General features: G+C 40.1%; 1 pseudogene across 1 annotated transcript; it reads right to left on the bottom strand.

Annotated features, from left to right (window-relative positions):
- Window positions 1-46,280: 46,280 nt before the first annotated feature.
- Window positions 46,281-52,306, bottom strand: LOC147424431 (uncharacterized; annotated as a pseudogene). Its single transcript, XR_015186461.1, has 13 exons — window positions 51,704-52,306; window positions 50,597-50,734; window positions 49,212-49,711; window positions 48,856-49,123; window positions 48,575-48,780; window positions 48,365-48,496; window positions 48,052-48,275; window positions 47,693-47,953; window positions 47,348-47,619; window positions 47,192-47,263; window positions 46,699-47,112; window positions 46,497-46,617; window positions 46,281-46,417 (listed from the first exon to the last, which is right to left on the bottom strand). The product of XR_015186461.1 is annotated as an uncharacterized LOC147424431 (transcript).
- Between the last annotated feature and the right edge of the window lie 19,783 nt (window positions 52,307-72,089).

The following is a 72,089-nucleotide window of genomic DNA, read 5'->3' as shown; positions in this document are numbered from 1 at the left end:
TTTGTTGAGATGCCTCATTCAGAGGCCAGGGCAACATGTGACTCTTTGCGTGCTCAAGCAAGAAGACTTTGATACAAGGAGCACAGAGGTGTCCTGCAAGAGCTACAAAGGATTGAACGACACATGCAACCGGCCATTCGACATCTTCCTTTCCAGCAAGTAGTATGAGATATTTGCAAGCATTGGAGAGTGGGCATGTGATGGGCCATCACTGCACTTCTCTTCTTGCAAGAAATTGCAAAAAATGACCTCGTTGAATTCCTCAGCAATGGATATATCCTAGCTACCCATGCACACCGCATTACTATCATGCCATAGGATTTTGACACTCTTCGGCGGCAACGTTTCCGTTACGATGGGCTACTTCAACCAGTACCTATCTGAGATAGTAGAACCATGGATATTCTTAACACCCCCCCTCTCCATCCTCGTGCATGACAGACTGAACCCTCTAGGGCTCAAAATAGTAAAAGGACATGATCACGGGTCGAGAGAAGCAACACAGATGGGTAGGCTCAGCCACTTGTAGAGGGGCATGAGCAGGCCAGGGTGGACCCTGAGGCAATCATGGAAGAAAAAGAGACAGTTATGAAGGAGCGTGAACTTGTTAGGGAGGAACCAGCTGGAAAAAAAAATGAGCAAGGTATGGAGATCTAGAGCCAGTTATGGGTGAGAATGAGCCAGTTAGGGAGGAGCCTGTGCCAATAAGGGAGGAAAATGTGCCTTCCAGGAAGGAGAATGAGCCAGCCACGGAGAGAAATGAGCCCTCCAAGGAGGAGAATGATCCTGCTCAAGAAAGGAAAGGGGAAGCCTCTACTTCAGGAGGGCCATCCAACAAGGAGCATTTACGAGAGGACTAGAGTATTTTAGACAAAATCAACAAAGAGAAAAAAGAGGAATTGCAAGTTCTAATTAGCTCAGCACCTCTGCATGCACAGATACTGCTGCCTTGAAGGTCAGAGGAGTCCTGTATTTTCAACCTCGATCAACAATACTTCTTGTGCATGTGCGGTTTCTGCAACTCCAATGCAATGGATGTAGTCATCAACATTGCTATGTGGTACTTCTCAAGCTCTTTATAAGTCACGCTTGTTTCATTAAATGGCACACTTTTGTTAAGACATGGTTCAATACCAAGCGAGTCAGTGGCTTATGGAATTGGATAGGTACACCACTCACTCAGTATTGACCTGTGTCTTTGCGGCAGTCGTCAACATTGCTATGTGTTACATCTCAAGATTTTCTTTATAAGTCACGCTTGGTTCATTAGATGGCTCACTACCGCTAAGACATGGGTCAATACCAAGCGAGTCAGTGGGTTATGGAATTCGATAGGTACGCAACTCGCTCGGTATTGACCCATGTCTTTGACGCAGTCATCAACATTGCTATGTGGTACGTCTCTATCTCTTTATGAATCAAGATTGGTTCATTAGATGGCTCACTACCATTAAGACATGGGTCAATACCAAACAAGTCAGTGGCTTAAGGAAATTTGATAGGTGCCTCAATCACTCAGTATGGACCCATGTGTTTGTGGCAGTGATAGCCCGCTCAAAATTCTGATCTTTGCCATTGATTCATGTTAGGCACACTATCTCACTTCTACCCACTAATGTTCAGAACAAAATATACGTAATAGATCCATTGATCTCACCTGCTTCAGAACAACGAAGTTTCCTTTTTGGCTCTGTTCAGCTAGTTTAGCAGAGTCAATTTTGATCTAGCGTGATTTTGCTCACTGCATACAATCAATCATGAGTTTCTTCTTGCCTTGTAAAAACCATGTTGGATTTAGGATATTCTTTCTCCTCACCTTTGATGGTTTTGATGTAGTGATCATTGGAGTCTGTTGTTATTTGACCTTGAAGATAAGATTTTCTACTACGCAAACTCCGGGCAAGGCAGGTTGTTTTCATGGGTGTGTAAAAACGTAAGGCACATCTGGATACATTTGGAAGTAGTATCTCTATGTAATGTGTTACTGACTCAAGTTGTAACGTATGTAGTGCCACAAAAAATTTTGTATGCTGTGTAGAGCATCTTTTTCTAGAACATGATCTAGGGACTACCATCCGGCATAAACGGGTCACCGTGCCCATGCAGGTTGATGACTATAATTGTGGCTGGTAAACGTGTTTGAATGCCTTGTTTCTCCTCAGTCAAATTTTGGATGTACCAAACGTAAGTAATCGTGTTGTTTTATTGTTTGTTTGCTACAACGTTTGTATTAAAATAAGCAACATCTTTACTTACTTTCTTATTATCACGCTTCCACGGGAACTTCAATCACATAACTACACCCCCAACGATGTGCAAAATTTTTCTGTAATGTCCATCCAACATATTATAATCTCGGTAAATAGATGTTCAAGAGAGGAAAGCGCGAGAGTTGAGGAGTTCGAACAGGCTCACATTGACAAAATGGTGCAACGCTACCAGCAGACTCTAGACCAGGTTCAAAATATGCAAGAAACATTCAATCAATATTATGCGGATGCCACAAAATTAGAGGAATGGGCTACACGTCAGCAGCAAGAGCAAGAATAGAGGGAATCTTCACAGGTGCAAAATGCATGGGAAGCCATGGAAGAGGCCCATGATTTTGAACGACGCAAAAGGATGCCCGAGACCAACGTCCCCCGAGGGAGAAGAAGAAGCAATTGGGGAAGAGGGCAAGGGAGCAGTGGCAGCAACCGGGGGAGAGGGGAGGAGACTAGTGGCACCAACTGGGGGAGAGGACAGGGGAGCGGTAGTAGGGGAAGGGAGCAATAACTAACTCTCGTTTTACACATCTTGACAGAAACAACACAATTTGTAAAGTTTTGAGACAATGAGAAGTGTACAATTTTTAAACATTGTTTGAACGACACAAAATGTCTTTGTATTAGTCATTTTGAAGAGTACATCATGGTTTGCATGGAATCAAAGCTCATTGCATGCACAATGTATGTGACCTAGCTTCCGTGGAAGCAATTAAGTGAAGTGTATTTGAGAGGGACTCCTTGCACAATGTTCTTTTCTCCTTGAGTCTTGGAATTTGAGAAGAAGAAAGAGTTAGATTCTATGTCTCAATGTATTAAAGACAATCAAAATTCATCCATTTAGTAAGCACCTTTCTTTTGTTGAGAGTTGTGCAAGAGTTGTGCTTGACATTGTCTCCATCACCGTAAGTAGGCTGTTTTGAAAGTAGAGCTCCATTGATAAAGGTTTGTTCTCAGGATTAGACTCTGTATCTTGGTCGAGTGGAATAAGCTGCCCACTCAGAAGATGATATCTAAAATAGTAAAATGACACTATGAAATTTTTCGGAGATCTTATAATAAATTTGCAAATTATGGACTTCTTTTGCAAAATACAAATTTTGCTCTGTGACTGTTTCCTATCCCAAATATCATCTAAAAAGTCCAAATAGCTCTCAGACTTGCAAATAAACATTGTTGCGGTATTTCGTATTTGCTCATTGAAGAATAAATCTACAAAAACTTCAAGAGACATAAATAGTGCAAACCAAACTATTTTTGTGGCAATTGAATACTTGAGGGACTTTTTTATATCCTGAAACAACCTATTCCTAAAGCTTTCACTAGTTTGCGAACCTAGCAAAGTCCAATCCTTGGATGGAAGTGGCAAAGGAGTTACACGACCCCAACCAAAGGAAGTTCTCGGGTCCGAATATGACATATCATAAGAGAATATTCCATTATCCGCAAGTTCCTTGTGTTTTCTTCCTCTGTAATGTAATTGGCCTATTTAATTTGAGAGTAGCGGAAATTAATGAGAGTACTTTTGAGAAATGACTTTGTGAGCATAGCGGGTGAACATAATTGAAGATAGCAACATAATCATAGCAATTAGTTAACTTGGCATGAACAATACTTTTGCAAGAGAGAGAATTTAGAGAACATGACAACATTTGAGGACCGGATTTATGTCCTGAAACAACCTATTCCTAAAGCTTTCACTAGTTTGCGAACCTAGCAAAGACCAATCCTTGGATGGAAGTGGCAAAGGAGTTACACGACCCCAACCAAAGGAAGTTCTCGGGTCCAAATATGACATATCATAAGAGAATATTCCATTATCCGCAAGTTCCTTGTGTTGTCTTCCTCTGTAATGTAATGTCCTATTTAATTTGAGAGTAGCGGAAATTAATGAGAGTACTTTTGAGAAATGACTTTGTGAGCATAGCGGGTGAACATAATTGAAGATAGCAACATAATCATAGCAATTAGTTAACTTGGCATGAACAATACTTTTGCAAGAGAGACAATTTAGAGAACATGACAACATTTGAGGACCGGATTTATGTGGAGCCGGTCCCCTTCCAATAGGCATTTGTATTATGATTTCTCCCATTAAGAGAGACTTGTTACAATACAATCTTTGTGTTCCTTGTGACCTAGGTGATGCAATGAAGATGGAAAGCTTCATGCATCACAAACATAACATAAACTTGAAGAAATCTTTAACTATCCCAAGCCTCAGTCCCAAGACCTCAAACACCTTCGAAAGTGGAGAGAGCTAGCAGGGAATGAGGGTAGGGAAGAGGAAGAAGAAACATTTCGTAGGAGAAATAATTAGTTCCTCACTTATCATAACTCTTGTTGCTAGCATATATAATAGCATATTAATGAAGAAGAAGGAGTTGCCAAGCTTAAGCATTGAAGCATGGCTCTTGGTTGGATTTGCACTCCATATCCAAGAGTGTTGGTGTAGGCTCTCAACCTCTCCTTGCTTGGAGAAGGAGAGGGAGCTCTTGCACTTTGCATAGAACACAATGAGAGTGTTTGCGAGTGTGTGTGGGTGAGTATATCCCCTAAGAAACCCCCTAGATTGCTTGGGTTGACCCCCCCTTGTAGCTCATGCTTGAAGCTCATTGGACCCCTCCAGGCCTAGCCAATCACAAGCAGGAGGCATTACAAGCAGCAAGGGTAGCATTGAGACAAGTGTCCCCCTTTCCCCTTTGAGAGATAGGGCAAGATAAATGCTAAATCAATTAATTAAATCTCCTAAATTATTATTGGACCCCTTGGGTGGCCAACCAATAGGCTTCAGGCACACCATGAGGGCAACATGAGGAGGAACTTGACAAGTGTCCCTTTTGCTTTCTTTGTACCATTCATGCCTTGTGTGAGTGTGTGGGTGTTCTCTCTCATCCCCCCTCATGTAGGGCTCACCCCCTCCTTGTAGGGATTGAATCTTTGAATTTTTGACACCTCAACCCCTCATGCATAGGCCCAGTTCCCACCACAAGCTTGGCTCATAAGCACTTTAAGCTTGGGCTGGGGGTTCTCACCTCAAGTGCAACCCTAGCATCTCAAGCATGTCAAGCACCTCAAGCATCTCAATAATTAAGCACCTCAAGTATCTCAAGCACCTCAATCATCAATCACCTTAGTCATCAAGCATTCCAGCAGGACAAGCACCTTGAGCTGGGTCGGGTTCCCGCGCCTCAAGCTCAGCCCTAGCTTACCTAAGGTCCAAGGCCTTTTACACACATTATTGGAGGTCTTCAATGAAGCTAACCCTAAGGTCTTATGCTCCATTTGTTAGCCTTGCTCTTTGATAGACCATCTCTCATTTGGGCCCCTTTACCATTGGCCCCGTGTTGAGATAGATCTATAAGCACATGTCTATATCTTAACACTTGTTCCCGTTTATTCTCCCACGTTAAGTGATAAATTTAATATGAGAAAATCATTTGGGTTGGTTAGATATTAGATATTAGATTTTATGACATCCTCAGTACAACTGCTCACCAATAAATGCATGGAAAGCATCAAAGATCCTAACTATGCTCTCAACTGGTTACCAGTCCATTCTATTTGATGGATAAATATTTGAAACATACCAAAGATGATATCCACCACTTAACCGTTGAATATAATCATGCACTAAGAGAGATACTCAAAATAACTTACAAATGGGTCGATTTCGTGGAAAACTTGGACGAGATTTTTGCAACCTTAAGTCTGCATGCTGGAAAGCATGTTGTATGAGGATCTCTTTCACCCACTTGCTTTGTGCACACACTTTAAACTCTTTCACTTGTCCCTTGAAAGCCTCCACAAAATCATTGTGTTGCCTCCTCTTCCTCCTCCTAGTTTGCAGTAGTACCCAACTTTCGATAGTTATTCGAGATGGTATCCATGCTTGATCATCTGTAATACAACTATTAAAAATGCTAACAGAGTCAATGGTAGTACAGGCCTTTGAGAAGTAGTCATGATGTGCACTAGAATACACAGAAAAAATAGTGCAAATATGAAAAAGGAAAGAAAGTCTTGAGAGGAAAGTAGAGCTACTCAAAGTAATATTTGTGTGGGAACATAGATACTAGAGTCTTCAATGAAAGTTCTAAACTTTGTCGGTACAAAGTTAGTATGACTTATGGCATTTATGCTTTGAAAGCGTAAAATTGTGCAATTTGTTAAAAAAAATAATATTTTCTTCCTTTTTCTAAAAGATCTTGGCTTCAAAATGTCGATTGTCAACGTAACGTAAGCCTCTTCCTCATTGGTCAAGCGCCACTCTCTCTCTAGAACTGAAAGGCCCAAAAGTGATTCCAACTTTCTCCTAATGAGAAGCGGTTGAATCTGTGTGTGGGTTCTTTGTGATTAAGTTCCCACTAGCAATTTTGGAATCTACCTTGTCTTCGGTCCTTGTATGACCGTATTTAGCATTTGCTTTTCTGCTTGACTTGATGGAGACTAGGATTTGATATCCATATCTGATTGTTTCCGTTGTACAAGCCTTGATTTTGGAGTTGATGATGAGGTATCCATCTAGAGATTGCAGCAGCCTTGGTTGCAATTGACTTTTGTTGGATGTTGATTATCATTGCTTGCCTTTGGATAGAAGCTTTTGCTGCATGATTTCTCTTGGTTGTTACAAATTGAGCTACACTTTTTGGTAACCATATTTGAGTGTTACCTTCATAAGATTCTTGTGCTTTGAGTATCTTGACTGAAATTGTCCACTGCTTCACGTGTTTGTGCTGGGTATCTTTGTTGAAGTCTGGCTTTGGTACCCAAACTTTTCACATTGTTTGTTGCTTTGATGTTTGCTTTTGCCTTTTGTGGTAGTTGTTTCTCTTGATTGAGTTGTTTGTCTTGCGTTTATAGATTGTCTTATTCTTTGTAGAACTCTTTGGTTGAGGCGAGTAGATCCAGGCAGTTACTTTAGGCTTTTTGGCCCAAACAGTAGTGTTTCCTTGGAAATAGACTTGAGCAATGATTGACTCATTTGATGCTACCCACCCTGCCACCTTTTGTTATTGAGGTTCAACTTGCGTCTTATGTATCCAAACTAGGTCTTTAACTTGGATGTTCTCTTTGGATACTAACACTTGGTTGATTATCTTCAGCTTCTTCCTAATGCTTTGATGTGATGGAAACTTTGGTTGATAGACTTTTTGTCTCGGCTTCCATTGCATTGTCAATGGTTTGGCTTTTGATATAGAGGCTACACAGTAAGTTGATGGAATCTCGTTGAGGGTAAAGTCATCTTGCAAAGTTGATCTTCTTCAGTATTTACTTTAGCTTTACCCTTTTACCCTTTTTCGGGATGGTCAGGGATTCTTTCTCCGCATGGATTTGAGAAGCTTCATGGACTCTTGCAATTGTTGTTGTTGAAGCTTTTGATTGTTGTCAAAAGAAAATGTTCCTCCAGCTTTCTGTCAGGACCAGACTCTCTTTGATGTGATGGGAGTTGATTATGTGGAAAGTATCCTTATACTCCATGGTCCTCAACTTGAGTACAGCTTCTGCCACTCCAAAGCTAGGAATCGGCATTTTTGAACTGTGTACACAATTTCCTCTAGCTCTTTGTTGATTGGTGGCTTTTCCATCATGATCCATGTTCCATAAGTCATTAGATTCTTTGTCGCATCTACATCTATCACAGTTGAACATGTGATGTTGAGTCCTGTTTCTCCACATATGTTGAATTTGATCATCGTAGGAGACAGTTGATCTTCTTCCTTGTCCTTGTTCTTGTCTTGATCTTGCATTTGTTGAGTATTTGATGATTGCGCTCTTTCTGGAATCCGCTTCTTTGAAACAACTTTTGTCAATTTTTCAGGTATGTCAATGATGACATATTTGCATGGTTGATTTGCTTTCACTTTTGCCTCATGCTCCAAGTCGTAGCCATCTGTCTCACCGTTTCTGCTTTCACACTCACAAACCTCGCTAGCTTCCTTCAACACCTTTATCATAAATAAGGTAGTTATATCATAGTGTTGACGGCGGGTTAACAACACGACACGTAACTCAATAAAGCCTTATTTTTGGAGAGTCATGGAATGCTGAGGATTACGGTTAGAAACATCAATTGTAATAAGTAGGTAGTGTAGTTGCAAAAGCCGAGGTGCAATGGCACTTCTAGATTGTAAATACAAATCCATTTGACCCCTCAAACTCTATTTCAACCTAAGGTAACCTTACTATGTAAGGTACCCAGGTCATTTTTGTAAAGGAAGAACTTTTATCATAATCATAAGTTTTAAGTTGTCGTCGACTGTGTGTGAGAGAGGAAGAGAGAGAGTGTGAGCTTCATCCTGATGCTACTACCCACTCGCTCATCGCATTGTAGAGCCTCGGCAAGAGCTAGGCGACAATGCCAACCATTCCTTGCAGAGTGGAGCATATGCGCTCACGCATCTACGAGCTATTTGCGGTTGTAAGTATATCAAATGATGTCTGTTTTTTGCGTGTAAGTAGTCATTAGAATTGTGGCAACATAAGCTACACATAGATACACATAGATTTCAGTTTCGGACACTTTCAAAATCTAGCTCTTTCTTTATACGCGTTTTTTGTAGAGGGGTTTAGAGCTAGGGTTTTGAGTGTAGAGGCTTAGGGACAGGTGTATCCTAGTGACAGGATGGTGTTTCTTAATTTTCATACGATTGTGGTATGATTTATTGAGTTTCCTTTCGTTTGTGTGTATGTGGCTTAGGTGGTGTAGTTGAGAGTAGTGAGACTCTAGATTGTGGTTTAGTTGGCCTTCCAGAGTGTTGTATGTGTAGGATGGTCTCAGCCTGACAAGCTAACGAGATTTCCTCCGTGAGTCTATCGTGTCATCTGTGTCGTTGATTGACATTATGTTGATCTAAATTGTGATGCATGCACTTCATAGGTGGTGTGATTCACTCTCGCAACATTGGCACCGCTGTCGAGGATACAAGGACTTAGGTAGGTATTCTTACTAACACTCGTGTGATGGTTGCTTGCTTTAGTTTTGGCTAAAGAAAGCATTTTTATTAAGTGGATCTAGAAGAGGGTATTCTGCAATCAAGTGGATAGCCAGGAAGCGTGTGTCTTGACGAGGGTCTGCGACAAGGAAGATTTAGTTAGGATTTGTAGATTAGAGTAGTTGTTGGTGGTCGAGTGGTTTGTGAGGTGATAAAAGTGTTTGCTAGTCCGTTTGTGGCATTGAAGCATTTTTCTACTCATAGATGCAAAACCCCTTAAGTGCTCTGATTCTGATCTAGAGCTATTCATCATTGATCTATTTGCTAAAGTGCTCCTTTGCATTCATGATCTCTGAAAAATCTTCTTTTGAGAGTAAAACTACAATAAAAAGAGTTTTGTTGACAATTTTGCATGACTGATTGGTGTTGGGCATATAAGAGAGCATGTGCAAGGGTTTTGTGTACAAAAACTGAAATTCTGTAAACTTGGACTTGATATGCGTATAAAGTCTCAAGGGGCATCTGGAGACCAAATTTCAAAATTTTGGCTGCATTAGTGTGTTCAAAAGGGGGGTTTTACCTCAAGTACACATTGAAACTAGAGTTTTGACCAACTCTTGACACCCAAAAGACAAAAGACGGAGTTGTCGGAAACGGAAAAAAGAATTCTAAGCATATTTTTGCATGAAAATTGGTAAAAGTTCTTGAAAACCAGTGCTAGATACTTGGGGATTCTTGTGGGTGAATTTTGTCCAAAAAATCATCAGTAGACATCATACGCGTATGATGTCTCAAGGGTGATTCTGAAAATTATTTTGAACTTTTAACATTATACCTATCTTCTGCATGTTGTGTTGAGCACATACACCACATTTGATAGCATTTGGACATATAAATTGAGAGTTAAGGGGATTTTACTCTTTTAGGAGATTTCCTTGTAAAATTGATGATTTTTTGCAATTTTGACATCCAAAATTTGTTGTGAGCACATATTCTTGATCTACACACTAAGGGGCACCTCTGGTACAAACAGAACTAAAACTTGAGCAAAAGACATCATACGCGTATAAAGTCTTAGAGGCCAGATTTGGATTCAAAGTTATATCTAAGTGTACCTTTGTGATCTACAACATTTAGGAAGCATCTAGGCTAAATTTCATCAAATTTGGATCATTTTTTAGCTTGCGAAGACCATAAGATGAATCTAGGCAAGTGAATGCTTGTATTGACCATAACTTGCTCAAAAAGTGTCAAAATTCAAATTTGAAACTTGCTGCAAGTTTCCGTGTAGTGAGGAACCTCTAGAGTAACACTCACCTCATTCTGATGAGTTAGGTATCATACACGTATGATGTCTAAAGGGCATTTTTAGAGACCAAAAGTCAAATATGAGCTTACAGGGTGTTAAGCACAACAAGACAAGCTTACATACCAAATTTTATCAAAATCTGAGCACATAGACTTTAAACGCGTATGATGTCTAAAGGCCATATTTGAAAGTCAAATTTCACTTTTGACCACATAGGGGGTTGGGAAATGATGTGTTAAGATTGCTTGCAAAATCTCGACACATACTTTTGCATTCAAAGAGAATTTTACAAATATAAGACTGAAAAGGTGAAAAAGTGGTGATTTTGAGCAATTTTGACATCCAAAATTTGTTGTAAGCACATATTCTTGTTGTATGCATCAAGGAGTACCTTGGATAGAAATCTAAGTGAATTCTGAGCCATAAGACTTTAAATGTGTATAAAGTCTCATAGGCCACATCTCGGTCAAATCAGACATTTGAGTATACCTTAGTGTCCAGAGCATAAAAGAAGTCCCTAGCCAAAATTTCATAGAATTTGGAGCTCATTTGGGCTTGCAAAGAGCAAAAGATAGAAAACTACGAATTCAGGCTTGTATTGGTCTTAACTTGCTCAAAAAATGTCCAAATTGAGTTCTGAGACTTGTTGAGAGTTGAGTGATAAGGAATTAGTGGAACAAAAGTCACCTCATTCTGCCACAAAAGACCTTATACACATATAATGTCGCAAGTGTCAAAATAAAGGCCAAATTCACAAATTGAAACTTTCAGTGGGTAGAGGACATCAAGGAGAGCTCACATACCAGATTTTGTTAAAATCTGAGCACATAGACTTTATACACGTATGATGTCTCAAGTGCCAAAGTAGAGGTCAAAAGTTACATCTAAGCTCACAGAAGTGTTTGCCAGCATAAAAGAAGCCTAGTGACCAAGTTTAAACAAATGTGGGTCACATTTGGTCAAGATACAAGTAAAATTCTTGATCCTCAAACCATTTTGAGTGTCTTTTTAAGTGCAGTTCACCAAAAGTGCTCTAACTTTTAATAGACAACTCCAAATTGAGTCAGGCATAGCCAAGAGAAAAGCTTGGTTTTAGAGCTGAATTTCTCCAAGTTTTCTAAATCCAAACTTTTAGGGTACCTAGAACTAGTTTCCAGAGACCTAAAGAGTCACAAATTTTGACTTTTGAGAGACCTGACAAAGCGCCAAAGGTGCTTATCAAGGACTATCTTAAGAGTATTAAGTGGGCCTGATAATAAGAAAGATAAGATCGTCAAGATAGAAAGTCACTCTACCAATCCTTTTGTAGATATGACCAGAGGTATGACAAGCCAAGCTGGAAGTGCTGAAATGCCAATCTATCCACATTTTGACACAAACCCTGTCATAATCATCAATACCTAATTCTCCTAAATGATTTTCTCATGTTAAACTGATCATTTAATATGGGGAAGTGCCAGGGGAGAAAAAGCTAGAATATTTGTTAAGTTAGAAGACCGGCCACCATAGGGATCCAAAGGAGGGAAAATAGGGATCCAAAGGGGGCCACCTTCAAAAGAGCTATGTGCAACAATGGGCTTAAAAGACCTTCAGGTTCAGCCCATTAAGACTTCCAAAATGCTAAGGTTCCAAAATTCAAAGGTTGTGTCCAAAGGTCAACTTTAGGGAAAATTGGATGCTTTGTGTGTGTCCCAAAAGTCTTTGTCAAGCCCTACATAGGCGGGGGCGAGCCCAAGAAGTAGGGGATGAGAGAGAAACTCATACACACACACAAGCTCCCTTTGTACACAAGGGGAAAGAGGGACACATCTCAGCTCCCTAGCCCAGATGCCCAAAAGGTGTACTCAAATCCTATTGGATGGCCTTGGAGGTGGACCAATGAGAATTAGGGTAGAGCAAATCTAGTTTAATTAATTTAAAAACACTTAATAAAAGAAACAATAAGAATTAAGCTCTTTAGAAGACTATGGGACAGTCTCCCAAGGGGACCAATGAGCATTCAGCTGCCCAATGGCTTGTCTGATTCCTATTGGCCAAGAGGCAAAGGGGTCCAATGAGAGTTTAGTTGAATTATTAAATTACCTAAAGCTCTCACAAAAGGGGAAAGGGAGACACATGCCAGAAGGCTATCACTTATGCTGCTTAATTGTTATTGGCTAAGCCTAGGGTGGTCCAATAGGATGCTAGCATGAGTAATTAGCAAGGGGGGTCGACCAAGAGAGAGAGGGGGCTGATTTTTGCAAGGAATTATTGACACAAACACTCACACAATCAATGTGTGGAGCAATAAGACTCTCTCTCTCCTTCTCAAGCTTTAATGGAAAGCTTATCTCCTACTCCAAGCTTGTGAGAAGGGAGGCCTACACCAACAACTCTTGGCTTTGTGATGCAAATCCAACCAAGAGCCAAGCTTCAATGCATGCTCATATCCTCTACCATGCTAATTACTAAGCTAAGCTATGCCAATATGAGTGATTATGTGAGGAGATGTACATCTTTCTCGTAAGAATACTCCTTCTTCCTCTCAATCTACTCTCATACCCCGCTGGCTCTCACCATCGTCAAAGGTGTGTGAGGTCTTGGGTCTCAGACCATGAGGGAATTGATGTTGTGTTTGATAAGTTTTTTACGGAGTGCATGAAGCTTCCATCTTCATTGCACTAGCTATTATTGAAGGAACACAAGAAATTGTATTGTAAAATGTCTCTCTTGATGGGAGAAACCATAATACAAAGACTTTTGGAGGGGGGACTGGAGGGGGCTCCATGAAAATCCGGTCCTCAACTATTGTCAATTGCTTAATTTCTCTCTCTTTTGAAGTATTGTTCATGCTATCTAACTAGGTGTTATGCTTTTAGTTGCTTTCTCCACCCAAGCACTCTTGTTAATCTCATTAGAAATCTATTCTAATGAAATGATGACTATGTTCATGCTATTTTTCGCTACACACAAGCTACTAGGCCATTAAAAGTTACATTGGTATCAGAGCACAAGGTTTCTCTTTTCTTGCTCAAGAAGGGAGGTCCTCAAGCTAGCTATAAATGGTTGGTACCTTTAATTACATGCGAGTAAGTAGAATAGGGATTTTTCAGCCTTGCAGTGCGCCTAGCTACCTTTGTGCAGTTAACGGGGCATCACCGTCAAGAGCTATGGTCTTAATAGTGGATTCCTACGGGGCTGGCCTACGGCTTAACCACTATTGAGCTATTAGAAGCTTGACAGGAGCCGGTGTTGTTTTGGTGTTGAAAATGACCCTCTCTTCTATTCCTTGCAATTAATGGTATTTGAGCCACGCGTACAATAGCTTGAGTGCTTTTTCTAAAGGGGTAAAGAGGAGTAGCAACTAGGGCTTGAAGTGCCAAAGTAAACCTAAAAGTTGTTAGAATGGCAGACAATAGTAAAGAGAGTGAAATTAATGTTGATAACTTTGATTTTGCTAATGAGAAAGCTACTAATGATGCCCCGATGCTTGTTAACTATCTTGTTTCTAAGCTTCAACAATCCATGCGAAATCCATCCCTCCAAAGTGAAGTGCAACGGCAGCTTTGTGCTCATGGGATTCTCCAAGATCCCCACCATGACAAGAGAACACCTAGGAAGCCTCCTTGTGAGACTTCCAAAAGAGGTCTCTCTCCGATTTGGGAAGAAGAAGAGGATCCCTATGAAGGGCTCAAAAATTTTCTCCTTGATGACGCATCTTCCTCTCAAAGGAGAACTCAAGAGCCTCCACCGAAGGAACGAGAAAGAAGTGAGTCTCCCGCCACCTCGGCGGAGATGGCTCCACGAAGACGGCGGGCTAAACACTCTCCATCACCTCCAAAACGAAGAAGAGCATCGCATACTTCTCCACACCATACTTCAAAGAGGGATGAAAAAAAGCAAGAGAAGAAAAAGGCAAGAAAGAGGACACCCTCTTCTCCATCCTCTTCCTCTTATGAAAGTGATGGTCAAGACAACAAAGATCAAGGCAAGAAAAAGGCGAGAAAGAGGTCACCCTCTTCTCCATCTTCCTCAAATTCTTCATCTTCTGAAGAAAGTGATGGTGCAACCTTTGAAACATAAAAAAGAAGAGGCCTTAGGAAATCCTATGCCGCATGAAAGAGGTCATCCAAGCTCAAGAAGTTCAAAGAGGGAGGGAAGAGCATCTCTTTCCTTACCTAAGATGGCACTTTTGGTGCTACGGACAAAGTCTTGGCCTTTATCCAACAATTCGATGCGGCGTTTGGAGATGAGGGCTTCACGGAGTCCTCTAAGCTATGCCATGTAGCTATGCACTTTCAAAAGTCCAACAGACAATGGTGGTCTAGACTACGGGCCAATGGTGAAGCTCCACGAACATGGAAAGCTTTAAAAGCTTCCATTATGAAGTAGTTTTTGGCCACCGATGCCAAAGACAAAGTACTCACCGAATGAAAAATATTGAAGCTCTCTCCCTATGAATCCATCCACAAATACGTAGACAAGTTTTGGGACCTACAACTCAAAGACACTGTCTTCAAAAAGTTGGACTTTGGAGAGCAAAAGCAACAATTTTGTGCGGCCTTAATCGAAGAAAGGGTGGAGTATGTCAACTCCCAAAGGCCATGCACGATCAGCGGTAATACATTATACTATGGTGGCCTCTCAAATCAATTTCCAAACAAGGGCTAGGAGGAATTCTAAGCCCCCTAAAAACAAGGGTTCCAATGAGCTTAAGGGGAAGGACAATGTCCAAAAGTCTCCTAAGGGCAATTCCAACAAAGCTAAAGAGAAGGAAGTTTATAAAGGCAAAAATAAACTCTCTCCTGAAGAGCTTGAGAGTTATCGCAAGGATAACCGGTGTTTCAAGTGCGGCGAACAAGGGCATGCGTACCGCGCTTGTCCCCAAAAGAACAACCACTATGATCCTCCTAGCGCTACCTTGGTCGAAATCCAAGAGGAGGAAACTCACCACAAAGGATCTCCTCTATGCCATGCTTGGGGAAAGGTAAGAGAACATGATGCTTTTATTCTCTTTGACCCCGGTTCTACTCATAATTCTATATCTATAGGGTTGGACACCAAGCTTGTAAGGTCTCCGACCCTGATAAAAAAGAACACCATTGTACCTTGAAATGAAAATAATGGAATAAGTTACTATTTTTAGCAGTTTTTCAAATCCTCTCAGTGCCATGATGTTTAGAATGTTTTAAAGATTTGAAATGTGAATTAAAATAATTTTTGTTAAAAAAATCCAAAAATAGCAAGTTTTTGGTCACCCGACCCGTCCAGTTTTGATCGTCTCGAAAAACTGCACCTGTACCCCAAATTTGAAAAAAATGCATTTTCGGACCCCGGGGGCCGCTAAATATGGCAGGTACTCGGGCCAGTACGCCTTAGTTAGAGCTTGCTATAGCAATTTTTGGCATCAAAATCCGACTCGTATGACCCATTTTAGCCTAGAATCAAATTTTCTCAAAATTGCCCGGGGAGGTACCGGGGGCCCGAGACTGTGTGGGAATAGGTTCCAGCCCACTCCAGATCAGCTTTAGCAGCTAGGGGGCACCCTCTTGCTTTGTGGGAGTCCTGGGAGAGTTTCCAAGCCAGCAGCTCAGTTTCAGAACCAGTTAACCAAGCCAACCTGACACTTGGTGGGCAGGGAACTGGACTTGCCATGCTTAACTGGAGAAGCTCCCATATGCATTTAGCAACCCAGATCGATTTTCAGCTTGAGGAGGCCTATTTAAAGACCTTCACACACACACACACACACACACACACACACACATATATGCTCACACACACACAGTGCACACACTCACACACCTACACACACTCTGGGACGGTGCTGCCAGAACACACACCTTTTGAAGGGGAAGCAAGGAGGGAGGTGTTGTCGAATTCTCGCTTCAAAAAGCTCGATTAGATTAGAGAATCGAGAGGATTATCAGCCCTTAATCACGGTAACCACAGTTTAATTAATGCTTTCTGCAAATCCTTTTTCATTACCATCTAAATTTCTCGTCTATTATGCTTATTCCTAGTCTTAATTCTCTACGATTACTCTCTAAATTCTCCTTATCCATATTCTATTATGTAATCATCATTCCATAGCTGAATTATCAGCCATTCATCACTCTCGATTAATGATTAGAACATAATTATCAAAATTTTCTCTCTCTAGGTAGCATAGTAATTAATCGGTAAGCTAGTAATTGTGTAGATTGAAGAGAATCACTCTTTTAATCACTCATTAACAATGAAGCTTAATTAAATTCATTCTCTTATGCATTAAGATGTAATTAAGGAGGAATTAATCTGTCATTAAGACTCTAAGAATTGGCTTTCCTCACACATATGCCTAAGGTAAATCTGCATCGTCTATTTGCCAGGAAATAGTTTAATCATACTTAATTCAATTCTCTGGTAATTCCAATAGTGAAATCCTAATTATTCTTAATCATGTAAGCTGAATAATTATCTTAGAGCCGGTTCCCATAGGATTATGTGCCATCCTTAATGATTGCTTTATGAAAGAAATCTAGATCTCTCATAGAGGAGAAATTAATTGATGTCACTAATCTACCCATTGGACTGTTATGATGCTTGCGAACCTTAGCTCTTTCTCCAAGGTAATCATTTAAAGTAGTGAGAAATGGCCCCGGTTAAGAGGACGCGCTTCGGTGGTGCCCACGATCGCGAGGCAGGAACGAGTAATGTCAACGGAAAGGGGAAAGCTCCTATGGAGGAACAAATACCGGCCATCTCACGGGCCATCGATGAAGAAGTGGAAGAGGTAGATCATATTTTTATTCAAGTTGTTTAAATTAACATTTCATACGCTAGTTAGGAATGCTCATATCCCCAAACATGTTGGAGAAATCCGACGGAAACCTCGGCATTGAAATCATTGTACATTAAGTTCTAAAGTAGGAAGGTAATGTTTGATGGGTATGCTGTTTGCAATAGGAAAGAATGTCTGCTAGGGAAAATTTAGCTCGACATGTTCATTTTAATTCCAATGTTGAATCAGTCCTGACCCCCCTACTGATCACAGGGGGCAGAGTTCCTCGTTAAGGACTCTTGAATCCATGACTTGCTTTCTATGCGGTGGATACCCATGACTTGCTTTCTATGCGGTGGGAACCCACGTCTTGCTTTCTATGCGGTGGGAGTGTCCATGACGTGCTTTCTATGCAGTGGACATACCTAGTTGTATGGGCAGCTAGGCGACAACGGGAGGAGTGAACTCTCGCTGGAGGGGGGATGTTGTATCTCCAGAACATTGGAACTTTTATGAATAAGTTTGAGTAGAATTTTTACTAGAATTCTGTCTTGGTGTTGTTTGCAATACTGGTTGAAGGGCTATCTTAACGAACAATGTGATTCGGAATTAAACAAGGAATATCTTTGTTGAACAATTTTTGTGGTAGTAATTAGGTCACACAAGGAAGTGTGAGTGTGGGGGTGGAAAGTGGGGGCTTGGCTTGCCAATGCCTACGAGATGGGTGGTCCCGATTGGTCAGGAACTCTCTGTCCCCATTGTGCTTACTTCGATATTAGTAATACTCATTGCCCCTAGAGCGGTTAAATCTCGAGAGTACGTGCCTCTGAAACATGTGGAAAAAGGCACTCGAGGTTTCTCTCCTCTTGGAAGGTGGGTCTTAGGATCACTACATAGGTTAAATCACGCTTCCCCTGCGAGGTGGAGCTAGATCTCCTTGCTAGTAGGCTTTAACTCAATTCACTTTGTGATGAGAGATCGTCCGCTAGATGAACCCATACCACTTTGTTTACTTCCGCTATAGATCTAGTGGCCACCAGGTTTACCATCAGATCCGTTGTTGAGACGACGGGGTGGGGACCTCACAAAGCTAGGCATACAAACCTACGAGATGGGAGATGTCCTACCGGCAGATGGTGCTTTCAAGGGGCAAGAAGCTTTAGTCACTCCCTTAATCGAGAAATTGAGGCTCTATGAGCAAATCTATCTGGACAAAGAGGACTTCTTTATCTCTCCTCTCAAGCATGAGGATGTAATCCTAGGGGCACCATGGTTTGATCGCATGGCTACCAATGTTAAATTCCCTGAAAGGAGAATCTCCTTTAAGTTAAGGGAAAAAGATATGTATATAGATGCTAAGGAAATGGGTAACACTTTACCCATTGTACATACTCAAGCTTTCAACAAGTCAATAAAGAGCTCTATTTCCATGTACATAAAGAGCTCTAATGTTTTAGCAAAAGAAAATATACACAACCAAAAGGAATTAGAGTTATCCAATTTTCTCGAGGGGTTTCAAGATGTCTTTATTGACGACATCCCTTATGAGCTACCTGCTAAACGAGGTAATGATGACCATGCAATTGAACTTCTTCCAGGAAGTTCACCGCCTAAAAAACCTCTTTATAGAATTTCTCAAGCTCAACAAGAGGAGATTATGTGGCAAGTGCATGAGTTATTTGAGAAGGGCATGGTTAGGCCTATCTCATGTCCATTTTGTTCTCATGTGCTACTAGTGCAAAAGAAAGACAGCACATATCGTATGTGTGTCAAATATAGAGCACTAAATAGGATCACTATCAAGAATAGGTTTCCCTTTCCATGGGTAGAAGACCTATTCGATAAGCTACAAGGGTCCACCTACTTTAGTAGGATTTACCTAAAAAATGGCTATCATCAATTAAGGATAGTTGATCAAGACATTGTAAAGACCGCATTTCGCACTACGTTTGGTCTTTATGAATACATTTTCATGCCTTTTGGCTTGACCAATGCACCAGCCACATTCAACCGCTTGATGGAGAAGCTACTTATGCCTTACCGAACCTTTAATGGAGTGTTCTTTGATGATATCATCATCTACTCTAATTCATTAGACGAACACAAGAGACACCTCCAGGTAATATTTCAAGTTCTAATAGAGAATAAACTTGATGTTAATCGAAAGAAAAGTGAATTTTTCTTACAAGAGATTTAGTATTTAGGTCACATTATCTCTCAAGATGGCATAGAAATGGATCCATCACAGTTAGAGGTAATAAAAGGATGGCCTAAACCAAGGAATCTTCATGAGTTAAGAAGCTTTATAGGTATGTGCGCATACTATAGATGCTTCATAGAAAAGTTCTCACTAATAGCAGGACCATTTTTTGACCTAACAAACAAAAATGTTAGGTACATGGTCTGCCAAGGAGAACAATGCTTTCAAAAAGCTTAAAGAAAAGCTTATCTCTCAACATGTGCTTACACTACCGGATCTCTCAAAGCCATTTGAGGTCCAATGTGATGCTTGTGGTGATTGCCTTGGAGCTTTTTTGCTTCAAGAAGGGCATGCCATAGGCTATGAAAGTTGAAGGCTCAACCCTGTTGAGCAAGCTCTAGGCATATATGAAAAGGAAATCCTTGCAGTTCTACATGCCTTAGACTCATGGAAGCACTATTTATTGAGGACTCCTTTCATTCTGTGAACGGATCACCAAAGTCTTAAATACTTCATGATGCAGACCAAGCTCTCCGACAAACAAATGAGGTGGGAAAATTTCCTTTCGCAATATCATTTTCATATTGCTCACATTGCTGGCAAGCATAATCAAGTAGCTGATGCACTCTCAAGACAGCCGAGAGTAAATGCGGTTTCCATAGCAACTCACAATGATCTATCTTCTATGATACATGAGTATGCTATTGATCCCAATTTTAGAGATGTGAATTCAGCCCTTGTACTAGGGAAGAAAGAGGAACCATTTACTTTACAATATGGTTATCTTCTTTATGGCGATAGACTACGTGTTACTAGTTCACTACGTGAGAAAGTAATGTATGAATCTCATGCTCCTCCTTATGCAGGGCATAGAGGGATTCAGTCTACCCTTAAGGGTATTGAAACATATTTCTATTGGCCTACCATGAAAGCAAACATACAAGAGTATGTTTCCAAATGTGTGGTATGCCAAAAGACGAAGTTTGATAGAGGGAAGCAACTTGGATTGCTTCAACCTTTGCCAATCCCTAATTCACCATGGGAGAGAATATCCATGGATTTTATCTTTGGATTACCTAAGTCTATCCATGGGAATACGGGAATATGGACGATAGTAGACAGGTTCAGTAAACAAGCTCATTTTATACGTGTCAAAAAGACTATCAAAGCCCATCAAATGGCAACCCTCTTCGTTTCACAAATCTTCAAGTACCATGGCTTGCCAATGTCCATAGTGTCGGCGGATAGAGATCCTAGTTGGAAGGGTCTCTTTGAGAATTTAGGAACAACGCTAAACTTCACTTCGGTCTATCACCCGCAAACGGATGGCCAAAGTGAAATAGCTAACCTAACAATTCTCGATCTACTAAAAGACTATGTAACGAAAGTAGATCAAAGATCCCAATGGGAGAAGTACTTACCCTTAGTGGAGTATGCATACAATAACACTGTACATACTTCCACGGTAAAAGAACCTTTTGAGGTAATAGAGGGAAGATCAAAAAGTCCCTTGCTACTTAAGGTACACGAGAAGATCTTCGCTGCAGATGAGTATACCCGAAACCTACAAGAATCTTTCTAAAAGATTAAGGATGCTATCTCTATCTCACAGCAAAGGCAAAAGGCTGCTGCTGACAAGCACAGAAGAGCCCAAGCCTTTAAAGAAAATGATTGTTTCTTACTCAAATTTCCCAAGGCTCCATTAAGGCACACGGCAGGCAAGAATCCTACGGGACACCAAAAGTACTATGCTAAGTTAGCAAAAAGGTACTATGGTCCCTTCTAGATTCTTAGGCCAATCAATGAGATGGCCTATCAACTCAAGTTGCCCAACCATTGGCTCATACACAATGCTTTCCATGTGAGCCTACTAAAGCGTTACAAAGGAGAGCCACCTCAAGAACCAACTATTGAAGACCCACCGGAGATCGAGGACCAAGAAGAGGTGTTGCAGTCCAAGTCCATTCTCTGACATGAAGACAACGTACTAAGAGGCGGTAATACACAATGCTTTCCATGTGAGCCTACTAAAGCCTTACAAAGGAGAGCCACCTCAAGAACCAACTATTGAATACCCACCGAAGATCGAGGACCAAGAAGAGGTGCTGCAGTCCAAGTCATTCTCCGACATGAAGACAACGTACTAAGAGGCGGTAAGACTATCCAACGATATCTTATTAAGTTTAAGAATTATCCTTTTGAGGATTCTAGATGGATGCAAGGCATACAATTAAAGGATAACCTAAACCTTTTCAATGCTTACATTGCTTCCCTAGAGTAAGAAAATGTACAAATGTTAAAAATGAACAAAGTTTTTGTCTTATAAGAGACTCTTTTTCTTTATTGTTGCACAAAGTAGTATGCATGCTTAGATTAAGTTTGTGGAGACGACGTCTCCCAAACACCAAGTAGAGCTTGTCACTCTACTATGGAAGATTGATATGACTAATGTGCAGCCATGCTTGCGGCAACCTCAATCTCTCAAGCGCCAAATGGACTAGTCATCCATTGTGGAATGATGTCGTAGGGTAACATAGTGATTCTCTACCCGCTAAGAAAAGGACTAATCAATATGCTTTATCTTCTCAACCCCATAGTTGAGAACAACTATGATTTCAAGAGAGAGGTAATGTCATAATAATCAATATCTAATTCTTCTGAATGATTTTCTCATGTTAAACTGATCATTTAATATGGGAAGTGCCAGGGAAGAAAAAAGCTAGAATATTGGTTAAGTTAGCATACCGGCCACATTAGGGATCCAAAGAAGGAAAAATAGGGATCCAAAGTGGGTCAATCTGCAAAAGAGCTATGTGAAACAATGGGCTTAAAAGACCTTAAGGTTCAGTCCATTAAGACTTCCAAAATGCTAAGGTTCCAAAATTCAAAGGTTGTGTCCAAAGGTCAACTTTAGGGAAAATTGGATGCTTTGTCTGTGTCCCAAAAGTCTTTGTCAAGCCCTACATAGGAGGGGGCGATCCCAAGAAGTAGGGGATGAGAGAAAAACTCATACACACACACACACAAGCTCCCTTTGTACACAAGGGGAAAGAGGGACACATGTCAACTCCCTAGCCCAGATGCCCACAAGGTGTACTCAAATCCTATTGGATGTCCTTGGAGGTGGACCAATGAGAATTAGGGTAGAGTAAATCTAGTTTAATTAATTTAAAAACACTTAATAAAAGAACCAATAAGAATTAAGCTCTCTAGATGACTATTGGATAGTCTCCCAAAGGGACCAATGAGCATTCAACAGCCCAATGGCTTGCCTAATTCCTATTGGCCAGGAGGTAAAGGGGTCCAATGAGAGTTTAGTTGAATTACTAAATTACCTAAATCTCTCACAAAAGGGGAAAGGGGGACACATGTTAGAAGGCTATCACTTATGCTGCTTAATTGTCATTGGCTAAGCCTAGGGAGGTCCAATAGGATGCTAGCATGAGTAATTAGCAAGGGGGGTCGACCAAGAGAGAGAGGGGGCTGATTTTTGCAAGGCATTATTGACACACACACTCACACAATCAATGTGTGGATCAAGAAGACTCTCTCTCTCCTTCTCAAGCTTTAATGGAAAGCTTATCTCCTACTACAAGCTTGTGAGAAGAGAGGCCTACACCAACAACTCGTGGTTTTGTGATGCAAATCCAACCAAGAGCCAAGCTTCAATGCCTGCTCATCTCCTCTACCATGCTAATTACTAAGCTAAGCTATGCTAATATGAGTGATTATGTGAGGAGATGTACATCTTTCTCGTAAGAATACTCCTTCTTCCTCTCAATCTACTCTCATACCCCGCTAGCTCTCACCATCTTCAAAGGTGTGTGAGGTCTTGGGTCTGAGACCATGAGGGAATTGATGTTGTGTTTGATAAGTTTTTTACGGAGTGCATGAAGCTTCCATCTTCATTGCACTAGCTAGTATTGAAGGAACACAAGAAATTGTATTGTAAAATGTCTCTCTTGATGGGAGAAACCATAATACAAAGCCTTTTGGAGGGGGGACCCGGCTCCATGAAAATCGGGTCCTCAACTGATGTCAATTGCTTAATTTATCTCTCTTTTGAAGTATTGTTCATGCTATCTAACTAGGTGTTATGCTTTTAGTTGCTTTCTCCACCCAAGCACTCTTGTTTATCTCATTAGGAATCTATTCTAATTAAATGCTCACTATGTTCATGCTATTTTCCGCTACACACAAGTTTACTAGGCCATTAAATGTTACAAACCCACACAATGAACTAGAAAGAGGTGGATATTTGGTCAATGAAGGACCACAGATATCTCCACCAAGCACAAGAATTCCAAAATAGGAGCCACCTGGATTCCCTTCTAGAGCAATAACGAGTGATAAAATGATCATAGAGATGGCAGACATGCCTCCTCAAGTGAATCTTCCTAATCGACCATGGCTATACCCAGATGCAACCATAGAACATGAATTCTATAGAGGTGGAATTAAGGTCACAACAAGACCATATGTACCATCACCACCCCCTATAACTTACTTCTATCCAAATCAGAACAGAACCTTGAGAAGATATGATATTGAGAGTGACACACCTTCTCAGAGGAGTGATTCACCAAGAACCCAACCTACATCAAAGCCAAAGGTATCGAGTGAGCAAATGAAGCTTATAGAAGGATTAGATCAAAGACTTTCTCCTCTAGTTAAATCTAACCTCCAAGAACCTATATGGTGAAAATTTGAGAGAAAATGGACAAAATTTGCGTTACTATGGCATGGAATCTTCTTGGGAGAGGTATGTACAACTTGTTCTAGTAGCACCTCCTCCACCTAGATATGATATGGAGAATGCGCCAGGACCATAGCATGCCTTAGGACAAAAACCTCCACTGCTAGGTGTTGGAATGCCTGTAGACATGAGATACAGATCGATGATAGAAACATCTAATAGAAAAGTGCTAGTACCAGCTACAATGTGTTATAACAATCGAAGTGGGTACTGCCCTTCAAAGCGACAGAAGATGAGAGAAACACATGGAATGTTGAGGCCAGTACAACCTCCACCTCTTCCATTTTGACCTGACGAAAGAAGATACAAGATGGAAAAAAGGAAATTGTGGTTCATTGAATAGAGGCTTAGCAAGGTCAGATCCTGGTTAGAGCCAAAAGGAATTGCAAGAAGAAGCTCCTCAACCAAAGATAGATTGTCACACAAAATCCGTGGCAACCACTTGGTCAAACAATGTCCTCAGACGGAGATCACTTAAGTAAATGCCTATTGCCTTGAAGGTGGTGTCATTCACTTGATCCCCAACTGTCCATAAAAACCCCAAACCGAGTCATCAAGATCACAACGAATGTCTCAAGAATTGTTCAGCTACCCAGTAGCTCGGAAAATGAAAATGTTGTATGAGTTCAAGTAGTTACGAGAGCCCAAGCTCAAAAGGAAGCTGTTGAGAACCCAGAGATAGATAATATGGAAACGGACGCGAGTCTAGATACGGGTGAACCAAAGACGAATGCACCTAGTCAAAAAACCAAGAGCAAACAAAATAGCTGGAAAGCTAGAAATGCTAGGATGAAAGCACTTAGGGTACGAGAGCAGAAATCCATATCTGAGAAGCTTACCCAAGTTGAAGAGAAGATAAGACAACATAAGAAAATGGTTGCACCTTCTCTTACAGAGGCGACTCAATCTCTAGAAGAACCATCCACAGATGAGAAACCGAGAAGTGCTAGCTTAGCAAGATCACTGCTGGTCAAAAAGATTAATGAGCATTTAAGCACCCTACTAACAGCCTATGAAACATAGTTCAAACACAACCAAGCCCAAGAACAAACATGGATGACATATCCATATGCGAACTAAAAAAGGATAGGCTTGAAATGTGCAAGAAATTGATTCAAAAAGCCGAAGCTTTACTAGAACCACAAATTGAAAAACCTAAGGGTGTGATCCCTATCCCACCTACACTAGTAATCCCACCAAAACAAGAACAAAAAGAGCTAGATTCCAATCATGAGCACAGACCAAAGCTCAAAGACCCCGCATTAGAGCCAAGGATAGTGTTGAATACCACGGATAGATCTTCCAATGGATTTCACATACCTATACCTGTGTTGGCAGCGAGCTAACTAGGATAACATTTTTCAGAGTTTTAAAAACACTTATTATTTTGATGAATTAGGAATTTTGTAACTCCTACTTTCCAGATAAACAATGTAATTGATGAGCTGGTGCTACAAGCTTCGAGATTTATCAACCTATCTTTAGTTAGAGCTCCCAGGTTATTAGTTTTGACCACAAAAACCATGGCTAAGGTATAAAAGCCAATTTTTGTTAGTATTTTATAAGTTTTGGATAATAGAAACACAACATGAGCTAACGACGCTCACTTCTTTCCTTCTCTCACTTCTTACTCCCTTCGCGGTTGTCACATTGCAGTGTTGTCTATTGCTTTGCAACCGTAGGTAAGAGATCTACGCATTGACGTAAGCATTTCATGGTAATTCGTATATTTTGGCGTCACTGACTCGCAGCCTAATTTCATCATAAGTAGGAATTTAAGCTTCAAAATCATAAAATAAGTATAGGTGGCATATTGGGGCATCATTGCTAAGCATTTAGATGCATTCTGGATCAAAAACGACTAGGTCAAAAACTCACTGTTGTTAATAATCACAATTTTGCACTTGACCTAAAGTGAGATTTAAGACCATATGCATGTGTGCTTAGGTCTTATAAACATGTCCTAGAAGTTTCGTAACATTTGGATGTCGTTTGATTCTATAATGGTTATGATTTGGATGTCGTTTGATTCTATAATGGTTATGATTTGTTTGCCGATTAGCCACTAGCTTTTGGTGATTTTTGTCATTTGAGTGTACCTTGAGTTAGATGCGAGTTGTCTGATGTTGTCCAAGAGATTGAAAACCTCTTGAAGCCTCTATGCACTAGTTGAGACAGCTTTGTCCCATGGATTGACAATTATATTCATGGTTCTCGCTATGTCTGCAATAACATAGGAGTGAGGTTAGACACCTGTCCCACATTTGGTGCCGCTGCCGGGGATCGAAGAGACCTAAACTAGGGAAAAACACGAGCGTCCTATGTAATTGTCCTTTAACTTCTTCGAGGATCACCTAGAGCCAAAACCTTCTGTTTAAAACCGCATAGCTTAAGATTGTCGTTGTTTGCTGTGTAGAGGTAGCTTGGAAGTAGGTTGTACTTGCTAAGTACCTTTCAAGATTGTAAAGCTGTAGGATTAGATTAGGATTTTGAGAATGATTAATGGACGAGACAAGTCTTAAGATCAAGGCTCAGAAAACCATAAAAAACAAGAAAATGAGTGTTTGTGGACACTTTCCACAACCCCATCTCAGTAGAATCTAGGAGTAGGGTAAGTAGAATTTGAGGTGGGATTTCAAAACATTGCTCACTCCAAAAGAATCAATTGTGAGTTGTTTATGTGAAGTTGCAAAATTTCAAGTCTACGGCTAAAAATAGCACCAAAAGGATGTCAACCACTGAATCCGGTTGGAGATTATGCTTTGAAAGTTGTATGAAACAGTGGGTAAGCATACAGACGTATTTGAGGTAAAATTTCAAGAGTTTGCAAAAACTCAGATTATTTACTTTTTCTTGACATTTTAGGCCAAATTAAGTTTTCACTTGACTTAAAGGCTTCAACTAGATCATAAAAAGACTGTCCACTAAAAAAGTTGAAAAAGGTGCTCATTTTAGGCTAAAAGTAAATAATCGTGATTATTTACTTTCAGCTCAAAAGTGATCAAGTTTGATACCAGAGACTCTATGCATGTGTACAAACATCTTTTGTAAAGGCCCATAGAATTTGGATCGCCAAACTGACCAAAACCTTGGTAAAAACTGGAATTTGTACTAATTGCCGAGAACTTGAGTGTATACTGGGAAAATTTTGTTCAAACTTGACTTATAGGCTTATATTGAAGTGTTAAACAAATATACATGCTCAATTGACCAAAAAGATGCGAAACTTTGCCCCATTTTTTAACTTTTTTGACCAACCCAGCATACCACTAGTTTTAGCATGTTATATTAAACCCAAAAATCAAATTTGGTAAGATTTGAATCATTGAAGTGAAAATTGTGGCCAAATTTGATAAGTTGGTCTCTGTAGACACAAAATTGTTGACCATTTGAACAAGGATTATCCAAACTTGATGAAGTTTGGCTAGGGAGCTTAAGTTGAGCTACTTAAACATTCTGTGTCAACATTGTGGCAAAAAGCTGCATAGAAATACCAAGAGTAAATAATTGCAATCATTTACATGAGTTACAAAATTGGACATTTTTGCATATTTGAGTATACCACAAGTGTCAATCATATCAAGTAGACCACACAAATCAAATTTGGTGAAAACTGGATCACAAGAGTGAGACTTAAGTCAAATTCTTGAAAATTGAGTCTACAGACACAAAACAGTTGATGATGTTACCATATACATTTGGTAGTGATGTGTGTGAATACACTAGGACCGTCCAGGCATTTTTTCCCTCTTTAGGAGGTTTTTTCCCCCGAGCATTGTATATACGCCCATCACTCAAGGGCTATCCATCTTTTCATTGCACACTTAGTTACACACTCTCTATTGTGTGCCTTGAGCTTCCTTCATCTTCTCCAAGCTGTGTGTGTTTTTTTGCAACCCTAATTCCAACAATTGGTATCAGAGCAGGTTACGTCCTCCCGGGCTTAGTTTCCAGCAACTGATCCAACACACTGCTGCTCACTTTCTCCGATTACAGCGAGGTTCCAGTGTTCGCAGGTCGATAAATATTTCGGGTGAGCTCGTAGAGCTCAGTCTACTCAGATTTTTGATTTGGGCTAATTTAGGCCTCTATTTCCTCTACAGGCAGGTCTGCACATGCAATTTTGTCATTTTGTGTAGAATTTCTGCCAATGTCGTTTTCTTCATAGCATGTGCCTTACAATCTTGTACGGTTTGTGCTATATAGCATGTGTTGTTCCCACTCTGTTTCTCCTATTTCTGGGTAGTTTTCACATCAGGTGCAACATTTACCATGGCTGACAACAACACAATGTCTTCAAGATGTTTGCTGTTGAGGATAGGTTGGTTGGGGACAATTACCCTATGTGGGCTTATACGATGCAACATGTTCTTGTGTCAAAGGGCGTCTGGAATATTGTGCAGGGTATTGATGCATGTCTTGGTTCTGAGGATATAGGCGATGTTGAGGATGTTGCAGGTCTTGCTGCAAAGATTGCTGCTATTAGAGTTGTTTTGCCTATGGCAGAACAAGCTCATTGGGATGTAAAGGATGCGCAGGCTCATGCATTGATTGCATTGTCAGTGAAGCACACTATTGTTCCTCACATCCGTTCAGCAAAATCTGCAAAACAGGCTTGGGATATTCTAGTAGGTCTTTATGCAAGCCGCAATGAGGCTAAAATTTTTTTGCTGCATAAAGAGCTAGAGTCGAAGATTATGCATGAGGAAGATGATATGGACACTTTTCTTGCTGGTGTCAAGAATACCAATGAGCAACTTATTTTTGCAAGTGAAGTCATTTCAGACAATTACCTTGTGCAGACTGTTCTTGATACCTTACCAGATTCTTACCAGACTTTTGCTAGTACTTGGAGATTTTATGACCCAAGGAAATATAGAAGTTGTCAAGTTTGATGCATTTTTTTAATGCACATTGCTGTTGCAAGAGTCACTTTCCAGGAAAAACAGGACTAGACAGCGTGCAATTGAACAGGCTTTTATTGCTTCTCAAAGAAAGGGTGGTAACAGCAATGCAGCCACTTCTTATGGTTCTATTGCGAGTGGCAAAACTTCTGTTCCCAATGCTTCTGCTGGCAGCACATTGTCTGGCAATTCTTGTGATAAGGGCAAAAAGAAGATGCGTTTGCCATTCTTGTAAAGCTAATGATCACTTGATCAAGCAGTGTCCTAAGTTGAAGGCCAAAGAGGCTAAGAAGAAAGAGAGTGGTTCCACCATAAATGCAGCCATTGTTGAGTCTTTTGTAAAAGGAGACTGTGTTGCTGATGTTGATGCAGAATGGTCTTTTAGCACAGAGTGCACTTACAATCCTGATGTCCATGATGCATACTTGTCAGTTTTTGCTGCAGATTCACATGTGTGGTATTTCGACAGTGGTGCTACAAAGCACATTACCTCACATCGTGAATTGTTCACCTCTCTCGAGTATGTCCCTCATGGGAATTCAGTCACTTGTGCCAACAATGCCTCTTATCCGGTTCAGGGAGTTGGAAAGATTGTGCTTACTACTGCAAATGGCAGTTCCTTCACACTTGTCGATGCACTTTATGTACCTGGGATCAAGAAGAATCTCTTGTCTATATCCACACTTTCTAGACTTAGACTTGTAGTCAAATTTGTGGATAACAGATGTATAGTTCATGATCTCAATTTTGGTGATTAATTTGTTGCTGGCCTTTTGTGTCGTGGGCTGTATAAGCTCAGTTTGTGTGACAAGTGTGGACAAAATTTTGCAAATGCTGTTGCAGATTCAAGGGCTATTTCTGATGCAAAACTTTGGCATGCACGTTTTGGTCATCTGAATTTTGTCAGTTTGCTGCGTTTGCAAAAATCTGATATGGTTGCTTCTTTGCCGCCTCTTGAAGCACCTATCACACAAGTTTGTGAAGGCTGTATTTTGGGTAAGATGCAGCATTCTAAGTTTCCAAAGGATGGTTCAGTTCCGGCCACATGTAGGTTGCAGCTTGTACATAGTGATGTTTGTGGTCCCATGCAAACTCCAAACTTGGGCAATTACCTTTACTTCGTGACTTTCATTGATGATTACTCCAGGCATGCATGGGTATTTCTGCTTAAAGTGAAGTCCGAAGTTTTTATGTGCTTCAAATAATTTCTGGCTATGGCTCAAAATGTCTTGAAATGAACTATGGGCACCCTCCGTTTTGATCGAGGGGGGGAGTATATGTCTCATGAATTCAATGCATTTCTGGCTAGTCGTGGGATAAAAAACCAATGTACACTGCCTTATACACCTCAGCAAAATGGTATTGTTGAGAGGAAAAATAGGTCACTTACGCAAATGGAATGTATGGTCAAAAGTCAAGCTTTGCCGCATCCTTTTTGGCTTGAGGACATCATGTGTGCCACTTATGTACTAAACAGGTGTCCTATGAAAGCTTTGCAGTCTATTACTCCATATGAAGCATGGCATGATAGAAAGCCTTCTATTGAGCACATGCGTGTTTTTGGCTGTTTGGCATATGCTTTGGTGCCACAAACACAGCGCAGAAAATTGGATGATAAGGCTGTCAAATGTATTTTTGTTGGTTATAGTGTTGAAAGCAAAGGTTATAGATTGTATCATCCACAAACAAAACGTATTTTGGTTTCAGGGGATGTAGTGTTTGTGGAAGATTATGTTCAGCCCTTGCTATCATGTACTAGAGACAGTAATGTAAGCTCATAGGATATTTATGACACTTTGTTTCCTCTTTTTAGTGGTGGAAATACAAATGTAAGTTCCAATGAGGCAAATGTACAGCCTATGGGGGTTTCTAAAAATGTTATAGATCAGCCTATTACTGATGCAGATGTACATGATGTACTTGATAAGGAAAGGGCTGAAAATGAGCAGGCTAGAGGTATACCAAAATGGCTGGTGCACACTTTGCGTGACAGTAAATTGGATGCACATTTTTCTAGTCATACTCATCAGGCTCTCGCCATGCATCTTATGCATCAGATTTTTATGCTTTGGCTGTGTCTACTTACATGATGTTGAGGAGCCTTTGTATTTTGATGAAGCAGAGAATTCAAAAAATGGCTGCCATGCAATCAGAATACAATGCACTTATAGAAAATGACACATGGACTTTATGTGATTTGCCTCCTGGCTAAAAGGCCATTGGTACGAAGTGGGTTTACAAGTTGAAACGCAAGCCAGATGGTGAGATCTATCGCCATAAGGCTCAACTTGTTGCAAAGGGTTATGCACACCAAAAAGGCATAGATCATGAAGAGACTTTTTCTCCCACTTGTGGTATGACTACTGTGCATTTTCTATGTGCATTGGCAGCTCATTTTGGTTTGGATGTACATCAATCAGACATTCTTACTGCTTTCTTGAATGGTGACATATTTGAGGAAGTTTATGTAATGCAGCCTCGCAGTTTTGTCATAAAAGGACAAGAGGAAAAAGTGTGCATATGTAAGAAGGCTTTGTATGGGTTGAAGCAATCTCCTCATGCTTGGTATGAGAAAACTGACACTCATTTGGTCAAACAACGCTTTTGTAACAGTCCAATAGAAAGCACATTGTATGTAAAGTGTGAGAGTGATGTACTTCTCATTGTGGTTCTTTATGTAGAGGATTTGCTGATCACTCGACCAAATGAGAGACATATTGCTGAATTTAAGGCTGATTTGAATGCTACTTTCAAGATGAAAGATTTGGGGTTGTTGCATCATTATTTGGGCATAAAGTTTAAGCAGTGTGATGTTGGTATTGCTTTGTGTCAGAAAAGTTACATAGAAACATTGCTATGTAAGTTTGGACTTGAGGATTGCAAACCTATTGCCACTCCCATGGAAACAGGTTTGAAGTTGAGTTTACATGATTCTGGCAATCTTGCTCATACCACTCTTTACCAAACTACTATTGGCTACCTCATTTATGTATGCAACACGAGGCCAGATATTCAGTTTGTAGTCTCATAGTTCAGCAGATTTATGCATAGCCCAGGGTCTAAGCACCGCCAGGCTGTCAAGAGGATTTTTTTCTACCTTAGTGACACTTTACATCTTGGCTTGTTTTATCCCAAGGGGCGATCATTGCCGTCAGATTTACGTGCTTTTTTGGACTCAGATTGGGCTGGTTGTTTTGACACGGGAGTGTCCACAAGTGGTTTTTGTTTCATGCTTGGCAGTTCATGTATATCATGGTTGAGCAAGAAGCAACCTACTGTGGCCACTTCGAGTTGTGAGGCTCAGTACAGGACAGTCTTCACAGCTACGGTTGAGTGTGTATGGCTCAGACGCCTTATGGCTGATTTGGGTGTTGGACAGGACACTACCAACACTATCTACACTGACAATCATAGCGCATTGGAAATTAAGAGGAAGCCGTTTTTTCATGCTCGCACAAAGCCATTGAGGTGCATTACCACTATGTCAGGGAGAGGCTCTCACCAGGAGAGATCAGCTTGGCTTATGTGCCAACACAAGACAACCTTGCAGATCTTTTCACAAAGGCATTGTCTCGTGAGAAGCTTGAAGCTTTCTGCAAAGCTTTGGGCTTACTCCCCTTTGTGGACTAATCATGTGCTCAGGCATGGCACTTTCCTTTACTCATGTGCCAACTCTCGTTCACCACATCACTCCAGGGGGGATTTGTTACCATATACATGTGGTAGTGATGTGTGTGAACACACTAGGACCACCGGGGCATTTTTTCCCTCTGTAGGAGGTTTTTTCCTCCGAGCATTGTATATACGCCCATCACTCTAGGGCTATCCATCTTTCCATTGCACACTAAGTTACACACTCTCTATTGTGTGCCTTGAGCTTCCTTCATCTTCTCCAAGCTGTGTGTGTTTCTCTCCAACCCTAATTCCAACAGATAACTTGGAAAAATTTTGTTCAAACTTAGTGAAACTTGTCCAGAGACCTGAACAAGTTGAATACTTAGCAAGGCAAGCCAAAAAGTGCAAAAAAATGAGAAAAGTAAATAATCACGATTATTTACGTCCGACACACAGAGACAAAATTTTGGACTTTTGAGCTTGTACAATGTTAGAACAACATAATACAAGGCCACCGGTCAATTGCTGACTTACTTAGTTTGAATTGAAGTGATACACATAGACTAGCGCAAATTGTACTTCTTTAAATGTCATTCACCCTAATCCAATTATCCATTGGTTCATCATCTAGGGTGGACAACTTAACTTCTCCACTTGGAGATACCTCTTCAATGATAAAAAGTCTGTTTCCCTTTTTCTTAAATTTAGGAATGTGTTGCTTAAGGGAGTAGACTAAACGAAGTCCCTTTTTTTTGAAGATTTTTGTAACTAGATGGGAATCAAAAAACTGTTTTTGTTTCCTCTTTTGTGCATAGATGTGAGCTACAACTGTTAGCCTTTGCTCATGAAGCTTTTCTAAATCTTCAAGCCTCTCTGACAATTCAAGCAGTCCACTCAAAATCCTTAGCTACCCTTAGTGTCGGCAATAAAATTATATCGGTAGGATGGCATCAAGTCCATAAAGAAGGTTAAAGAGTGTAACATTTAAAGTTGTCTTGAATGAAACTCTATAAGCCCATAGAGTGGCATGGAGATTCATTTCCCAATCTGTCCGTCCTGAACTAACTACTTTAGTCAATACCGAGCTAAGAATTTTATTCATATGCTCAGCTTGTCCATTTTCTCGTGGGTGATAGAGAGACGATTTGTTATGGATGACCATAAATTCATTAAGCAGATACTCAATTACCTCATTGAGGAAATGAGTTCTCCTATCACTGACAATTTCTATTGGCAATCCATATCTTGTGAACACATTCTCATACAGGAATGCGGCTGTGATTTTGGCCTCATTCTTTTGGGTTGCTTTAGCCTCTTCCCACTTGGTCAAATAGTCCGTAGCTACAATTTTATATTGAGCTTGGGTTCTATAAGTAGGTGGTTGTATTGGCCCAACAAAGTCTATACCCCATTTTGCCAAAACTCTAGCCCCCATCATTGGTCTTAAAGGCATGCTATCTTAGCTTGTTGACATGCCTCATGCCTTCGAACATATTCTTTGGCATCTGCAAAAAGTGTTGGCCAGTATTCTCTGAATCATCAGAGGAGTTATGTTTCTTTTTCTTAGCCTGGGCTCTAGTGATTACCTTGATTGGAACAATAGGTTCACTCTTAGATGAGCTACTAGGTATCACGTGGACTACGTTCACTACTGCTTTACCCTTGTTTAAAGGATTTTTTGGACAATCTTTAGGGAAGTATCCTCCCTTTTCTCAATATTGTATAAAAAAAGCTTCAATTGGCTTAATGTTCTTGTCAGGCTCTGGGCATTGATTTTTCCTGTGATCATCTGCACCACAATTATGGCAGATTTATTCCTTGGCTTAATCATGGGTCTTACCATCAGAGGTCTGACACCTTGATTAGCTACATAGTACATTTGTGCGAGCTCTAGTGTAGTATAAGTCACAGGTTCTTCCATTGGTGGTGGATGTGAATTATACAACAGTTCCTATAAATGTCATTATAATCCCTATGGTACTTACATCATAGTGCCTGGTATTGAGCATCGCTTTAGCCAATACTTGTCAAAAGATCTAAAGGCCTGGTAGAAGGGTGGCAGCATGCTACAGATCGTCGTGCCTTGGCGGACACATTCAGTAAATCAAAACCTAATGATGCCGACAAGTATGTACTCACAACAATTGCAAAAGGGTTTGAAAAAACATCGTATGATGCGTACTTATGTGGGCCATAGCTCATGCCCATAGAGTGCAAGCGACGATGATGTCCCTTGACTTTTTTAGAATGACAGATCCTTTATGTACCTTTTGTAACTAAACTAAACCCATGGCAGAACCTTGTATATTTATATGCTACTTTTCATGTGGAAACCAATTTTTTGGCTTCATTTTGATTGCCATTATAACTCATGTAATGACTTGATGTCAAATTGATAAAGATGTAATATATTCCAACTGGCTAGATGCGTTGTCTTTCTGTCCCAGCATTGAATTGTTATTTTTTTGATTCAAGTAGTTTAAGACTGTTTAAGTGTCCTAGCATTGAAGTGTTATTTTTCTAATTCTGTTATTGTTTCCCAGTTTAAGACAGTTTCCTACAGGAACCACCTGTGGACAATCTGTAAGGTACTTTGGCTTGGCATACAAAAACTTAACAAATTGTTATGTACAGAAACCACCTGAGGACTACCTATAAGGTACTTTGGACTGGCATACAAAAACTTTTACAAGTCCTTGTTTCCTACATAGTTTAAGATAGTTTCCACCTATGAACTACCTGTAAGGTAATTTGGGTTGGCAGACCTGCAAAGTACCTATAAGTTACTTTGGGATGGCATACAAAAAGTTTTACAAGTGCTTGTTACCTATATATCTTAACATACAGAAACCACATGAGGACTACCTTAAAGGTACTTTAGGCTAGTAGACAAACTTTTAGAAGTGCTCGTTTCCTACATATTTTAACAGAAGTGCTTGTGAACTACCTGTAAGGTACTTTAGGCTGGATGACTGGTACTTTGTGTTCCAAAATTGAAATGCTATTTTTGTTACTCAAGTAGACAAAAATATTTACAAGTGCTTGTTTGGACTGACCTGAAGGAGGTTTTGAAACCACATGTGGAATAGTTGTATGGTACTTTGAAGCTAATTATTGGTACTTCTACAAGTTACTTGCGTAGCAACCTATATCACTATTGGCATACTATTGTATACATTTTCGTATACCTCTGCAGTGAGTTTGAACTTATGTGGCTCTCTTTCTAAGGGTTCCAAGGGTATTGTGGGACGGGTGTTTAACCTCACTCCTATTTTATTGCAGATTTAGCGAGAACCACGATTAAATTGTCAATCCATGGGACAAAGCTGACTCGACTAGTACATAGAGGCTGCAAGAGGTTTTCAATCTCTCAGAAAACAACAAACAACTCGAATCTAACTCAAGCTACACTCAAGTGACTGAAATCACCAAAAGCCAATCGCTCATCGGCAAACAATTCACATTCGTTATAGCATCAAATGACATCCAAACGTAATGAAACTTCTATGACATGTTTATAAGACCTAAGCACACATGCTTATGGTCTCAAATCCCACTTTAGGTTAAGTGCCAAAATTGCAATTATTAACAACAGTGGATTTTTGACCTAGTCGTTTTCGACCCAGAATGCACCTAAGTGTCTAGCAATGATGCCCCAATACCCTTCCTATGCTTAGTTTTTAATTTTGAAGTGTAAATATATACTTATGATTCAATTAGGCCATAGGTCGGCAATGCCAAAAGCTACAAAATACCGTGAAGTGTTTACTTCAATGCATAGAGCTCTTACCTACGATTGCAATACAATAAACGCGAGTACAATGTGACAATCGGGGAGGGAGTAGGAAGCACGAGAAGGAGAGAAGTGAGCGTCGTTAGCTCACATTGTGTATTTCATTATCCAAAAACTTAATAATAACTTACAAAAATTGGCCTTTATACCTTAGCCAAGGTTTTTGGTGGTCAAAACTTATAATTTGGGAGCTCCAACTAAAGATGGGTAATGACAGGTTGATACAATCTGGAAGCTTGTAGCCCCGGCTCATTTATTACAAAGTTTATTTGCAAAATAGGAGTTACAATATTCCTGATTTATCAAAGTAGTTGGTGTTTTTACAATAGATCTCCAAAAAATGGTATCCGAGTTAGCTTGCTGCTAACATTCCCCCCCCTCCTCGTCTGTGTCGTCCCTTGACACACCCTTCTGGGCTGAAATAGTTCAGGTTGACGGCTAGCGAGATGGTCTTTAAGCGCATTTATGGCCTTTTTGTATGTGATCTTTCTCTCTTTATCTCTTACCTGCAAAAACTGAATAATGACTCTGTTTTTAAGCTCCACTGCTGAGTAGCCTATAAATCTTGAAGTCAGGTTGTTGATCACTCGCCCAAAAATATTCGTTCACCAAGTAAAGAACCCTGTGTAGAACGCTTCCTCAAACGCAAACATATTGTGAGAAGGTAAGAACATACATCTGGCATAGAAGCCATAGAGGACCTCTTCAGAAGATTGGCCACTGAGATCGTAGCATAAACCTTTATTACCCTCGAGGAATGATATCCACAGGGCACCTGCTTGCTCTGGCTCATGAAATACTTCGATGCAGGTGAGCAGCATTTGGTAGATTTTATATGGCATTGCACATGATAGATCCGGTAGACTTTTGAAGAATGCCATGGTGCACATTAGGGTTTCACCATGTATTCTTCTGTCGGCGGTCCCTTTTCTGGAGCAAGAAATCTTGGCTAATTTAGCTAGGTTGGCCGCTTCTTTGTTATTGCCTCATGTGCTTGCCAGGTACTTACTCTTGGTACAGGACAAAAAGTGGGATCCTTCTGATGTGCTGCAGGTGCTCTTGTGAACAGAATCAGATACCTTGGATTCTTGTTCAACCAACTTAGCCTCCACTTTGGGTGGTCTTTATCTGTACCTTCTTCTTGCATGTCTTTTTAAAGCCTCTCTTTGACTTGGAGCAACTCCACCTTTATCAAAGGATATGGCAGGGATTATTGATGCCATTGCGCATTGATTTGATTCGGAGTGAGTTGAGTAACATTGACAGAGTGAAGAACTCTCAACTTCCAATCCTTTGCTGCTTTCCACTACTCATCCAGCTCTTGTGTAATATTTTCGTTCAATGCATCTTCCTCAGCTTTTGACAACTGGACCATTGGCACTATATTAGTTTCTGTTAATTGTACCTGGAATTCCTCCTCGGCACCTAGCCCTTCTACTAACGATGTCTCCATCTCAGCAACAGAAACTGAGGGGATATCTATCTATGGTTGTTCTGAAGTTCCCGTCTCTTCTTGCGTTTTTGGTTGTCCATCTCTCAGTAGCAGAGCAGCTGATTGACTCTAACTCGGCTATTTCTTTTAACAACTCTTCTTGTCGTTGCATCTGCATCAAAGTGAGGTCTCCACGCTGAAACTACTCTAGCTTTAGCTCTAGCTCGAGGTCCTTGTTCTTTTTCTCTAATGCTTTGTAGACTTTGTCTGTCCCTTTAATCGAGGTCACTGCAAGATTTTCTTGTATTTTCTGCAAGAAAGTTGCCTGATCATTTATTCTCTACTTTGAGTATTGTAGGGAGGTGTTTGCTACATCTAACTGTTACTTGAATCTTCTGAACTGACAGGGTTGTAGTTAGAAGTTCATTGGTAACTTATGTCAGTTGTTCATCTTTGGCTTTGCAAGCATCTGGTAACTTCGTAAGTAGGTCACCTAATATCTACATCTCCTTTGGTTGTTTATCTCTTGCTAGCTGTTGTTGTTCAGCTTTACCTTTCAATTCCATCACTTGCTCTTGTAGATCAGTGATGACATTTAATATGTTGTCTAACTCTCCTTGGAGAGCGTCAATCACCATCTCTAGCTCTTTAGCCTTTGTGCTGCGGCTAAGTGCTGCTGATCGGAGTCTTTTCGTCATATCCTGTATTTGTGTTGCATAATCATTGACTTGTAGGATTACCTCATCGTTTGATTGCCAATCTTCATTTCTTGCTAGCTACCTAGATGTCTCCGAAGTTTCTTGGTGCTTTTCAACTGCGTCGTGGCGGCTGGTTGTTCTTGCCCTTGAGGCTGGGGTTGGTCTTCTTCTGCTTTGTCATCCTGAGGCTTCGTGGATGCCTTGGTCATTTCATGTTGTGTAGAGGTAGAAGGGGTTTCTTTGGAATCCTGTTCTCTTGTTTGTTCAAACTTTGCGGTGTCCTCTGGTGCAGGACTTGCTGCCCTTTTCGGCTCTGGTTCTTACTCTTTGTGTTGCTCTTGTGTAGTAGCTACATGTTGTGAAGATTCAGCTGCTTCTCTTTGTTCAGGATCTGTTTCTTTTGTGGGCCCAGTTTTGTGGCTTTATCTGCCGGTGAAGGTGGTGGGCTTGGCATGGGGTGGTCATGCTGTTTTGGAGCAGGTGAAGAAGGTCGGGGAGACATATCACCTTGCTCATGATGTGCTTCTCCTTGTACAATTGCTTCCTCTGCTTGTTTTTGCTGCTCCCCCGCCTCTTTAGCTTTTCATTCTGCTTCTTGGGCTTGCTTCTGCCTCCTGATACATGTTTTCCAATAATTATGTGGGATCTTCGGCCTGTTTCCAAGCATGGTGCTTTGTTCTTGGTCCTTTCAATTCAATGGGTGCCCACTTTGCCGGGTCCTTGCCTTGAGCTTGGCAGCTGTAAGAGTGCTTTTCTCTTTCAAACCTGGCCTATTTTTGTTGTGGCTCCTCTTGATGTGTTGCCATGGCTTTTCTTTTCATTTCCTCAATCCATGCTCTTCTTTCATCATTATTGGAGCTTTCACTACTATGACGTTCTGGTGAGCTCTCAGGAGACTCTTCATCGGACTTGTATGTTCTCTTGGTAGATCTTGTGGCTCAAGGGGAATGTTCTGCTGACACAATCCAAGTGTTTTGATCCGGGGCAAGTGGCAAGTTGTCGGCCATGCCGATAGCATGGTAGGAAATTCTGGTTAGAGCCTCTAGTGCTCTCAGATATGTTAATTTTTTCTCTTTCTTTGTCCCCTTCAATGTGGACAACACGTACTGTGTGTGGTCAATTGGTTGCCTGGTTGTTGAATTGAGAACTTGTGTAAATGTTGTGGCAACCGCATAATTGGGTGTCGTATACCTTGGCGGTCTCTTGGAAAGGAAGTGGAAGTGATAATGATACAATCTTGCAAGATCTTCCACCTGTTTTTGGATGAGATCGACAAATATCGCAACGGAGGTTTCCTTGGTAAAGGTTCCTGTTGTCTTTCTATCTCTTGCCCTCATGGTCATTTCCTCTGTTGGCAGTTTGAGAGCCTCTACCACTATCTCTTTTGTAATCACCACTTTGACTTTGTTCCCTTGTTGGTCAGAGATTTGGGCGGTTCCATCTTCTTTGATCATGGAAAACAGCTCATAAGCTTTTTGGAAATCCACTCCACATGGCTCTTGTTCATAAAACTCTTTGAGTCCAAGCCTTTTGTTGGATTCTTTTGTCTTGGGCTTTGCGGTGACATCATAAAATTCTTTTGGTAGAAGTTGCAGTTCTACCGGATGTCCTTCTTCGCTCTTGAATCTACATGTGAACACTATTGTGTTATGCTCTTCAAGCTGTTCTTTCGACAAGTAGTTCGCTTTGGCAGTCTTGACTGAACTGGGGTCCAATTGGTATGGCAAAAACTCCTGCAACTTCTCCTTTTGTGAGAGCTTCTTCTTGGCTTTCTTTGCGGCTTGCATGGCTCCTGTTGAGTGAATAGAGTGTCAAAGTTTGCAAATTTGGCAGATTCTTCTCTAAAATGTCCTTCAGTCTGAAATGCTGACAAATTTGGTCCAATTTGCTTCAAATCAATTTTTGAACATGCATAGATGCATAAAAACATGTAAAGATCAAAATTATGAAGTCAAAAAAATTGCAACAAAAGTAAATAATCATGATTATTTACAACTGAGTATTTTTTTCAACTTTTTGCAAATTTGGCATTCTAGGCTTGAAGTATACACCAAATAGATACTCTGAGTGAAATATGGACTCATTTGGGTGCACAGGGTGAAAACGGTGCCACATTTAGGCTTTAGGTCTCTGAAACAGTAGATGTAAAGAAATTTTGAGATTTTGAGCTCCAAATTTGTTCAAACTTGGCTTGTGGGCTTAGGACATCATGTACTTTGGATCCATGATGGCAAAGTTGCAAATTTGCCCCATCTTGGCAAAAAAGTAAATAATCACGATTATTAAATTTTTTATCAAAATAAACTTTTCTTGGTGCAACTTGGTTCTAGGCCTGGTATAGACCCTATATATGTGATATGAGGTGATTTGGATCAAAAAATGTGGCTCATAACTCAGAATTTGGCTTGCAAGGCCTTCTTTGCGTTTTTGGCAATTTGATCATTTTGGTTCATACTTGAAATTCGGCATGTAATAGGTGTGTACAAGTGATAAATGAGGTGATGATACAATTTTCAAGCCAAAATATTGCAAAAGTAAATAATCGCGATTATTTACAACAATCAAATTTTTCTTACAAAACTTGAAAATTTGGACCTAAACACATTCTATACACCTAAAACAAGTCCTAAATTGAATTTGGTAAACTTTGGTCTTGCCGGCATCACTTTTGCTTTGTCGACTCTGAAATCACCGATTTTTGTGACTACATGGCCTGTAGAGTTGGTTAGTCACTTTTGATGCTATGGACTTGTCCGCAACATAGTCGTGAAGCAACTCATCCAATTTTGGTCCATTTGGAGTCAATTTGACCTCGTATATCGAATTTAACGCTTTGTCTTCGAGGCGTTTTCTGCTTTTCGAGGGCTTGGCTTGATTGATTTTATGAAACCAATCATATACATTGTGTATAGACCTCATATGTAAGCTGTCTTTGGAGTCAGAATACAATTCTGGCATCTGCCAAAAACCTAGTTTTTCTACTTGGGACTCCCTCAACCCTTGTTGAATGGTCAGTTGTTGCTATAGAAGTGTTCTATTATATTGGTGCATGCTACAATTCAAGTCTCATCAGATCTGGTTGAGCTGACAGGCCGCTATGGTCGATTTTTGGTCGTAGGTCTTCGTGCACTGCTCGGATTCTAGGGTTTTTTTCAGGGGTTTAGACTAGCTACCGGCCGTACAAAATGGATCATTGATAAGTCTAGAACTTACCCCTCATGTCTCGTGTGAGACGATGCTGAAAACATGTGATTGTGGACTCCGGAAAATACGCGCGAAGAGGGTCGAAAGGCTCTCTCTCCAAAGGCAACAAGTGGAAATGAGGTGATTTTAGCCTACCTTGGGTATCTATACTCGGACTTCCCGAATCAATTTTTCCTATATTTCCCTGTTAGTCATATAGGCCGTGAAATCTATGTTAGACTGAAAAATTTCCCCAATCGGATTTCTCTAGCTCATTTTGCAAGAATTCTGCAAAAGTAGGTATGGCCGCCTAATTTAGGCTTCGCGCTTCCATCTGCCGAGATGATTGAAATTTTTGTGCTTGTCCGCCTTGTCTTTCTTATCACCACCGTGTCTTCGATTTTTCCATCTGATCTTCTTTGCTATTTATTATTAATTTTTGACCTGTTTATTAGAAAAATCAAAGAAAATAACAGAATGCACTAAAAAAGCAAAGTGAAAAGCCAATAATTATAAAAATTCATTAAAAAATACAACTTTATTGTTTATTATTGGATCTTTCTATTTGAAAGCCTCAATATCGAGAAAAATGGTGAAAAATAACCAAAAAGAACTATTTTTTATGATTTTCTAATAGTATATACACTATTTACACTCATCGCAAAGATATTATCAGTTAAATTTTTCCTGTTGATGAATTATAAGGGCATTATTAGGTGATTTGGTAAAAAATCACATGTTAACATCAAACTTTTCCTCCCTCTTCAAACATTGCTCTTAATTATTTAGTACTCTTCCACCCCTCCTAGATGGTGTACTCTGGGACGACTATGTGCATGGGTTGAACAATCGTGTCTATGCATAGCGGTGGTTGGCCCTACCATGCTTTGAAGATCAATGCAGTTCAAACCATTATGATGTACAAGAGTTGGGTCTTGAGTAATTAACTCAAGGGTTTCTAATGTCGAGGCTTTTTGATGTTGTCTTCCAAAGAGTAAATCTTATAGCCTATGTGCTCTTTGCTTGATTGTACCATCAAGATGCTTTAGCACGCTGATTTCCTGAGCTTTTGGTATCAATAATGACTGTTGTTGAGCTTTTACCCGCCATTGTTATCTTGGTTTGTCTTGGTCAGAATGGTATGGTTGAGGTTTCTAAGACTTAACTCTCCATCGCTTGATTGATTTTCTAGTTTATGGAGAAGATAAGTGCTCCTTTTTCTTCCAAATCCATTTCATGTTAGGCTCCTTGCTCTAAAATGATCGTCTTCGTATTTTGACCCTTGGAACTATCTTTGGTATTGTCAATGATGTTTTGGACACCTTGATTTGAATCGGCTTGTCCTTAAGTTGTGCTTTCGGTACCCAAATTTTCTCGACTCCTTGCATACTACTTGTAGCATTTTCTTGTCGATAGGATGGAGAATATTGATTGCTTCGTGGTTTGCTCTGCTGGTAAGATCCTTTCCATTCTTCCTTACTTGGTGCAATTGGATCCTTTCCATTCTTCCTTACTTGGTGCAATTGGAACAATGAGTTGTCCTCCTTTAGGTGATAGCTTGAGTTGATTGGTATCCCACTCTGGTACTGCCTTGTATGTCTGCATCCATAGAATTCCAAGAATCATTGTCTCATTCATTGTTCATCTGGTAAGCATACAAACTGATAAGGACATGAACATACATGTACTATCACATTCAAGTTGACTACTCCCAATGTTGATGTTGGGTTCTTGTTGCATCCTTTAATAGTCGCTATTCCTGCTCAAAGACTGACTTGTTGCTTTCTTGTACGTGGAATAACTGACTGCATACTCTATCTCCTGTATCGACAAATGCATTTATGCTATGATTGTTGAATTGTACTTTGATGCAAAGGTCCATTCCATCTAACCATTCCTCATCTGTTGACACTACATCTTTTTGCAATTCCCATTGTTGGTCTTCTAATTCCAATGTGTTTATGGGAATAGGTATTTGTTGATCCTTGAGAGTAGCTTTCCTTTTGAGTACCCAAAGTCGAGCTTCCTCTGGGGCTTCATTAATAACCTGATGTCGTTTTATGTTTCTTTGCTTGACTGCATGCATTCTTTCTAGCAATTCATTGGTTAGCAGCAAATTGTACTTCTTTAAACGACATCCACTAATCCAATTAGCCATTGGTTCACCTTCTAGGGTGGATATCTTAACTGCTCCACTTGGAGATACATCTTCAATGATAAACCATCTATTTCCCTTTTTCTTAAACTTGAGAATGTGTTGCTTAAGAGAATAAATTAAAACTAAGTACCCGTTTTTGAAGATTTTTGTAACTAAATGAGAATCAAAAAACTATTTTTGTTTCCGCTTTTATGCATAGATGTAGCTACAATTGTTAGCCTTTGTTCATCTAGCTTCTATAAATCTTCAAGTCTCTCTGACAATTCATGTCCAGTCCACTCAAGATCCTTAGCTATCCTTAGTGTCGGTAATAGAAACTCTATTGGCAATATGGCATCAAGACCATAAACAAGGTTAAAGGGTGTAGCTTTTAAAGCTATTTTGAATGAAACTCGATAAGCCCATAGAGCTGCATGGAGATTCATTTTCGAGTCTGTCCTTCTTGAACTAACCACTTTAGTCAATACCGAGCTAAGAATTTTATTTGTATGCTCAGCTTGTCCATTTTCTTGTGGGTGATAGGGAGCTGATTTGTTATGGATGACCATAAATTCATAGAAGCAGATACTTGATAATCAAGGAGTCTTACCATACCGCGAGCGGCATTTTCCGAGCGAACACAGATCCGAGCAAACAAATTAAGAAAGTGAATCATAATACATGAAAATGAACTCAACAAGTTATAGTATTACAAACACTGTCCAATTTGTTAATAACTAAACCTTACATCACAACTACTTGCCAATAATTCTCTAAATTCTTTAAGGAGTTGCTTTCGTCTCATCAATGACTTAATGTTTATCCATAACACAAATTACGTTGTCAAATCATTGATACAAGAGAATTCCATAAAAAATGGACAAAGTTTTCTTTGTAAAATGAAAAAAATTTCAAACTAGCCATGGTCCATTGGACACCTCACATGAGGATTTCAAAATATTCACTTTCAAAATCATACAAGGAATGACATGTCCATTTGTCAATACTTATACTCTAGATCATAAGCACTCGATATTAATTCTAGACTCTATGAAGAGCCGCATCCGTCATTAATGAAAACATTGCGTTTATGACGCATTTCACAGATATGAAAGTCGTATCGCAATTGCTTCTCCATGCTTTGAGCCGCTGACTCTACATAGATCGGCACTCAAAATTCAATCTATGGATCTCATTAATAACATTAAACGTAATTCTTCCGCAAGATACATAAATGTCAAAAAGTGAAACATAACATAAAGACCCAAAACACAGAGCAAACAAAATAGGGAAGTGAATCATAATACAAGAAAATGAAGTCAATAAGCTACATTTTCACAAACACTATCTTATTTGTTAATAACTAAACTCTACATCATAAACACTTGCCAACAATTCTCTAGATTCTTGAAGGAGTCGCATTCGTCTCATCAATTCACAATGTTATGTATTATACATAATACAAATTATGTTGTCAAATCATTAATACAAGAGCCTTTCATAAAAAAAATTGGACAAAGCTTCCTTTGTAAAATGAAGAAAATTTCAAACTAACCATGGTCCAATGGACAGCTCACATGAGGATTTCAAAATATTCACTTTCAAAATCATAGAAGGAATGATATGTCCATTTGTCAATAACTAAACTCTACATCATAAGCACTCGCTAATAATTCTTAGACTCTATGAAGAGTCGCATTCGTCATCAATGAAAACATTGCGTTTATGACGCGTTTCACAGATACGAAAGTCGTATCTCAATTCCTTCGCCATTCTTTGAGCCGCTGCCTCTGCATAAATCGGCAATGCACTTCCGCAAACAAACAAAAGTATATGTAGTTATTATGCATGTAATCAAAATTTAATCTATGGATCTAATAACATTAGACGTAATTCTTACGCAAGATACATAAATGCCAAAAAGTGAATCACAACATAAAGATCAAAAACAAAAAAGTAATGTCAATGTCATAGTAGGAGCGAAGTCTCACTAGTCATCATAAGGGTCGACACGCGATGGCATGTCACCCTCATCCTCAACATCTAGAGAGGTAGATACCTCCTCTCGGCTTCGCTTTTTAGGACAAAGCAAGGGAACCACATAGTCTCTAATAAGAGACTCGTCGGTGTCAAGCGCAACACATGCTCGTTCAGATAATAAGCATGCAGCCAAAACGGGAGTTGTACCACACCCAAGCTCCAAACAAATACCTCCACGTCGACAAAGCAACTCAACAAAAGCTGCAACAAAAGCCTGGCTCCGCTGCATCGCACCCCGCCAAGGCATACCTGATTTTGATCTAACTAAGGAAGGCTCAGAAAAATGGTGTGTCATGAACGAATCTAAAGGCTGGAGACCCAAGCGAGAGAACATAGTGGTGCTCTCAGCCACAAAGCATACTGGCTGCATCCCAATCCTGTGTACCATAAGTAGCATAGAGCACTGGCACTGCAAATCAAATTACAAAACCACAACATTGAAGAAAGAGCCTCAACAAAACTATACAATACTGAAGTGAAAACAATACCTGAATTCGATCAGATAAACTCTCAACATATCCATATGAACTATGATGGAGCACTATAATGCGACGATGTACCACCATCTGTGAATCACGACCAACCTCTCCACCCATCCAATAACCTCTCCTATTCATAAGTTCTTGTAAGAAAAAACTACCGATATTATGAAATAATATTAATGCAAGTAATTAAACACAACACAAATACCTGCAGTAGAAGCCATAATGAGCAGCCATCCAGAATCTGCAAGTGTAGAAAAAGTCAAATGGATAGCAGATCGTATATGCTCCTCAGTGAAAATATCCCAACGAGATGGAGAAGAAGAACCAATATGCAATCCACCAAAAGGAAGATCCAAGAAGACAAAATCTACGGCCCACAAAACAGACTTTCCCCCACGAGTGTATGGCACACCGCTTGAGCGAACTCGAGACATATGTTGATGCACAAGATTCCATGATGCATTGCGAGTACCCTCTCTATAATTTGCAACAATAGAAATGTAATCGCTAGCAATAGCAATACATCGTGTATCAACAGGAAGCATTGGGTAACGCAAAGGAGACTCCAAAACATAGACAAATTGTATGCTCCTTCTAACAACAATCAAGCCCGAGGAGTCTGCGACAACATATTTATGATATGTGAAATTTTTCACAAAGTATTAATAAAAGTTGACAATAAAAATTTTGACACTTACCATGCTCTAGAACATCCTTCTCAATAGTGGTATCAACCACAGTCTCCATCCTCTCACTAGACAAGTGGACACCTTAAAAGACATATACAACAGTTTTTGAACCTACAAGAATCAACAGCATGAAAACATAAAAGTTAAAGAATGACATAAGCATACCTGGTTGTCTCGCCTTTGAAGTAGCAGGTGGTGGTTGTCTCGCCTCTGCTGCTGCATCCCTAAGCATGGTTTCTCGAAGCTCTTTCTCTCTCTCTAGGGTGTGACCCTACACCATATCTAATCACCATGGACATGTATCTCTCTCCCATGTTGTCAAAGTGGGCATGCTAGGGGGGTACATATATGTGTCCTTTGACGCAGTCTGTGCCCACTTTCTCACCACAAATGGGAGAGTTGGCAAGATCCCCTTTGAAACCAAAAGTGACAAAAACCTAACAAGAAACAAAAACATTGAACACATGACTCGATAGTGACATACAAAGCAAGATCAAAATTGTTACAAACCTGTAAGCCAATCGTTGAGCTGCCATTCGAAAAGTATCAACTTTCTTGAGTGCTTGTTTCTCTACATATTTGCTTTTAGCCTCCAAAGAAACCTCCAAAGGATAGAGAAAAGGCCTAGCTTCAAACTTAATTTCATCAAAGTAGAACCCCAATGTGCATTCATGTGGCAATGGTGCCCCTCCTGGCAAATTTGAATTGTCCAAAACAAGTTGTGTTGCTCTCTCATAGACACGAGCAAGGTAGCCCTCTCTACGCAGCCAACTACAAATTTTAAAAAAAGCAAAGTTGTGTTATTTAAACAAATATTATCTCTTAGACAAAGCAAGCCAAACATTAAATAACTAGTAAATCATACTCACTGTCGAAAAAAATTATCTCCCTTATTCAAACCAAAAGTAGTCCTTGTGATCCCATCAGACTCGAGTAATGAAACCCATTGGATTTTATTCTGCATAGGGACATCATGGAGTGCAATCAAGTTTAGCTTCTCTAAAGTTGCACAGCTATCATGTCCCCATTTGAGTGACATAATCTTTGCCAACCAGTCTGTCCCAAGATTGGGATCCAAAATATTCAAGAGATACTACACAATACAAAGAGCATAAGTTTTACTTCAAATCCATAACAACAATCAACACAATGACTATTGCTTGATTATTTGGTGAAGTGTACCTTTCCAATGCGTTCTTGATATTTATGTATTATCTCACGATGAATGCTTTTCTCCTCCTTCTTCACATCCTCTACAGGCATTCCTTGCTTGAGTTGAGTCAATCTAGACTCTCTCTCTTTAGTTATTTGAATCTAAAAAAGAAATCAATTTGTCTAAGAGATATTCAAATGACTTAAAAATAATTTGCAAGAAAAAAAAAAAAAACTCACATCATAAACTAGCATGCCATGGTAGCGTCGTGTGAGTGGATACCAAGGTTCTGCACCTTTAGCATACTTTCTTCGCACATATGCAATTAGTTTCTGGTCTTTGTTGGGGAAAGTTTTTAGGTAGCTTTCATGTTCAGCTGCACATATATGATTGGTGTTTACAATCTCATCCCGTATGTGTGGCTACCAAAGCATGCATGTTCATACTGCAAAAATCCATATTGATTTATTTCCATAATAAAGTATTCAACAACAAGATATATGCTTTAGTAGATACTCACACATTCATTCGTTGCAAGCTACTTAGCAATGCAATCTCAAGAACCTTGGTGGGATCTATGATAGTACAAAGGACCCTACAATGTCTCTCCTTTGAGGTGGAAAACTTCTCTTTGATAGCTTCAGTCCATGCAAGCGTGCGATGGTTGCCCTCCCAAACATAAAACATGCGGTCTGACAGATCTGCAAACCTTGGTTGGCTTTTGAGCTCCAACTCATACTCCTCATTGATTTCTATCCAAAGAGGATCCCACTTTTCCTTGATGTCATCTTCAAAACAAGAAACCAAAATTAGTGAATTCAAAAAGAATTTTTAAAATAGAAATTCACTTAACAAATTTAAGAAGCTTCAACTTACCTGTAGCAATGGTTTGCTCTCTCTTAAATGTCCAAAGTGAAACAATGAAAGCTCCCTTTTCTTGCATATATCCTTCCCTTGCAAAAGCCGTTTTTAATCCACCTAAATCATCTCTTAAACCTCTGACTCTAGCATATGAAATCAACCTACACAAAGGTATAGGAGGACAGTCGAAGCAACTGAACATATGTGTGGTCTGAAGTACATCGGCACCTCTATGCATAAAAATATTTTGCTCCTCGTGAATCTCTGCAGCAGCAGTTACCTCATCTCGCATTTCCCAAGGGATAATTTGAAGTTCGTTTTCTTCAGGAGCCAATGTGTCATCAATTTCGTGCATAGACCCTTGGTCAACATCCACAGAGTGAATCTCTTCCTCTTCAATGCCATGACACTCTGACATTTCTGTTACTGACACTGATGACACTTGTTCACTACTTTCAAGTGGTTGTGTAGACTTTTCATTACGTAGACTTTTCTTTAATCTTCCACGAGATGGACTACAAATATAATACACAATCAACATCTTAAAAAATTTGTACATTGCCTCTAAACATGAACTTTAACATGCATGTCTATGAGAAATAAAAACTTGCCTCTAAACATAAACGTTAACAATGAAAACATTGCCTTTAAACATGAATGTTAACATGTATGTTTATAAGCAATGTTTCAAACATAATTTAATCTTTACATAGTCCATTGAAGGAGACAAAAAATAAAGATTGAAGACAAAAAATAAATACTATCTCCAACAAAACATTGCTTGTAAAGATGCACGCTAACATGTAACATGTATGACTAGAACCTTTTTTGTGCATAAAAATAAATTCTAGAAATACAATAATATATTTTGCTACTCTAATGAAACATTGGTTTTAAACATGCACGTTGACATGCAGGTCTTTAAGTTGCCCTTCAATAAAATACACAATCAATCTTTGAAAATATTTGGACAGCACCTCCTTTGAATGTGGAACAAAATTTCAAAAAATATAATAATCCAATGGACACTTCACATGAGGGTTTCTTAATATTGAATATAAAACACAAAATAATCTCTTTTGAAACATTAATCACTATTCTCTAAACATGCATGTTAACATGCAGGTTTTTAGACACTAATTGACTTGAAAGCTTGGATGATTTGAAAGCTTTTTTTCATATGTAAACATCCTCTCTAGGCATTCACATTAACATGCAAGTCTTTAGACACTAAATAAAATTTAGCAAGTTACAAACATTCTTGTCAACGGGTAGTTCTAGAAGCAATTTGCTTTTGTAAAAATAAATACATTATTTTTTATACAATTTGCTTTTAGGCATGCACATCGACGGGCACCTCTACATGCATAATAATGGCACCTCTACATGAGAAAATGTACCTTACAAGAGGGCGTCCTTTACGTCCTGCCATTGCTCCTCTCCGATTTTTTGGTGATGTTGGCATGGAGATGCAAGCTTTGCGTAGATACTCGGATGACAGATGCTCTAACATTCACAATTCGCAGGTGCTTTCTCACCTGCATGTGCAACTCAAACTTTATTGCATACTTTATTTAGAGGTTTTGTATTGCATACTATTTAGCAGTACAAAACTAAACTGTGCTTTGGCTAAAGGGTAGTTAAGGCTTGTTTTAGCGAGTCAAAAGTCTAATGTGACAAAATCTTGGGATGATAATCGAGGCCAGATGGAGGGTAATGGCTGCATCACCACCACCGAGGAGGCATAACCCAGGCCACATTGAGATAAGAACATCTCCATGTGAAGGGCTGGCATTGCATACATCTTTGACTTCTTTGTCCTACAATTTCTGTCTTATAACCGCATCCATCTTGTTTCCAAGTCTCTTCTCATCGGACATGAATTTCTGCCATTTGTCTTGAAAAAGGTTGATGCAAAACCCAAGACCCAAAAACGTTTTGAATTCATAATTTGCAAAGCATGAAAAGGAAACTCAAGAGTAGTATCTTCTAGAGAAATCAGAGTAAACGGGGTGGTGTACCAAGGTCTCAAGCGTCGATTGATTTTCCATTGAATGTGTGAATGTCTCATGTAGGAAGGCTCTAACTCTCTTGAAAATTTGAAACTAAAGTTTGAAAAAGTAGCGTGAACAAACATTGCAGAATTTATTTCCATTAAAATGAGCAAGGTAAACGCAAAAAATAAGAGCAATGAAACTCATGAAAAGAACCAGTCTTTGGTACAAGAACAGCACATGAAAGTCCAACAGATGAATCCTATCACCATTAACCTGTGTAGCTAAATGGTAGTAAGATGCAATCACCTTTCAACCAAGCTTTGGCTAAAGGGTACTATAAGGCTTGTTATAGCGAGCCAAAAGTCTAATATGACAAAATCTTGGGATGAGAATAGAGGCCAATAACTTGGTGTCCAATAACTTGACGGACAGCAAGGCAGAAAAATCATAAAATTTCTCCCACAGCTACAAAATCAGCTGCCAAAACTATGCTTACAAAACTGTGCTTACTTATCAGTCAGAACTTAACGCCTTGCTCGAATCTTGCTGACGAGTCAGAACTGCACGCCTTGCTCGAATCTTGCTGACGAATCTGACACAGCTGAACTGCACTGCACAGTTTCTCGCTCGAATCTTGCTGACGAATTTTGACGAATCTGACACAGCTGAACTGCACTGCACAGCTTACGAATCTGACGAAAGTAAGCTGAACTGCACGCCTTGCTTACTTATCAGCTGAACTACACAGCTTACTTATCAGCTGAAATGCACGCCTTGCTTATCAGCTTACTTATCAGCTCGAATCTTGATGACGAATCTGACGAACTGCACGCCTTGCTCGAATCTTGCTCTCCACTGCCCTGATTTGCCGCGAACTGCCGATTTGAGACCTTGCGCGATTTGAACTGCCGATTTGAGACCTTGCGACTTCTCCCAAAGAGCGCACGTTAATGCGCTCACTGCTCACTGCTCACTGTGCACGTTAACGTGTGTTTTGCATCTTCGATCACAGTGAGCGTCAAGGGCGTTCAACGTCAAGCCCGTAGCATTCTTCAGAAGTGTACAAGGCAAAAGGTGGGCAGCCAGAGGAGGCAGGAGGCGCAAGGCCCGGGGGGGGGGGGGGGGGGGGGGGGGGAACGCACTCTTGATAGCACAGAGAGAGAGAGAGAGAGAGAGAGAGAGAGAGAGAGAGAGAGGGGTGAGGGGGTGAATATTCCCATGTAATAGGTTATTAATTTAGAGAACTTTGCACCAGTGGATTAATGTACCAGTGGATTTTTTTGCAGTGGTTACTTTGTCAAATTCAATGCGCATTTTCTATGCTTCCAATCCTCTTAATTCATGGTTTAGAATATGGAAAGTGGTTTAGAATATGGAAAGTTTCTGGCCAGTTGGGAAATGACTTCAAAAGACTTTGGTTTTTTGAACCCAAAGACCTGTGCCCCACGTTAACTTGCGCACAAAGACCTGTGCCCCTCAAAAAACAACCTTTGGTTTTTTGAGAATTGCTCCGATCGAGACTTGCACCACTTTGTGCCCAAAGACCTGCTCCCAAAGACTGCACATTAACATGCATGTTTAGAGTTTCTTTGAGAGTTGCTGTGACACCTCATGCTCCCAAAGTGCGTGCCTCCAGAATTGCTGCTTCCAGAAGTGCATGTTAATGTGCGCTCACATTAACATTAGATCTTGTTAGAATAATTTTGTGTGGAGTAGTGATTTTGAGTTGGTGGAGTAGTGATTTTGATTTGTCTTGAACGACGTTTGTTGGTGCATTCATTATTTTAATTTTTAATCATTAAATGTTCACGCTGCTGATTTTTAAAAAGTTTATATTAAATCTAATTGTATATTTCTTTTTGAAAATATGTTGAAAAGAAAATTGTCACTAATGTGTCTTGAATTGCGGGCAGGATATGCATTTGAATAATCATTTGCAACGTGCGATTCTGCATTTATGGCAGCAAGATATGGAATAATCATTTGCATGAGAATCATGAAACGAGAATCATGAAACGTTTTTGTTGCAAAAAAAAATAAATTTTATATTAAATCATTTTTATTTATTTTTATAAACATTAAAAAACATATTTAGATTTGTTAAAAAGGGAATCGTCATATTTGAAAGTTGTGTCATTCTAGTGGATTGCAGCTACAATGGGTCGTCAGATTACTATCTATGGTCCAGTTCGTGGTCAGAAACTTTTGTTAATTCTTGAAAATAGATTCCATGAATTACCTTTGCAGTCAGTGAGAGAAAGTTTTGGCTTGTTTACCAGTTCGTTTACTCTACACCCATTAAAATTGAATGGTGAACATGTAAAAATGGAATCCCCGAGGTCAGGTTCTGGTGAAGAGGTCTTTTTACTGGATCATGAAGTGTGCCAGTTTTTTAAAGTTCGAATAACAAACACTCATGAACATCAAGGTTCCCTGGGAAGTGAAGCTTCTCCAATAGTTCTGGATATTGGTTCAAGTGATGTCACAAAGAATCAGACCAGTGTCATGGATATAATTCGATCAATGCCCAATAAAAACAATCTTCATTCTGCTTTGAAGAAGACTAATGAAATTGTTCAATGTAAGGAGATTCCTGCTCAATACGATGGATATGTTGCATTTGAATTGCCACCAACAAGCAACGACAATACAATGGTTGGCATGGAGCAGCGTCATGATTGTCATTTGTGGACAGAATATGTCACTTGTAGTAGTGATTGCTTTCCTGGTGCCATTCGCTTCAGTAGGTGTTCAGGTCATCTCCGTTGTGTCAATGATACATGTCCTTTCTATTTGCGAGAAAGAGTTCATAATGAATCACAATGGCGTGGTCATCTCTCTAAAGTTATTTCCATTGGAATATTGATACCTGAGCTGGGGACAGTGGTTTGTGTCCATTGCAATCAAATGCCTTTTTGTGTTGCAACATGTCCTGCTGTTATTTATTACTGTTTGCCAAAAGATAAGCAAAGAGTTACTTGATGTGCTATTCATATGGGAGAGCATAAGCACCCTTGTGTTCAGGGAAAGAATAGGTCTGCTGAGCAAATGATAGATTCGATTCTGCAAACTAAAGCAAACCAAGATCCTTTCACAACTGCCAAGAAATTAGAACGTGTTGCTACCCAAGACGTGATAATAGATAAGCTAGTGATGGAAACTGCTGGCAAAAATGACACTATTGAAGATGGAGAGTTTTCAGAATTTCATGATACCATTACTCCTCTATCTAACAAGCGAAGAATAGAGAGGAGCTTAGAGATTTCCAAGAGGTCAAAGCATTTCAGTGCAAAAGGTTTGGAAGTTGTCCTAGACCTCAAGAGCAGGTGTAGGTATCATTTCATTCATAGTGTACTTTTTCCTGGACAGCTTGGAGGTTCAGAGCAGCCACATGTGTTCAAAATGTCGATCATAGGTCCAGGGAGTGGAGTTGACTTGGTGAATAAGATGCGTCTAGGAGGAACTTTAGAGAAAATGTGGGTTCACTTTGATCATGTGCACCGTGTTCAAGGTGGCCAACAATGTCTGCTCATGTCTACAACCCATTTGTGCGTTAATTAATGACAATTGCCACCTGTGAATTCACTGTTGAAAATAAATTTGCTCAAATAGAGTTTTGGAAAATGTTAAATAAAGTGGTGCAAGATCAAGGGTATGAAAAGCCAGAATTCAGAGGGTTTATGGCAGATGAAGCAAATGCAAATTGGATTGCTGTTCGGATTGTTTACTTTGGTGGGGCAAAAACAAAAATACCTTCCAAAGAACGATCATGTGGCTTTCATTGGGAGCAGTCCATGATTCGACATGCAGTGAAATGTATCCGTCCATCTTCACAAGAGGATCACAAAATCTTGTGCCGAAAATGGAGGAGTGCACCATCTGAGAATCAAGCAGACATTTGTAAAGAAGATCTACGCCAATTTTGGAAGGCAAGGCATGTTGTCGATGGAGAGATGGCTTGTTTAGAGACTTGGATGGCTTGGTGGGATGTAAGAGTACAACATTGGGGAGGGAGATTTGTAACATAGGATGAGTCTGGAATTTTTGTGCCCACAACAAACTTGTCTGAGGTTAAACATGCAAGCATGCGTGCATCTATTGGTCACAAAGAGAAAATTAGCTTGTATGAGGCAGTTGGTGCAGACATGGCAATGACAGTGCTACAAAGCGTCAAATACAATTCTTATCTAAAAGGTGTTAGGTCTGCTACTGGTCCTGGGATCGATGATAACGCAAAGCGATTTTTGGGCCGATCATCAACAACGTCAGATTCCAAATCCCTCATTGACTTGACACACTCTTCAATGTCTGAGATGGGTTTTCAAAGCCCTGAAATGAATAGAGCTCCCTTGCGAGAGAAGAGTGTTAAGAAGAAGCGACCAACATTTGTTGATGCAGATGAGCTGCTAGATGAAGACAGTCATAGACCAGACTTTGTGGCAATTACAGAGCCGGTTGTAGGGCCAGATGTGCATCTAGAGACTAGCTGTGGAGTTGGCAAATATTGGCACGAGGTTAATGTTCCAAAGACACTTTGGGCTATAAGAAGAACTGAGCCTGGTTGAAAGATGACTTGCTTTGGGATGGTTGATAATCAGAGTGTTAGATGTGCACGATACATCAATGAAGGGAATGACGATGTCACACGTGGAACTGCTGTTCAATGCTTTTGGGGACGCAGAAAGTATTCTGCCTTTGGTTCAAATCCAGGTGGTTTAGTGGAAGGTTTTGTGTGGTTTTGCAACTCCAATAACATGCATACATGGTGGATACATGAAATGATTGTAGGGGCTCCAGGGCCAGCACCTGGCCTGTAGCGCAGGGAACACAATTGTTGCCAGTTGAGGTGGAGCACTTGCAAGCAAATGGATTTGTCCTTCAATCTACAACAAAAGCTACCAATTTAGGCAGTGGTTTGCGATCAAGAAATAGTGTTCCCAGTGCCTTCCATCCTAGGTATAGGGATCGGAAGATTGTTAAGTGGAGATCAAAGTTGACAAAAGAATTTTATACAAGGATTGCTTTGGGGAGCACACTTGAAGCAAAATTGGTGAAAGAAGTGATTATTGTGTGCAATGAAACACATGTTTTCTATGTCAATACAGAGGGGTCCGAGGCAAAGGGGATAACATACTCAGTGACAATCTCTGATTTTCCACGATGCACATGCGAGGACTTCCAAAAGAGAGAATCAAAAAAACAGACCTACGTGCCGTGCAAACAAATGTACTATGTATTTCTTCATATTCTTGGGTTAGACTCACATGCCCATGAGTTCATGCACTAGGCTGCTTTATCCAAGGTAGAAATTTTTCAGGCTCTGGGGGGCACTAGGGCAGCTATGCGTCCTTAGGATACTTATACAACATGATGTTCAAATTATATATTGCACACCGTTGCAATAGTTTTTTGTGGGCATTTACGTTAACTATCAATCACCATCCTAGGAGTTTTTAGGTTGCAATTTTGAAATTTTAGGGAAATGTCGAACTTAAGGCTTCGAACACCTAAACTTTCCATGTATTTAATATATTGTTGTCGTTTTTTGTTTGCATTTGGATTTACTACCAGCTTCTATCCTGGGAGTTGATAATTTTTGCATCTTTTGGCTTTGCCTTGTAAGGAATTGCGTGAGTTCAGTTCCTTAGTATGCTCTCGACTATATTTTGTTAAAAATTATAGGTCGTCAATAGCATTGTGTTTAAATGTCTACACTGTTTTTGCATTCCTTACCAACAATCATGGTAAGGGAGCTCATGGTTTTGAATATATTGGATTTACCTTGTACAACAACACAGTTCTAAATCATATGGGTTTACCTCGTAAGAGGCACGGTAAACTATTAATTTATTTCCTTGGAAACTATTGGTCATCAACAAATATGTGTCTAAATGTTTTCAATGTCTTTGCTTGATTTAGTGCTCACTCAAATTTGCTCGTTGCAGTAGTTTTTTGTGGGCATTTACGTTAACTATCAATCACCATCTTAGGAGTTTTTAGGTTGCAATTTTGAATTTTTGGGATACATCGAACATATAAGGCTTCGAACACATAAACTTTCCATGTATTTAGTATATTGTGGTCGTTTTTTGTTGGCATTTGGATTTACTATCAGCTTCTATCCTAGGAGTTGACAATTTTTTACATCTTTTGGCTTTACCTTGTGAGGAATTGCGTGAGTTCAATTACCTAGTATGCTCTCAACTATATTTTCTTAAAAATTATAGGTCATCAATAGCACTGTGTTTGAATGTCTACACTGTCTTTGCATTCACTACCAACAATCGTGGTAAGAGAGTTCATGGTTTTGAATATATTGGCTTTACCTTATACGACAGCATAGTTCTAAATCATATGGGTTTACCTCGTCAGAGGCACTGTAAACTACCAATTTATTTCCTTGGAAACTATTGGTCATCAACAAATATGTGTCTAAATATTTTCAATGTCTTTGCTCGATTTAGTGCTCACTCGGATTTGCTCGCTATATGAATCCTTTGGGTTTTCTTTGGAAACTATTGATCATCAACAAATATGTGTCTAAATGTTTTCAATGTCTTTGTATTTGTTTGCTCGGTTTAGTGCTCGCTCGGATTTGCTCGCTCGGAGATTGGGATTCTTCGATTACCTCATTGAGGAAATGAGTTCCTCTATCACTGACAATTTCGATTGGTAGTCCATATCTTGTGAATACATACTAATATAAGAATGCGGCAATGGTTCTGGAATCATTCTTTTAAGTTGATTTAGCCTTGGCCCACTTAGTCTAATAGTCCGTAGCTACAATGATATATTGAGCTTGGGTTCTATAGGCAGGTGGCTGTATTGGCCCAACAAAATCATTGGTTTTAAGGGCATGCTATCCGCTCATCATTGGGTTCTATAGGTAGGTGGTTGTATTGGCCCAACAAAGTCTACACCCCATTTTGCAAAATCTTTGGCTCCCATCATTGGTTTTAAGGGCATGCTATCCACTCATGTTGGCATTTTTTCTCATTGACAAGCATCACACCTTCAAATGTATTTTTTGGCATCTGCAAAAAGTGTTGGCCACCATATGCCTGCCATTAAGATTTCTCTTGTGGTGATGTCACTAGAAAAGTGACCTCCAGCTACCCCAGCATGTGCTTGTTCCATAGTGGAAATATATTCGTCTTCATTTGCACAAAGACGCAAATTTTGATCCTTGTATCTTCGATAAAATTGGTTTCCAATAAGAGCATAGTCTCTTACTTCAGTTTCAATTGCTCTTTGACGGCGTTTACTCATATCCTCATGAAATATTCGGCTCGATAAGTAAGTGACTAGATAGTTACTCCACTTATGAATAGGTGACATTTGGAACAATGTCACATGTGGTATGGGTGTCTATTTTTGACATTGAGAACAATCCTTTATGAAATACTGAATATCACTCCTCATAGTTGGACAAAATACTCCAAGTCTCAAGATCCTTTGCATAGTGTGGTCTTCCGCAAATTGAAGTCCTACTATGGTAATATGTGCTTGACTCAAGTATTGGGTCTCCTCTTCAGGATTAATTCATAAGAGCAACATTCCATCTGGGTTTCTTTTGTATAGCGTACCGGCTAGTAATTGATACATAGTCGATTGCTCAACTAATCCGATTGTAATAGAAGGTGGTATTTGCGAATCCACTTGAGCTATGGTCATCAATGATACCATATTTTTCGACCATCAAGGTATCATTTCCACAGAGAATAGATATGCATGTGGTAGATCATAGTCTACTTCTTTAGGTGGTTCATATGAAACAATCCTAGACAAATGATCTGCTCTTTGATGAGTAGTGCACTTTTTCACAACTACAGTGAAATCAAATTCTAGAAGAATGATGAACCATCTCACTATTCTTCCTGTGCTGCATGGCTTGTTGACCAAGTACAATAAGGCTTGGTGGTCCACAAAGAACAAAAATTTGTTTGCTAATAGGTAATGTCTATACTTTTTATGGCATAGATAATTCCTAAACCTTCCCTTTCTGTGGTGGTATAATTCTTTTCCGCCATGTTCAACTGTCTGCTAGCATAAGAAATAGGAAATCGGTTTTCCCGTCTCCTGGTTGAGCTAGTATACACCCAATGGCAAAATTGGAAGCATCTACATGTATGTGGAATATCTTATTCCAATTTGGTGCTTTCAATATTGGAGCTGAGGTGAGAGCTTGCTTAAGTTTCATGAAGGATTCTTCACACTCATCAGTCCATTCAAAGTGTGTAATCAAGCTATACTTGGGTTTTGCAATTATAGCGTACATATAAATGAATCGTCTGTAATATCAACAATGTCCCATGAAGGCTTGAACCCCCTTGATTGTTGTTGGTCTATGCAAATCAGCAATAACATGAATTTTGTCCATATCAGTATCTATGCCATTTTTAGACACTATATATCTAAGAATTTTTCCTTGTCTACCCATGAATGTGCACTTCTCAGGATTTAAACAAATCCTATAAAGTCTACATTTTTCGAATACCATTTTGAGGTGTTCAAAATGATTATCCCGGATTGATGAATGTACACATAGATCATCCATATATACTTCCAAGAATTTCCTAAGATATTATTTAAAAGCATGACTCATCAATCTTTGAAAGGTGGTAGGAGAATTAGTTAACCCAAAGGGCCTAAACCGGTAGGCAAAAATATCCCATTCCATTGCAAAAGCAGTTTTATGCTGATCTTTTCGGTCAACCAAAAGTTGGTTGTATCCAGAATAGCCATCTAAGAAGCTGTAAGCTTCTTTTCCTACAACTCGTTCTAAAACATGCTCAATTATTGGAAGAGAAAAGTTGTCTCTAATGATAGCTGCATTCACTTTCTTGAAGTTGACACATACTTGTAATTTTTCATTCTTCTTGGGTACTACCACAATTGGAGACACCCAATCTGTGTGTTCAATTTCATAAATATATTCGGCTTCCTTTAGCTTTTCAATCTCTCCTTTGATCTTCCTAGCAAATATTTCATTATATGTGTATGGCCTTTGTCTACTTGGTTTTGCATCATCTCTCATGGGTATCGTATGTTGATAGATTTCTGGATCAACACCCTTGAGATCTAGCTCAAATATGCAAGATTGTCAATTTTTGAAGCAGACGTAAATAATCACGATTATTTACTCTAGCTACCTTTTTGCAAATTTTTGTCCCAATCTTGACACAGATTTGTAAGCACCTCAACTTAAGGTCTCTAGCCAAGTTTCATCAAGTTTGGACAAATTTTGGTCAAATGATCATCAGTTTTCTGTCCGCAGACTGCTGACCTTGCAAATTTGGTCACAATTTCCAATCCAATGATCCAAATCTTACCAAATTTGGTTTGTGGGCTTATTACAACATGATAAAACTAGTGGTATGCTAACTTAGTCAAAAAAGTGAAAAAATGGGGTAGATGTAAATAATCACGATCATTTACTTCTAGCAAATTTTTGCATCTTTTTGGTCAACTGAGCATGTACACATGTCTATTACATCAATATAAGCCTATGAATCAATTTTCATCAAGTTTGGACTATTTTTTTCCCAATTTACACTCAAGTTCTCGTAAGTCAGTATAAACTTTAGTTTTTACCCAGTTTTTTGTCAGTTTCGTGATCCAAATCCAATATGCATTTACAAAAGTTGTTTGTACACATGCAATGAGTCACTGGTATCAACCTTGGTCAATTTTGAGCTGAAAGTAAATAATCGTTATTATTTACTTCAGGCTTAAAATGAACATGTTTTTGCACTTTTTCAATGGACAGTCTTTTCATGAGTTAGTTTAAGCCTATGAATCAAGTCAAAAAAACTTAATATGGCCTAAAATGTCAAGAAAAAGTAAATAATCTGAGTTTTTGCGAACTCTTGAAATTTTTACCTCAATATGTCCTTGAACTTACCCACTAGTTCATACAACTTTTAAGCATACTCTCCAATCGGATTGAGTGGTTTGGAGTCTTTTCGTGCTATTTCTAGCCGTAGACTTGAAATTTTGCAACTTCAAATAACAACTCACAATGATTCTTTCGGAGAGAGAAATGTTCTGAAATCCACCTCGGATCCTACTTACCGTGTTCCTAAGTTCTCATGCAATGGGATTGTGGAAAGTGTCCACAAACAGTCGTTTTCTTGTTTTTTATGGTTTTTGAGCATTGATCTTAAGAATTGTCTCACCTATCAATCATTCTCCAAATCCTAATCTAGTTCTACAATCCTACAGTCCTAAAGGCACTCAACAAGTACACCTTACCTCCAAGCTACCTTTACACAGCAAAAGACGACAATCTTAACGGTTCTAAAAAGAAAGTTTTTACTCTAGAAAATCCTAGAGGACGTTAAAGGATAACTTCACAAGACGCTCGTGTTTTTCCCTAGTTTAGGTCTCTTCGATCCCCGTCGGCAGTGGCGCGAAATGTGGGACGGGTGTCTAACCTCACTCCTATCTTATTGCAGATTTAGCGAGAACCACGATTAAATTTTCAATCCATGGGACGAAACTCACTTGCCTAGTGCATAGAGGCTACAAGAGGTTGTCAATCTCTTGGAAAACAACAAATAACTCGCATTTAACTCAAGCTACACTCAAGTGACTAAAATTACTAAAAGTCAATCACTCATCGACAAACAATTCACATCCGCTACAGCATCAAATGACATCCGAACGTAATGAAACTTCTAGGACATGTTTATAAGACCTAAGCACACAAGCTTATGGTCTCAAATCCCACTTTAGGTCAAGTGCCAAAATCACAATTATTAACAGCAGTGGATTTTTGACCTAGTCGTTTTCGACCCAGAATGCACCTAAATGCTTAGCAATGATGCCCCAATACCCCGCCTATGCTTAGTTTTTAATTTTGAAGTGTAAATATATACTTATGATGAAATTAGGCCGCAGGTCGGCAATGCCAAAAGCTACAAAATACCGTGAAGTGTTTACTTCAATGCGTAGAGCTCTTACCTGCGATTGCAATACAACAAACGTGAGTACAATGTGACAATCGGGGAGGGAGTAGGAAGCACGAGAAGGAGAGAAGTGGGCGTCATTAGCTCACACTGTGTATTTCATTATCCAAAAACTTAATAATAACTTACAAAAATTGGCTTTTATACCTTAGCCAAGGTTTTTGGTGGTCAAAACTAATAATCTGGGAGCTCTAACTAAAGATGGGTAATGACAGGTTGATACAATTTGGAAGCTTGTAGCCACGACTCATCTACTACAAAGTCTATCCGCAAAATAGGAGTTACAATATTCCCGATTTATCAAAATAATAAGTGTTTTACAATGAGAGCTCCGAAAAATGGTATCCGAGTTAGCTTGCTGCTAACAAGTATCTTAATTGATCTAACCAAGTGTGATGCCAGAAGCACTTTTGGCTGACTATCATGCATGTAATAAATATGCTCGGCACCTTCCACTAGCTTGTAATAGTACCCCTCAACCAATAGCTCCCTGCAAAAAATATCTTTCCCCAGGAATCACTCAAGGCTCTTGTTTTGTATTTCTCCTGTGAGCACCTCAGAAGGTAGAAGTCAGCTCCATCTTTATTGGCATTGCTGGAAAAGGTATCACTGATGCATAGAGCATCACTAAATGTGTCATGATGCCCACCATACATCGGCAGATCCGATCCTTCATCATCACTGAAATATTCACTTTCTACATTGTCACCATCCAATGCCTCAAGGGTTGGATACTCCTAGTTCTCAACATGTGTGTTATTCGAGCATCACCTCCAATGCTAGGACATACAAAATTCACAAAAACAAGAGATAAGTTTGCAACGGAATGCACTCTTGTCACTCTTAGAGTATCCATTGACACAGTGTATTGATCGTGATCCTTCAACTCGCTTGCAATTCCACTTCTTCTCCCTTGGCACCTCAGTTGCTTGGACCTTCCAAAAAATCCAATTCACCCCTGTGTGACCACGTTCATCATTAAATTTATGCTTCAAGAATCCAACAACATCCTTGGCACACTTCATGTGCCATGCATCAGGCTTTAATTGCTCATGTGTTAACGCCATCTTAACATCTACCCCTAACCCATGATTCTCCCCTTCCATGGCCCGAGGCAAAGAAGCTCCACAACATTTTGATGCCATTCAAACCGTAGAAACAAATTTTTGGGAACTTTTCATCAAAATTGGAATAAAACCTAGCGTACCTTTGACATAAAGAAGAACGATTTAGATGACTTGAATTGAGCATCACATCCATATGACCACACCCAGTGCCGCTTTAAGAAGTTGAATCCCTAATTTTGAAGCCAAAGACTATGCAGCTGCAAGCAATGTTGCACAAAGAGCGTGTCATGATCTTTTTCATCAGAAATGTAAAAATGTGTATATTTTAACACTTGGTCTTTCTCATCTTGAATGTATATAATGTGCACCAAGATGGTGACTTGTGAGAAGAGTACCAATGCATGACTGGATTTCATTTTACTCCTTAAATGAGTAATTTTCCGCAAAGTCAATAACAGAGATCACTACATCTCTAGGAAACCTATGAATGCAATCTTTGAACTGCTGAGATTGCCACCGGGAAATTAAATTGTGTCGGATGTAAGTGGTCAAATTCTTTTGAAGAAAAGTTGTGAAATCCTTCCATCCCATTTCTTTCACCAAAAGATCCTTGTGCTTCTTGCCTTGAGAATGGGTTGAGGCAACGTCTTCAAACACCTTAACAAAAATTTGTGTTGCACTTTCAAGTCTTTTGTTTGGACAAAGTATTAATCTCTTTGACCAACATTGAGGATATTCTCCTTTCAAGCAAGGCAGCTAATGAAATGCGGAGTCCATTGGTTTTGCACATAACACACTTTCAGTCAATGTGCTTACACTAGCGTATGTGTACACGGCAGCTTCACACTTACTTGGAGACTCTTTTGGCAAGCATATAGCACACATGCAGCCACACGCATCACCGTGCATGCTTATCTTACTGTGTCTCATGTGGTTGAATGATTCCTTGAGATATATCATTTGAATATGAGCAATACAATAGCACAAGTAACGGTCCTTCAACTTACAAACAAACCAAGGTTTCAATCCCTCAAAACAATTGAGTGAGATCTTGATGTGTGGATATTGCATTTGGAACCTCCTGTAAAGCTCACCTTGTGCAAGAAAAAGTAAAACCCATTAGAGGCTCATACTTTGGTTGAAGTAAAAACCATCAAAGTAAAACCATCAAAGTAAAAGCTTTGTGAGGTATTCAATGATTATTTTCAACCTCCAAAGTACCTAGATCACCTCTTTATTGTCGTGGTACTTCCATGACTACCTTTGAAAAGAACTCTATGGTACTTTCAAGACTACCTTTGCAAGGTATTATAGACTCTTTCAAAGATCCAGAGTACCTAAAGAGCCTCTTTACTGTCATGGTACTTCCATGACTACCTTTGAAAGGAACTCTATGAACTTTTTCTACCTCCAAAGTACCTAGAGAAACCATTTAAACTTGCATGGTACTTTCAAGACTACATTTGCGAGGTATTCTAGACTCTTTCAAGGATCCAGAGTACCTAAAGAGCCTTTATACTATCATTGTACTTCCATGAATACCTTTGAAAGGAACTCTATGACTTTTCTCTACCTTCAAAGTTCCTAGAGAACCTCTTCACTCTCATGGTAAATAACTATCTTTGAAAAGAACTCTATGGTACTTTCAAGACTACCTTTGCGAGATAGAATCTTTCAAAGGTCTAGAGTACCTACTAAAGAGACTCTTCACTGTCAGGGTACTTCCATGACTACCTTTGAAAGGAACTCTATGAACTTTTTCTACCTCCAAAGTACCTAGAGAACCCATTTAGACTCTCATGGTACTTTCAAGATGTAAGACCTAGGGTAACTGGACATAGGATCCTCCTCCCTACTGCCCCTTATATAGGCTAGCTCCTAGCACTTGCCCTAAGTGGATCCCCAGTCCGCACTAGTCCAGCCGGCCCTTGGCCTAGGTCCCTGACCCCCTAGGTTGGGCCTTTCCCCATAGGACCCTTGTCCTGACATTACTCCCCCCTTAAGGAAGAGTTTTCGTCCTCGAAAACAATAGTAATATCTTCTTAAGAATAGTGATGTTCTCTTTATTGACGTCCCATAAGTGAGCCAGTTGTCTGTATGACCGATAATTGGTGCAGTGATGAGGTTCAATGAAACCAAGAGCAACATCTTGATTTTCAACATTGTTGTCCGTTTGCAACCACTTGGGTCTAAATGGTAACTCCATTTATAACTCACTTGAGTACTGTAAAGGAGTAACCACAACTAAGAATTGTCCAAAGGCATAACCAGTTTTCAGATCTTCTGAAGGTACTGGAATAATGCAAGGAAACCTTGGCGTAACTTTCCATGCAGTTGTGAGCCAAATTTCCTACTCGCCTGAGTATCTTAAAAAGTCCGTAGATAGGGAATGTCCTTGTGTTAGAATTCTGAATAGTTTTGAACACAAAGAACTACATGTTCATCCCTTATGAAGGTTACTTGCTAACATACTTTATCAGCACACCTGGTAAGTCCTTGACGTATGAAAGTATTGACACAATCTCCAACCCCACCACAAGAGGTGTTCAAAGTCGAAAATCGTACTTAAGCAAATTCTAGAATAGGGAGAAAATCATCTATACAAAAATGCCTTGTGCTAACGTATGATCTTAGCAGATCTTTTAGCACAAGATTACTCTTTGTAATCTACCTATCCCCTTGGATAACTGACAGTACTGAGGTGTGTTTTCCTCACGGTTTACAGACAGTCGTCCCAGACGACTGGTAAACGGGAAATCACAGTAGTGTTCAACATTGGTGAGGAATCAACAATGTCCGAAATAACCATCATGGTTATCTTTAAAAAATCCACAAATGCCCAAACCGAGCCATGACCTCTATTGGCGATTAGTAGATCCAAAAGTAATGTCATAGAGATAGTGCAAATAGAGTGCAAAATGCTTCATAAGCAACAACGTGAGGAATATGCATGCCGTTCCAAAGCAGCCTTTGCTAAACACCAGGGCCCATAACACCTAGTGTGCATGCATTTAGCAAAAACTAACCCGAACTTGTATATCCATAATGAGCATTGCCAATACTTTTGGCAAAATGTGATGCGCGTAGCACACATTAAAAAAGAATGTAAATAGTTCTGAAACGAAACTAAATACTTTCAGTTGCAATCTTTTGCAAGCCTTGCTGAAACTTTTGAATGGCAATAGAAGGTAAAACCTTGATCACTTCTAGGCACAGACAATGAAACTTTTTCCTTAACAACTTATAGCCTTGCTATATGTATAAACAACCATCTGTAATGTTGTTTAGTAGTACTTGTACCTTAACAAGTCATTCTAAGTATCCGACAATTTCTAGCCACGAAATTGCTCATGATACATCGTAAAAAATGGTCCGGAAAACAGATGTGACCAGCACCTAGGGACTTTGTCGTGACACATAATTGAAATAATGGCGTCAGTGTCAGTCCAAAGACTCATATTCTCCACCTGTGGAATATGTCTCATGTAAGGATGTATAAAAAGGAACATCCTTCAAGTACAGGATGTACTTGTGTGTGGAGTTAACTGCAAACACTCTACGACGGGAGTGAGAGGGACCCTCATTAGCCTTGCTCCACACTGGCTAAATCGAACTCCTTGAGTTCCTAGACCATGTTGTATCCCATGTGACAACATGTGCCAAAGGCCCTATAGATTTGTAACAACATAAGACAGAAAGATAGATTTGACACTTGGCCCAAAATACTTTGTGCCGACATGCCCTTGGCATGGCTCTATAACATTCAAGCATACTTAGATGTCTTGAAAAACCAAGAAAAGTATACTAAAAATGGAATAACACCAAATCAATAGATGCGTACCTGGAGATTTGAACGTAATGTACACTTTACCTATATTCAAATGGTGAGGAGCACCTCCTCTACCTGAAAAAACAAACAGCATTGCACTGGAAACCCTGGGTGTTGCATTTGCAATCGAAGCCCTGAGATTAGAATCTACATAGTGAAACCCCTTAGTAAGACTCTTTGTAGAAACTGCTTAACTAGCAGATAACGGTAACCAACTTAGTCAACCGTGTACAGAATGATTGGAATCAACTTGAAAAGTGTCTCCGTCCGCTACAGCGTGTGGTAGATTGCAGAATTATTTCCTTGAAAGTATAACTGGGAGAGATCAACTGTGATCCTCAATGCAGATCAAATTGTGATCCTTAATGCCTATGGGGTGATGTAGCAATCATCCGCCGGGTCTTACCCAAAACAATATGTCCATAGACACTCCATAGTCTATAGAGAGAGCAGGAGACCCACACAGGTGAACTGTCGAGCTCTTATGGACAATCACCCAAGGAATGCCATAGTTGGGCCTTGCCCTGGCCTAACAACGGCTCTTAGCCTATTTGGCTCGTAGCCCTTATGCAAATTAGTGTTCAATCGACAAGCTGAGGTAGACTAATTTGAGTAGCGTCTTAGCCACGTGCTAGCTGTGAGTTAGAGTACCTTCGCTCAAGCTGACTCACGAGCAGAATATGTATCAAAATCTTATGTTGGGCTGAGGAACTTTCCGTAAATTTCTAGTGTGTGTGTGCCCAGAAGGTGTGCTCTTAGATAGCTTATGCTTGACTGGAATCTTATCCTATAGAGAATGCTACAATCTTCATGTATAATGCTGTCATCGACAGAGAAAAGAGAAAATACAAACAACATTCAGAAATTAGTATGGCTGTGACAGAGTGCCTGGTGTGATAGCGGAAGCATAATCGTTGAAGCGGTGGATTTTATGCCGCCTAGTTAGTATGCCATGCATACATATTGTGAAGCCCTTGGCGAGAGTGATGGCCTCAAACTTGAGAGCCAAAACCATTAGCTCCTTGCACAATTTAAATTGGTAGGGATTTTGTGAGGTGGTATTCCCTATTTTGCCAGTTTGTCAATCTTGTGTGCCACTGCTCGTGATTCCGAGTAATTGTGCAGTACCTTGGCACAAGGGAGAAGCCTTGCTTCATGAAAAATTGTCAAAGAACTTTGCTTTGTACACAAGCATTAGTTTCCAATGTAAATGTGTAAACATGGAAAAAATAAACAATAATGAACCTTGTCTAACCTGGTCATCCTTCTGTAACCAGTTGTCTTGAGATGTGGGAAGAAAACTCGCTCAAATGTAGATCTTTGTCTCCATTTTGCGAGAGAAAGTTGGCTTGAAATATCCTACAGGCATATGGAGAAATTCCCCCAAAAGCGCGTGCTCATAGCATACCCCAAACAGGAACAATCTCAATGTAAGAGTCGTAGATTGAAGCCTTGCTTCACATAAATAACTTTGTGCTGAAACCAGTGCTGTATAAGCAGCCTCCGTCAGCGTGTAAAAACTGTGACAAAGAGTCGGCCATGCCAAGGAACTTGCTTTCTAGTGTTTCAAGTCCAGTAAGAGGCTATGCATGTCTCCTTTGATGCATGTGAGATATATGCAATAGAGATGAGGCATGTTCCATCTAGGTCAAATGCTTCGTAAGCAATTGATAGCCTTGCTGTTGTTACATCAATTCGTGGTCGATGATGAAAAGATGTATGGTAAGTGCATGACGCCATTCGCATATATTACCTTGTGCAGAGATATGACTAGAATGTTGTAACCCGTTATGCAGATGACAGTAAACCCAAAATCAATTGCGTACCTCATTAAGCACTCCTGCCGACCAATCTTGTCTACCCGAAAATTGAACGTTTTATTGAGGAGAACTGCAAATAGGACGAAAGCAGTAACCCAACATTGGATTACACCGGCCGTGCTCATGAAGCACCCTTTCACGGAGTCTTGCTAATGGCAATAGCAGTCATAGGCTTATTGACCATTAATGCTAGGCAACGTTTCCCCCCTGCATAAATCATGATGGTACTCAACTTGATTAAAACAAAATTGAAAGAGGTTACCTTGTTTTTGTCATTGTATTCAAAGCCGTGTCGCAATCATGTGATGATGTTGGCCTACTTTGGTCAATCGCAATTCATACCGAGGTCCATCATTGACATACAACCTTGCCTGCGGAACCATGTCCAAGCCAAATTTCCTCTTCAAGCGGTGGAACCATGTTGTCGAATTCTGGATGGCCGTGTTAGCAACAGCTGACGCTCTGCATGATTATGTTGCATGATGATTGTTGTCCTTGACCGCTTAGGTTTTTTGTGAGCAAGTCAAACACGAATCCCATCGAATCCCAAACAGTTTTTAGGAAGTTGAGCTTCCAAAGTTTGCAATCTGTTTCGAGTCTGGATGTTGTTGCATGGCCGATGCCTTTGATGGATTCTTCACTTGAGGCCAAAAACCGCACACCCCCGTATGCATGGCCGTGGGGCTTTGCCCTTAGTAAGGGAGGGTGCCCAAAATAGGGCACCCGCTTTCAGTTAGAATTTGAAAATAACAAAAATAAATAAATAATTGAACCCTCCATGTTCACAGCGATGGCGGCCGCTCTGCGCGCTGTCGACTTAGCAGATGGAGCTCGAGCACGTCCTCCCCTCACTGCGGCGCTGTGACAAAAATTGTCCCTCGGGCCATGGAGAATCCATCAAGCCCAAGATGGAGCAGTTATGTGCAGGTCACATCGGGCCTTGTCTGTGTGCAATAGTTGCTTCCTGTGGGCCACATCTCAGCCAAAACCCGCCAGTGAAGAGGCCGATTCCACTCCCTGCTTGTCGGGCCTCGCCGACAAGGAGTCGGACCATGCCTTCCTCGCCTGTGATGCAGTCCTTCCCACGGCATGAGCGCCCTTGAGAGGCCATGCTAAAGTCGATTGAGAGTTCAAGAGGTTGCCTCCTTCTTTGATCGAGAGAGAGAGAGAGAGAGAGAGAGAGAGAGAGAGAGAGAGAGAGAGAGAGAGAGAGAGAGAGAGAGAGAGAGAGAGAGAGAGAGAGAGACCTAAAGAGAGAGAGAACCCTTTTGCCTCCTCCATGGCTCTCCCTTCCCCTGTAGCTTTGATACCAATGTAAGACCTAGGGTAACTGGACATAGGATCCTCCTCCCTACCGCCCCTTATATAGGCTAGCTCCTAGCACTTGCCCTAAGCGGATCCCCAGTCCGCACTGGTCCAGCCGGCCCTTGGCCTAGGTCCCTGACCCCCTAGGTTGGGCCTTGCCCCGTAGGACCCTTGTCCTGACACAAGACTACCTTTGCAACGTGTTCTAGACTCTTTCAAAGATCCACAGTACCTAAAGAGCCTTTTGTACTATCATGGTACTTCCATGACTACCTTTGAAAGGAACTCTATGAATTTTCTCTACATCCAAAGTTCATACCTATGAAACTTTAGGAGCATACATGTGAATCATCAAGCAAATGTATTGGATGCTTTATGTAAGATTTCCTGTCCAATCATTTTCAAAACCTGTCTTTTTTGTTTGGCGACACTCTTGTCTCTGTCTGCCAAAAGGGAAAAACAAGGTCTTTTGTCGCCTGTGTGATGGTGGAAATTTGAAGTAGTTGACGACTACATAATTGCAAAGGAAATGCACCAACGTCAGCCTGTTTTAACTGCAAATTGGCTGCTCCAAAGTTTCACCGATGCAATCCAATAAATCGGGCCATCTTGGAGTTGCTAATAGACCTTGATGGATCTCCTTCACTATTCACCAAAATCATGCGGATAACTCTTTAATTCTTCAGCTCCTCTTCAGACATGGGTGCTTTGACTTTAGTAATTGTGCCTCGAATATTGGATAGTATTGACTTCTCATATGCATGATGCAAATGTCTAAAAGCTGCCAATCCTAGAAGAATTGAAAGACGGTTTTCTTAGCACCACAAGTCATGCCTTTTGTTGCTTCCTACCAGCACTTTGAGACTTTCATGCAAACTTGATTCACATCTTCTGTTGACCTTGAACCTCATGCATCACTTTCTCGTCGTCTCCTATGGCTCTCTCTTTTCATCATAGACTAATATTCTCACATCCGATGGTTACCTTCATGGCAAATTGCGACCGAGTCATCCTTGTGGTAATTGTGAGTCATGTCATCATGTGGTGGACTGTATTGCGCATGCTGCTGAAAGAAAGTACTCAGAGCCGCCGCAATGTACTTGGAGGTGGCTCGTCATGCACAATCCTCTCTTTTAAAAATCCAACACCACAAGCAATGGCCGGCCATCCAACATGGCAATTGTGTGGAGGTTGTTGCTGGTGAGGAACGTGCTCTCCAAAACTGCTGAAATTGACATTCCACAAAAGGTGACAATCAAGTGGAGGTTGCTGCTCAGACACAACCTGTTGGCCAATCTCCTGCTACAACATCTCCATCCCAATCTCCTGGACCATAGTCACCACACCTTATGACAATTCTCCACAAGGTCCCTCTACAAGTTCTTTCTGCAATTTTCCTTCTTCTTGCAAGGGAGAGAGAGAGAGAGAGAGAGAGAGAGAGAGAGAGAGAGAGAGAGAGAGAGAGAGAGAGAGAGAGAGAGAGAGAGAGAGAGAGCGGGAGGGAGCTTGTAGACTGCTGAAGGGGTAGGTAGAGAGTCTTGCATTAGACTAAATCAAGAAACATTACAGTGGCTGGCACAACCCCTTTAGAAATATTGAATATTTATTTATTGGCTTTTGAAAACTGCCAACAAAACACCATCCAAGCGTGCCTCACAAGAGGTGTCAAGGACACTACTTTTTGCGCCACCAACCCATGCTTACAGCCAGCATTTCATTGAAGAAAAACCAAGATACCAATGACGAGTTGAAGCTCAATAACCACAATTATTGATACCCACAGCTTAGAAAATGAGAGTGCCAAAGCATCCTGATGGTATAATAAAGCAAAGAGCACACAATCTACAAGAATTGCTCTTTGGGAGACAGCAAAAGAAAAGCTCGACCTCAAAAACCCTTGAGTTA

This window comes from Adiantum capillus-veneris, chromosome 25 (genome assembly GCF_014529385.1).
Source record: "Adiantum capillus-veneris isolate H3 chromosome 25, ASM1452938v2, whole genome shotgun sequence".
Taxonomy (NCBI): Eukaryota; Viridiplantae; Streptophyta; class Polypodiopsida; order Polypodiales; family Pteridaceae; genus Adiantum; species Adiantum capillus-veneris.
The sequence above is the reverse complement of the archived record's forward strand: the minus strand, read 5'-3'. Positions and strand labels throughout refer to the sequence as shown.